Genomic DNA, 72,089 nt, shown 5'->3' on the forward strand with positions numbered 1-72,089 from the left:
CATCGTACGCAAGGCGCCAGGCCCTCTCAGCCACCTTGCACTGCCTACGAGCCACACGGAGCGCCTCCGTAAACCACGGGTTTACCTACTGGCGTTAGTTATAGTTAGGATTTTTTTCAATGTTAAATCTCAAAATTCTATTTGGAATAACTTTGGTGCCGGTTGACGAATCTGCCTGAAAATTTCCTCAAAATGGCCTTGCGGCGCCCTGGTCCTTCCCTGAAAGTTTGGGGGGGATTCGTCAAGCGGGGTCCGAGATAAAAGGGGGGTCCCAAAACGCGTTTTACCCATGTTAATTTCCATAGGGCGGTCGATTTCACTTTTAGCTCGAACGGCCGAATGGATTTACACCAAACTTGGCAAAATTGTAGGGACTGGTAGCCCAATGTGCCTTTGCTATGTCTCACGATATGTGCTCCAGTGGATTTTGAGTAATTTAGGTTAAAAAAAATATATATCTATAGGCGCGCCCCGGTACGCGCACCGGGGAGCGCACCGGACGTGCCACGCGACTTGCGCGCAGAAAGCTGATTGGCTCTTGGGTGTCTGTAAACATTCTAAACAGTCTGGAGCGGCCGCCATCTTGTGTCTCGGTAAAATCGAGACATAAGAGGTGGCAAAAACAAAGGGGGAAATTGACCATAAGTGGGCAGGGTAGACCCCCTCCTAACCCCCTAGGTTTAATGTGGGGGCTAAAATAGGGTCCCGCGGGGCATTTTAAAAAAATATTTTTTTTTGATTTGCGCGGGGGGAGCGCCCGGTACGCGCACTGGGAACCGCACCGGGGAGCGAAGCACGGGGAAAATCCAGGACCATATTTATGAAGGCCTTGCGACAGTTTTGCGCCGCCTGTGCGTCACTTTTTGTGACGCACCAGCGGTGTAAAAAAAGCGCATCGTAACGCTATATTTAAAAAGTGACGCATCTAGGTAGATGGGTCACTTTTTAAAACCCTTCGCTACATTATACCTGCGTCAGGTATAATGTATGCAGAGGGGGCGTTCCCCCACAAAAAGCTTCGTAATAGCGACGCAGTGAAATCTATGAGATTTCACTGCGTCACTTTTAGGATGCTGTTGCGTCAAAATCTTGCGCCTGCCTCACAGCAGGTGTAAGACTGACGCAAGACCTTTCACATGGTGCTTTCCCCATGTGAAAGGACGCATTACTGGAGTTGCGTCACTTTTGTGACGCACTCCATTAATGCGTCACTTTTGTGTTTACAGATACGTCAGAAATACTGACGTATCTGTAACTCCTTGCGACATGATTCGTCATGCATTAAATATTACACATCTCTAATGTTGTAAGGAGTGCGCACAGAAAAGTGACGCATCACACCAGCGGTGTAAAAAAATGCGCCTCGTTGCACTATATTTAAAAAGTGATGCATCTAGGTAGATGGGTCACTTTTTAAAACCCTGCGCCAAATTATACCTGCCTCAGGTATAATGTATGCAGAGGGGGCGTTCCCCCGCAAAAAGCTTGGTAATAGCGACACAGTGAAATCTATGAGATTTCACTGCGTCACTTTTAGGATGCTGTTGCGTCAAAATCTTGCGGCTGCCTCACAGCAGGTGTAAGACTGACGCAAGACCTTTCACATGGTGCTTTCCCCATGTGAAAGGACGCATTACTGGAGTTGCGTCACTTTTGTGACGCACTCCAGTAATGCGTCACTTTTGTGTTTACAGATACGTCAGAAATACTGACGTATCTGTAACTCCTTGCGACATGATTCGTCATACATTAAATATGACACATCTGGAATGTTGTAAGGAGTGCGCACAGGAAAGTGACGCATCGCACCAGCGGTGTAAAAAAATGTGCCTCGTTGCGCTATATTTAAAAAGTGACGCATCTAGGTAGATGGGTCACTTTTTAAAACCCTGCGCCACATTATACCTGCGTCAGGTATAATGTATGCAGAGGGGGCGTTTCCCCGCAAAAAGCTTGGTAATAGCGACGCAGTGAAATCTATGAGATTTCACTGCATCACTTTTAGGATGCTGTTGCGTCAAAATCTTGCGCTGCCTCACAGCAGGTGTAAGACAGACGCAAGACCTTTCAAATGGTGCTTTCCCTATGTGAAAGTACGCATTACTGGAGTTGCGTTACATTTGTGACACACTCCAGTAATGCGTCACTTTTGTGTTTACAGATACGTCAGAAATACTGACGTATCTGTAACTCCTTGCGAGTTGATTCGTCATACATTAAATTTGACACATCTGGAATGTCATAAGGAGTGCGCACAGAAAAGTGACGCATCGCTGTTTTCACGTAGCGATGCGTCACGTTTCAGAAATGAGGCATCCAGTTTATTCACTGTGTCACCTCTACGACCCTTTCTTGCGTCAATACGTCCCTTTTGCATACATTACACCTGACGTAGGAATAATGTGGCACAGAGGTTTACAAAGTGACGTATTTACCTAGAAACGCCACTTTGTAAATATGAATAAATAAGGTGCATTTTTTATTGGACTGATGCATCACAAAAAGTGATGCTTTGGTGGTGTTAAAGTGACGAATGGCTTCATAAATGAGGCCTTCTGCCTTCAACTCCAGCAATGCATCTTTTCTTATCCTTCCACACCCCTGTTCCTTTTCAACATTTTCTTTGAATATCAACATTCCCCATATTCACTCTTCTTCTCCTTACTTTCTTTCCTAACACTCACCTTCTTTCAGTCCTCCTACTTCACTTCCTTTCTCATCTCATACCTTTCTGTTCTTTCTTACTCATTCTCCTTTCCATTATCAATGCACTCTATTTCACTTACTCTTTTTTCATTTTTTAAGAATATAGCTCTTTGATGAGAATTGGAGGTAGTTCTGAAAAGAACTTTTTGTTTTCTTCTTTTTTCTAAACAGGAACAAAAACAGGGAATGGAAACTGCTCAACAGGAGCAAAAAAAAACAAAAAAAATTAGGGGTGGGAAGGGCAGCGATGGTTCTCCAATGCTCGAACCATGAGCTGGACACTTTGCTCCCCATAGGTGAGGAGTTGATTGCAGTATCTGCATCTGAGGACACGATGGTTAAATGCAGGTTGAATGTTTGGCACCTGCTCCTGCGATTGCCCCCTCCCAGAAGATGTTGCTCCTCCGGTGGATGTAGAGGCCCCATCACTGGGAACCTCTTGTGCCAGAGCCCTGACACTTTCCCGGGCAATATTCTGGGGGTGCTTCCTCTGGACATGGCGCAGCATCGTGAAGTTTCCAAACGAGTACTTTTTTAAGGGGTTACCCCGCGACAGCACTTCTTTGCAGATCCTGCACTCCACTTTTGGAGCATTCACCTTTTTTTGGTCAGGTGAGATTTTAAAAAATTTCCAAATGAAATGTTCCTTAACTTTTTCTTGAGGAGGCTCTTCATTGATGAATTCTGGTTCATCCTCACTGCTGGATTGTCTGGCAGCCATTGTAAAACCAAGAAATATCCAGGAGCAAAAAGGCAGGTCTTACAGTCACAAAAGTGAAAGAAGAAGTGAAGGAAATGGGTGGAGATTTCATTCTTTGTAAAAAAAACTGTTAGCAACCAATGAAAAGTGTTATTTTAAGGCCACATGACCCGACGCGCTTATGCTACGCGCACCGGAGTGCTTCCTGGTGCGCACACTCGGCGCGAACGTAGGCGCTTCCGGGGCGCATACGTGGCGCGACCGTAGGCGCTTCCGGGGGCGTATACGCGGCGTGAACGTAGGCACTTCCGAGGGAGCTTACGTTGCACGCCGAAGTGACGTCATCATACTTTTACGGAAACGCATAATCATTTTTCTTATTAAAAAAAACTGATTTTATTTGTATGGTACGAAATGTTTTGCATTATTATTAACTTTTCATTCATATTTTTTTCCACGAACGAAAGTAGCGCTCTGGGTGCGCTTTCCGGTGAGCTTACCGGTGAGCTTACCGGAAAGCTTACCGGAGAGCTTACCGGAGAGCTTACCGGAGCGGGCACCCAGAGCGCCCCAGGAAAAAAATGATATAAAAAAAAACTCAAAAATTAATACTTACACAAAACAGCAAATTGTAAGAAAAAACATAGGTTAGAAACTCGATATAGAAAGGAATTAGCATTTAAAAAAACTATGAAATTCACTGAAAAAACCATAGGTTTCACACCAGTTATAGTTAGGAATTAGCATTTAAAAAACCTATTAAATTCACTGAAAAAACCATAGGTTTCACACCAGTTATAGTTACCTGGAAATGTTACTGACATAAAACCATTGAAATTCCCACGTTATAGTTAGTTGGACTCACTATAACTTGCGCGCCTGCAATGCACTGCTGATGACGTCACATATTACATCACTCATGACATGGTCAGTGACATCACTCATGACATCACTGATGACACCATCCTTGTGACAGAGTGAGAGTCCTCCTTTCAGTGTAATGTAAGTCTTGAAGCACATATTCAAGAATAGAATTTAACATTTTCAAAAAAGTGGAGATACCCATACCAGTTACAACAAACAATTCAGTAATTCCACCATCTATATACACTTCCACTCATTCACAAACAGTTCTATATAGTCATTCATACATATACTAACTCATTATATGTAGTGATACACCTATACATCCTGTTACACACTGACAGTCATCCAAAAGTTACTCACACACATATTCACACATGCAAAAAAAGTAATGAACATTCATTTATTTGCATATACAGCTATACACACACTACCACTTTACTTCTAAGAATACTTACACATACTTACTCTCTTAAACAATCACTTATATAAACACATACTAATTTAAACAGGAACTCTTATTATCTCTCACTCTCACATATACTCAGTTTTCTAAATCAATACTCACATATACTAGATTAAAACATATGTCGTTACTGAAAAAGACAATAGTGAGACAGTCGTTTACTCACTAACATACACATATACACATTCATACATCCATACAGTCCTGTACATATGCTGTCTTCAAAACACATACAAACAGTGAGTCAGTCATTGATGCATCTAGGTGCTAAGTAATACCCCCACCAAACCATACAGACACTCATACTGATACTTAAAAAACATCTAATAACCCATAGTGATTGTTTTAGAGAGTAAGTATGTGTAAGTTTCCTTAGAAGTAAAGTGGTAGTGGGTGTATAGCTGTATATGCAAATAAATGGATGTTCAATAGTTTATTTGCATGTGTGAGTATGTGTGTGAGTAACTTTTGGATGACTGTCGGTGTGTAACAGGATGTATAGGTGTTTCACTACATATGATGAGTGAATATATGTATGAGTGACTATTTAGAACTGTTGGTGAATGAGTGGATGTGTATATAGATGGTGGTATTACTGAATTGGTTGTTGTAACTGGTATGGGTATCTCTATTTTTTTGAAAATTTTAGTTTCTATTTTTGAATATGTGTTTCTAGGGTTACATTACACTGAAAGGAGGTCTGTCACTCTGTCACAAGGATGGTGTCATCAGTGATGTCATGAGTGATGTCACTGACCATGTAATGAGTGATGTAATATGTGACGTCATCAGCAGTGCATTACACGCGCAAGTTATAGTGAGTCCAACTAACTATAACGTGGAATTTCAATGATTTTATGTCAGTAAAATTTCCAGCTAACTATAACTGGTGTGAAACCTATGGTTTTTTCAGTGAATTTAATAGGTTTTTTAAATGCTAATTCCTAACTATAACTGGTGTGAAACCTATGGTTTTTTCAGTGAATTTCATAGGTTTTTTAACTGCTAATTCCTTACTATAACTGGTGTGAAACCTATGTTTTTTTCAGTGAATTTCAATGGTTTTTAAAATGTTAATCCCTAACTATAAGTCTCAGTTTATAAGTAAGACTGTTAGCGCTCCAGTTGTTCTTTAGAACACTCTGTGACATTCTGTCATTGGGCTATATTTGGGCTACATCTGGCTGATATTTGGGCTACATATTTTTTTGTCTCTGGTGGCCATCTTTGGGCTACATTGGGCTACATTGGGCTATATTTGGGCTACATTTGGGCTCTAACATATATATAGCGCAATGTAGCCCAATATATATTTTTTCAAAGTAAATTTTCCTAAAAACCACTTGAGCATATATCTTGAGACATAGCAAAGGCACATCGGGCTACCAGTCCCTACAATTTAGCCAAATTTTATTTTTTTATATTGGTTTTTTTTTTAAAATATTTTTTTGCTTTGGAGCGCTCCCCGTGCGCGCCCCGGTGAGCGCCCTAGAAAGCGTAGTTTTATGAAGCGCCCTGGGGCGCGCACCGGGGAGCGTCCCGTAAGTGCCAATATCGCAAACGAAAACATGATTGAGACGTATTGCGTAGACGCGACCGCGTGATACACACGGCGTAAACGCACCCGGAGGCACTTGAGCGAATACGATCGCGCAACGTAGGCGTCCGACGCGCTTACGTGACGCGCCCCTGGGTGCCCCGGGGCGCATAGCGTAAGTGCGTCGGGTCATGTGACCTGAAAATAACACTTTTCATTGGTTCATAACAGTTTTGGTTTCATAATGATGAAGCCCCTGGTCATGTGACCTAAAAATAACACTTTTCATTGGTTCAATATACTTTTTTTTTCAAAAGGATGAAAGACCCCACCTTTTTTCCTTATTCTGACTTTGTCCTTTGATTTAGGAAGACCTGTTTGTACCTCTCTGTACCTTTTTGATCAATATAATGGCTTCAGTAGTAGCAGCAGCTGGTGCATCTGCACCACCACCACCACCACAACCACCAAGAGGACCACCTCAAGATATCATTGGTGGTCAACAAGAGTTTTTTTCTATCCCAAAGGGGAAGAAAAAAGTAAATGCAGCAAAGGTGACTTGCAGAATCTGTGGCATGGAACTTTCCAGGGGAAACCCGAACAAGAAATATTCATTTGGAAACAACACGATGATACGCCACATGCAGCGCAAACATCCAATAAATTATTCTGCTGCAGAGATGAGGGAACTGGCCAGTAACCCTCCCCAATCCACAAGCACCACCTCAAAAAGGAAGCAACCCACTCCGTCTGCACCAGAGGAAAGTGAGACGATGCCGTACATTCAGCCACGATTTGCAGATTTCAGAATTATCTGTAAATATTGTGGGAAGACCATCTCCTACGGAGAACAAAGCGTAAAGCTCATTGTCCTTGCTGGGGACAACCATAAATGCCCCAATAACCCCTAATTATTTCTTTTCTTTTTTTTTTTGCTCCAGTTGAGCCATTTTCAATTCCCTGTTTTTTCGTTTCTCCCCATGAAAAATACCAAAAAATATAAAACTGTTCAGAAAACCCCCAAAAAGTACAAAATGTTCAAAAAAACAATAAAAAAATATAAAACAACAAAAAGAAGAAAAAAAACAGTTCTTTTTAGAACTACCTCCAATTTATAAAAAAAGGCTACATTTTTTTAAAACTCTATTATTCATTTTTCCCGATGGGACGCTCCCCGATCCGCTCCCCGGTGCGAGTTCCGGGCGCTCCCCCCGCGCAAATCAAAAAAAAATTTTGCCAAGTTTGGTGGAAATCCATTCAGCCGTTCGGGCTAAAAGTGAGGTCGACCGCCCTATGGAAATTAACATGGGGAAAACGCGTTTGGGACCCCACTTTTATCTCGGCCCCCGCTTGGCGCATCCCCCCTAAACTTTCAGGGAAGGACCGGAGCTCCGCGAGGCCATTTTGAGGACATTTTCAGGCAGATTCGTCAACCTGCGCCAAAGTTATTCCAAATAGAATTTTGAGATTTAACATTGAAAAAAATCCTAACTGTAACTACCTACTGGCGACCACCAGTAGGTAATATATATATATATATATATATATATATCCAAAAGAAAAGCACTCTGCATGTGAGGGCCTCACCCATTGACAACTTTCTCTCTTGTTGGCAGAATGAAAGGCTTGCAGACAGAATCCTTTCATGCATATTTATTCAGCATGCCATCATTTCCAAACATGTTTCGGGCAGCATTGCCCTTGATCACTGGTGTCGGCAGATTTCACGAGGCAGCAACAGCACCTGCGCCTTGTTAAATACACGCCCCTCTCGGCTTGCACTCACTTTGCATTCTTGTAGTTGTAGTCTGTACGATATATTTTCACAATGCGTGCTGCCACACGAAAAGCACTGTTAATCCCATAGTGGGTCTGCATTCAGGTAACTACTGCTCACCTTTCCAATGTCCAATTTCCACCAAGAATGCAAGAATGTAAAGCTAGTGCAAGCCGAGAGGGGTGTGTATTTAACAAGGCGCAGGTGCGCATTTGAACTGTTGCTGCCTCGTGAAATCTGCCGACACCAGTGATCAAGGGTAATGCTGCCCGAAACATGTTTGGAAATGATGGCATGCTGAATAAATATGCGTGAAAGGATTCTGTCTGCAAGCCTTTCATTCTGCTAACAAGAGAGAAAGTTGTCAACAGGTGAGGCCCTCACATGCAGAGTGCTTTTCTTTTGGATGAATCACGGTCTGACTCAGATCGCGAGTGCCCCACTGCTGAGGAGCAGGTCCCTGGCGCTATGAACCTGAAGCGCTGAGGGAAACGTTGTGTTACCAGTTGGTGGAAATTGGACATTGGAAAGGGGAGCAGCAGTTACCTGAATGCAATATTAATGAGCTGTGGGGGGCACGCAGCCACCCCGCAGCCCCGGGGGACTGCCACCCCCTGAGGCTTCTTTGTTAATCTGTGGGGGAACCTTGGAGGCCCCACCAAGCCCTGGGGACCACAACCCCGGGGCTTTTAATAAATTAGCGGGGGCTCACAGCCCCCCACTACCCCAGGAACCACCACCCCCGGGCTTTATAAAAAAAATGTATACACCTGTGTGGGGGGGCTCAAGCCCCCCCACATGCCCCAGGGACCGCCACCTCCCCGGGGCACTAAAATTCTAATTTGGGGGTCCGTGATGGACCGACCACAACCTCCCTGTGTGCAATAGGTGGGAGGGGGGCCAAGTGGCCCCCTCCAGGAGCCCTTCATGGCCCTGGAGACCGCCACCCCCCAGGGCCAGCTCCTGCAGTGTCCCGGGACACTGCTGTTTGCTATGACATGGCGGGAGCTGTGCGGCTCCGCCCTGTCTAAGCAAACTTGGTTTTGATTTTGGAAGTGAGAGCAGGAACCTGCTCTTGCTTCCAAAATCCAAACCAAATTGCTTTTCCACACGGGGAGCTGCATGTTAGCAGCTCCCCATGAGGAAAAGCAATGCCGCCTCCCACAGCATGCGGGGACCCAGCAGGGACCATGGGGGCATTGTGCTGCCCCCAAGGCCCCCAACGAAGAGGCCAGGCCCCGGGGGATGGGGTCCCCAGGGCCAGAACTGGCCAGGGAGGGGGGCCCATAATGAAAATAAAAAAATACAAACAATAACCACGCAAAGGCCGGTCCCGGGGGATGGGGTCGCTGGGGCCGTAAATGGCCTGAGGAGGGGGACCACGCAGCCCCCCTCCAAATAAATTTTAAATGAAAAAAAACACTGGCCATTACCCGGGGATGGGGTTACCGGGGTCGAATATGGCCTCCGGAAGGGGTCCACGCTGTCCCCTTACATTTAAAAAAAAATAGTGGTCAGGCCCTGGGGGATGGGGTCCCCAAGGCCCAAAAAAAGGAAAGAGGAAGAGGGCCACACACCCCCCTTCTTAAAAAAAAAAATTAATTACCCTATCTCGGCTCGGCCCCGCCCCTCCCTGCATCACTCAGCAAACTTGCCCCCTGGCGCATTGTAAGTTGCTGAATAATTCCCCTTGAATACTGAGGGTCCATGGGGGCCAACTAGCCCACCAGGTACCTCCAGTATGCGCCAGGGAGCTGCGTTGCAGAGAGGTGTTCAGAGGCCATGAACTCTTTTACACCTCTCAGCAACGCTTCTCTGTGGCGTTTACCAAGGTACCTGGTGGGCTAGTTGGACACCAGGGACCCTCAGGATTCAAGGGGACTTAATCCTGCAACTTGAAAGGCGCCAGGGAACGCGTTTGCACAGTGGTGAAGGGAGGGGGTGGGGCCTGAGGTGACATATGTGCAAACACACCCTGTGGCGCATTTTAAGTTGGGGGATTAAGTCCCCTTGAATCCTGAGGGTCCCTGGGGCCAACTAGCCCACCAGGTGCTTCCATTAAGTGCCACTGCGCTGCGTTGCAGAGAGGTGGTCCCGGACACGCCACTTTTTACACCTCTCTGCAACACAGCTCTGTGGAGCTTACTGGGGGTACCTGGTAGGCTAGTAGGCCCCCAGGGGTGCTCAGAATTGAAGTGGACTTTATCAACTTAAAACGCGCCACGGGGCACGTTTGCACAGTGTGAAGGGAGGGGGCGGGGCCTGAGGTGCCATGTGTGCAAACACATCTTATGGCGCGTTTAAAGTTGGGGAATGTATTCTCTTTCAATCCTGAGGGCCCCTGGGGGCCAACTACTGCAGCAGGTGCTTCCAGTAAGCGACACTGCGCTGCGTTGCAGAGAGGTGGTCCAGGTCATGCCCCTTTTTACACCTCTCTGCAACGCAGCTCTGGGGGGCCTACTGGAGGTACCTGGTGGGCTAGTTGGACCCCAAGGACCCTCAGGATTCAAGGGGACTTAATCCCCCAACTTAAAATGCACCACGGGGCGTGTTTGCACAGAAGTGAAGGGAGGGGGCTAGATGGCCCCCAGGGGCGCTCGGGATTGAAGTGGACTTTATCCCTCAACTTAAAACACGCCACGGGGCGCGTTTGCACAGTGTGAAGGGAGGGGCGGGGCCTGAGGTGCCATGTGTGCAAACCCACCTTGTGGCGCGCTTTAAGTTGGGGAATTAATTCCTCTTGAATCCTGAGGGTCCCTGGTGCCAACAACCCCACCAGGTACCTCCAGTAAGCGCCACTGCACTGCGTTGCAAAGAGGTGGGCAAGGCCACGCCCCTTTTTACACCTCTCTGCAACGCAGCTCTGTGGTGCCTACTGGAGGTACCTGGTTGGCTAGTTGGACCACACGGTCCCGCAGGATTCAAGGGGACTTAATCTCCCAACTTAAAAGGGCCACAGGGCGTGTTTGCACGCATGTCAACTCAGGCCCCCCTCCCTTCACCACTTTGCAAACGTGCCCCGTAGCACGTTTTAAGAGGTCGTTTTAACCCCCCTGCCCTATTATGTACTAGGGCCTTACAGAGAAGGTCATGCTAATCACAGGGGTACCCCTACGCATAGTGTTCCCTAGTGTATATAGGTGTTTTCACTGTATTCTAAGTGTCTTTTAGGATAGCACTGGCTCTAGGCCTGGTTAGTCAGAGTCAGTTACCACCATTACCCGTCAGAAAAAGTTGTGGGCACAGGATGATTTTGCAACAAGGCCTCTTTCTGCTCCTCTTTTGGTTCTTTCTGCACATGTCTTGCTTCTTCATGCACTTTTCTCCGTCTTTGTGGACTTCTGTTGCTTCTTTCTGCATTTATTTTGCTTCTTTCTGTGTGTTTTTCTTATTTCTTCACATGTCCTACCTCTGTAGGCATAGTTAGAAACTAGCATTTAAAAAACCTTTGAAATTCACTTAAAAAACCATAGGTTTCAGGCACGTTTTAGTTAGAAATTAGCATTTAAAAAACCTTTAAAATTCACTGAAAAAACAATAGGTTTCAGGCACGTTGCAAGTAAAAATTAGCATTTAAAAAACCTTAGAAATTCACTGGAAAAAACATAGGTTTAAGGGACGTTATAGTTAGTTGGACATTTCACTCGCACAAAACCATAGAAATTCCTCTGTTATAGTTAGTTCAGCTAACTATAACTCGCGCCCCCGCAATGCACTGCTGATGATGTCACATATTACATCACTCATGACTTGGTCAGTGACATCACTCATTACATCATCCATGTAATAATTTTATGCATCCTCTCACACCCTAATATAACCTTTGACACACCCACTCTAAATTACAGACTGCCATTCTCAAAACGATAGACACTTCAACACCAATAATTACATACCCACTCACTGATTCTTAGGTTTACACACACATCCACTCACTCACCCGTACAGTTACTCATACTTATGGTCACTCAGTACAGGACTTTCATATGCACTCATACACCTATATAGACACTCACACACCGCCACTCATCCATAGAGGTACTCACACACCTAGTCAGCCATGGAAATAATTAATCACACTGTCATTTACTCACCTATACAGGTATACACACACCAGCTCAATTACTCATACAAATACTAGCACATTCTTACGTTCTTATACAATCACTGATACAAGCACCCACTCATCCATACAGCCACTCTCACAATCACACACTCTTACTTATAGCCATTTATATACTGCAACACGCATATATACTGCCTTTCACATATGTAGTTACTCACACAAGTACCACTGAGATATACATTCACTCACTAACAAACCCATACACATACTCACCCACCCATACACTCCATCACAGATGCACTCGTGAAACCATGCATCCAGTGAATCACCCACTCACACATCTATGCACAGATTCACACACACCACACCCACACAAACACTCAGGTACCCATACAGATACTCAGACAACCAATCAATAACCCATATAGACATTCATGTAGCTATTCTTAGACCTATGCAGCCGCTTACACACCAACAGACAGACGCATACAGACATTCACACAATTTAGTCACTAACCCATGCATTCAGTGTGATACGTTTAATAACTCACTTATAGAGTCAGTCATCATCCATTCAGACACTTATACACATACTCATTCTTCAATTTGCTTTTCCCTATGTATATTAAACATAGTTAAACTTTACAGAAACACACAGTCACTGGATGATGTCATCAGTGATGTCATTTGAGATGTCATCAGTGATGTCAAGACTGATGTCGCTGACCAGGTCATGAGTGATATAATATGTGACGTCATCAGCAGTGCATTGTGGAGGCGAGAGTTATAGTTAGCTGAACTAACTATAACGGAAGAATTTGTATGGCTTTGTACGAGTGAAATGTCCAACTAACTATAATGTCCCTGAAACCTATGTTTTTTCAGTGAATTTCTAAGGTTTTTTAAATGTTAATTTCTAACTATAACGTGCCTGAAACCTATGGTTTTTTCAGTGAATTTCAAAAGTTTTTTCAAATGCTAATTTCTAACTATAACGTGCCTGAAACCTATGGTTTTTTAAGTGACAGGGATCAGGGTAAGAATACCCCACCCACTAGGCCCTTTTTCGGGGTCCGAGAGGGACCCGGCCAGGGCAAACAAAATTTGTTGTTTTAATTTTTTCTGCGAATGCGTGATAGAGCAAGAATCCACTGTAAAAACTGTTTATTAAAATTGTTTGTGTTTATTATAGCCAAAGGATGGGCCAGGTCCCGTGGGCATATTATCAAAATATGAGGCGTAGCATGAGCCCCCCCTCCTAGGGCTTGTGAAAGCTCAACAGACGCTCACCTCCTCAGGGCAAATATGTATAAATGAATATGGGGGCCTATGCGCTCCCGCAGCACCCTGCAGCCTCTGGGCCCTTGAAAATATGTATGTAAGCAGCCTGCCCACGCCCTAGGGACCACCACCTCCCCAGGGCAAATCTGTTTAAATAAATGTGGAGATGACAGCATGTCCCCCCTGCAGCCCTAAAGACTGCCATCTTCCCGGGGCACTTGAAAATATATATCCGGGGGAGCCTGTTGTCCCCCCCCCCCGCAGCCCAGTGACCACCACCTCCCTGAGACCGAAATAAATTAATGTAGGGGTCCATCGCAATCGACCAGCCCCAGGGACCACCACCTTCCTGGGCTAAAAACTGCATTGGAGAGGGGCCGTGAGGCCCCTTTGCGGAGGCATGGTTGGCCCTGGGGACCACCCCTGCCGGGGCCAGCTCATGCTACTTCCCGAGGTGCCCACCCTCAAGAGGTAGATGTTTGCTTTGGCTTGGTGAGAGCTGACACATCCCACCAAGCTGAAGCAAATATAACTCCGCTTTCTGCAAGGGGGAGCTGTCAAACAGCTCTGGCTTGCAGATAGCGGGGTTATCATCTGCTTTCCTGCATGCAATTATGCATGCAGGGAAACAGATGAAAGCATTGCTCTGACAGACAGGGAGCTGCCTTTCCGAAGACCCCTATCTGTCAGCGCAATGCCGGCTCCCGCAGGAGGCAGGTGGCAGCTAGTACTTTGGGGGCCTTGAGGCTCCCCACGGTCCCTTTGCTCACTGAGTGCCTTGGGGCCACCCAGGAGACATGGCCAGATCCCAGGGATGGGGTCCCCTGGGCCGAAATCAGCCCCACTATAAAAGTGCAGCTCCTCAGATGTGTTGGTCTCCTATCCTCGTAATGCATACAAGGAAGCCCAACCTTTGCACTTGTGATTAAACTTCAAATCAGACACTGCTACATTTCTTCTTTTTTTGCACACTATACCCTGTGCCCAAGAAAGCATTTCTAACTCTGCTACTCAAACTCTTGAATATCAGAAGGAGCAGACCAGCTATGTTCTTTCTACATCTTTTGCAGACAAAGCATATCTGTATGATGGTCTACCAATTTGTTTTTGCTGATGCTCGCATGAGAAATTTAGTTGGGCAATAAGTAAATAGCCTCCATTTATTTGGTATGATTGTTAATATCCCTGAATTGGGTTATGATAGCGCAATGCATGAGGCACTTTATTACTCTGCCTACATAGACATAGTATGAGGTGAGAATTCATGAAATATGCTTTAGGATCATACAAGCATTCTGTGATATCTGTGTGCACAAGCATAATGCACTTTGTAAATGGAGATATGGGTACATAGGTCGAACTTATATACTTTGCTTTTATATTTGGTTTTATTAAATGGCTAGACCGTATCCACTTTATTATCTCGGCCTTATACTGACTTTTGCAAAAACATTGTTTGCATATGAAATCTGTGTGTCAGGATATTGCGGTCTGATCAACTGTAATGTAGTCATGAGATGTATGTATCTTTTATGGTTTAATGCTTGAGAAAATGATGAAGATAATTTTGATTTGGTTCAATAGTATGTAAATGACTGTTTAGACTAAGCAGTCAGGCTTGAGAAGATCTACCCTTGTCATTTCCTGAGAGATGTAACATGTAAGGTCATAAACTTCATAAACTTCAATTGATTCAAAATGCGGTGGCCAGACTCTTATTTAACATCTCGAAATGATCCAGTGTGAGGCTACTTTTACGTGATCTACACTGGTTATCTGTGGCTCAGCGGGTTCAATCCAAGATCTTGACAATGGCCCATAAAGCCCTTCACGATTCTGGACCATTGTATATCAAGAAGCGCGTGGCCTTTTACAAACCCGGCTGCTCCCTTCACTCTGCCTCTCTTTTCCTGCTGGCCATTCCCCGGTTTCGTCGCTCTAAGATGGGTGGCCAGTCGCGGTCAGTAAAAGTGGCCACTCTAGGGAACAGCCTTCCCGACCTTTTGCGACACACTCAGGATCTCGGTGTCTTCAAGAAACTACTTAAAACTAATCTTTTCAAACCTTCCATCTAGTTAATTTGGGCCCCCTTGGTTTCAATCTGATCATGCCAGGATACTCGCTACGCGCTACAAATCATATATAACATAACATAACATAAGATTAGCATGGCAGCAGCACAAGTTATAGTTAGCTTGCTGAACTAAAGAGGGAATTTCCGTGTTTTTTGGGAACTAAAACATCACATTATCACTGCCATTCTCACCGAACTATTAAGTCCTTTTAATATTTGTTTTTTCAGAGAATGTTTGTGTTTTTTTAAAGTAAGTTAAAGTCCTAACTATAACCTCACTTTACTTTTGTTATTTTCAATGAATTTCTGGGTTTTTTAACGTAAAGTAAGATCTTATTAACATACATAACTGTATTGTAACTCTAACCTTTGTATTTTCCAGTGAATTTCTGTGTGTTTTTTTATTGTAAAGTAAGTTATTATTGCCATACCTAACTATAACGTCACTTCTACTTTTTTGTGGTGAATTTATTAGCATAGTTAAGTGTAACATCACTCTTATATTTAGTTTTTCCAGAAAATCTATAGTGTCTTATGATTTCAAAACTTAAAGTGAAATATTATTTTGATTTATTTTTTTACCTCTCATATGTATGGAAGTATACCTTAGAGATCCATAGAACTAAAGGAAGGGTACCACGGCAGTCCTTTGGGTTGTTTACTTTCTGTTCCAGGTCTCCACTGGAGTAGCGTGAGACCCTTAAAAATATTTTTTAAAGTTGTGTATAGTATGAAAGGCAGATTTTGGTTATGATTTATCTTTGATCCTAGAGCTATTCTCATAGGCACAACTAAGGAGGATGTCATGGGTATTAGTTAATATTCTGCGTCTTTGGTGGTCAGGTGCAGCAATACCTGAAAATGGTACAGGGAACCTATGACAGGATAGAAAGACATCTGATCACTGGTTTGCTCAATTTACAGGACATTCCCATCCCTTGAACCTCATTTCGGCTTACCACTTGAGTGTGTCTACCTCTTGTTGTGGGCCCTACTGGTTATTTGTCCTTTTGCAATTTTTATAGGGGGTTTCAACTTCTTTAAAAATTGCATATGGACAGGAGAGACCAGAGGAGATAGAAGAAGAGCAGGAAGAGACACCAAGGACTACAGGGGAGTCTCTAGTGTGGCAGTTTTTTCCATCACTCCAGGAGAGATAAACGTTTAATAAAAAACTGAAACAAAAAAACACTCTTACAAAGATTTATCCAAGGGTACTGTTAAAAAATACTCCCACTGTACTTCTCATATGTGGAAACACATGGGAGTATGCCACCCTAAAAATCTGGTCCAAGCTAAGCACAGACGTGATGAAGAGAAGAAGGCAGCATCATCGGCTGCACCATCCTTAGAACCTGGGACACTGTCCCATCAGAAGGTCTCCAGAGGAATGGAGACATCAACCCTGATTACCAGCACATGATCATATATTGTAGTAAGTGCGCAAAGGTGGCGGTCATGGGGAAGAATAATGCCTCTGCAAGAGACAAGTTGTAGTCCGAACATCAGTGTCATCAGTAGAAATAATTTTTTCAGTGTCCAAGGTGAGATGCATATTTTTTTTATCCCCTAAAAAAGAACAAACATTAAAACAAATAAAAAGTTTTAAAAACAAAAAATAACTTTTATTAGAACCACCTTAATTGGTTTGAAAATAGACAAATGTAATGTTGTTGGTCATGTCTTTCTGCTTACATTAGCATTTCATAATAGTCTGCTACAGCACTCTATATATAGAAGAAAAAATGTAAGTCTACTGTTTTAAGTGTAAGTAAAATGCAAACACTTATAATAATAGATTTGGGCCTGATTTACAAAGATTTTGTTTCAGGTTTGTGTTACTTTTTTAACACATACCTGATGCAAAATGTAGGTTTGTATTCATTAAAAAAAACACAAATCATGATTTGCGTTGGTTTCTAACCAAAAGTAACACAACACACCACAATGTTCCGCCTTGCAATACTTTGCGTTAAGGTTGAAATCCATGGGTGGTGGATGGGCATTCCCATTCAGCTACCCATGTATTTTGATGCAAATCCATATTTACAAAGACTTGTAGACATGGATTTGTTCCAAAATTCTGGTCCTCTCTGAGGCTGGTGTCATGAGGAGAAAAACACGGTGTTTCCTCTTTGCACATGTGCTGCATTCAGTAAAGAGGAAATTGCCTTAAAACATGATTTTTGTGCAGGAAGGGCCCATAACAAGTGTAATAAATAGCATTCTACCCTAACCTACCCCTCAAAAGAATGTGTCAGAGAAATCTGCATTCAGGGATTCACACCTAAGGGTGCTTCAGTGAGCTTCAATCACCTTCGGTGTCTACAGAGACTGGCCTGTCTGGCAAAGGTTATACAGAGAGCAAAGACCAATTGCAGTAAGACCGTCCTACCCATTTCATGATCACTTCCGTAAGAGATAAGCTACCCACAAAGGGTTCAGGGCAGTGCAACGGCTGTGTGAAATAGGATCTTGATCACCTAAGGCATCTAAAGGGAGTGGATTCTCCATGAAGAACTGTGTACAGGGTAAAGACTGTATGCAGTAGCGACTATGCCACCTAAGGTGCCTTGAATGTTTACAGGGAGTGGACGCTCATTGAAGGGGCTGTGCACACAGTGAACACCATGCTTAACAGATATTTGTGCACCCATATGTTGATTATTTCCCATAAAAGGTCAGCTATCTGCCAATGGTTTAATACAGGGTAAAGGCTATGTATTGTAGGGGTGTGGCCATCTCAGGGGGCTTTAGTATCTGGAGGAAGTGTGCTGTCAATCAGGGGTTGTATACAGGATGTACTCCGTGCATAACAGATACTTATCCACCCATATATGGTTGGTTTCCCATGAGAGGGCAGCTATCTGCAAACTGTTCGGAACAGGGCAAAGGATGTGTGTAGTAGTGAAGGGGTTTGAGTGTCTACAGGAAGTTGACTTTCCTTGATGGTGCTGGGCACATGGTGACCACTGCGCACAACAGATATTTGCCCACTAGTCTATGGTTGTTGCCCCATAATAGACTGGTATCACCAAAGTGTTCAGTACAGTGCAAAACTGTGCATAGTAGGGGCTTGGTAACCAAATGGGACTTGGGTATCTGGAGGGGTTAACTCTCTGTGAATAGTTGAGTGAAGGCTGTGTGTAGTACGGTCTTGGTCCTTTAAGGGGCCTTGTTTGTCTAGAGCATGGGTACTCACAAACTTTCTCTCGGGGGCCAAATTTACAGTGTGGGTTGTGTCCGAGGGCTGTACCAGTGGGGGCGGGGTCAGTGGGGGAGGGGGCGGGCTAGAGCAACAAAAAAAACTGTGACCATGAGGTTGGACACAGGTCCCTGCAACGGATGGCTTCATCCACTGAGCCACCAGCCCCAGCATACACACATCTCTCTCTCTCTCTCTCTCTCCCCCTCTCTCTTCCTCTATCTCCCTCTTTCAACCTGTCTCTCCCTCCCTCTCTCCCTATTTCTTCCTCTGTCTCACTCTGTTTCTCTCCCTCTCTCTCCCTCTCTCTCTCCCTGATTCCCTCTGTCTCGCTCACTCTGACTGTCTCACTCCCTCTCTCTCTGTCTCTCTCTCTCTCTGTCTCCCTCACTCTCTGTCTCCCTCTCTCTCTGTCTCCCTCTCTCTCCTTACCTCTCCCTCTCTGTCTCACTCTCTTATTTCCTCTCCCTCTCTGTCTCCCTCACTCTGTCTCCCTCCTCACTCTGTCACCCTCCTCCCTCTGTCACCCTCCCACTCCCTCCGTCTGTCTGTCTCCCTCCCTCTGTCTGTCTCCGTCTGTCTCCCTCCCTCTCCCTTTCTCTGTCTCCCTTTCTCTGTCTCCCTTTCTCTGTTTCCTTTTCTCTGTCTCCCTTTCCCTCCCGCCCTCGCTCTCCCTGTCTGCCTCCCTTTCCCTCCCTCCTTTCCCTCCCTCCCTCACTCTCCCTCTGTCTGCCTCCCTTTCCCTCCCTCCCTCCCTCGCTTTTACCTGTCTGCCTCCCTTTCCCTCCCTCCTTTCCCTCCCTCCCTCGCTCTCCCTGTCTTCCTTCCTTTCCCTCCCTCCTTTCCTTCCCTCCCTCACCCTCTGTCTGCCTCCCTTTTCCTCCCTCCTTTCCCTCCCTCCCTCGCTCTCCTCTGTCTGCCTCCCTTTCCCTCCCTCCCTCGCTCTCCCTGTCTGCCTCCCTTTCCCTCCCTCCTTTCCTTTCCTTCCCTCCCTCGCTCTCCCTGTCTGCCTCCCTTTCCCTCCCTCCTTTCCATCCCTCCCTCGCTCTCCCTCTGTCTGCTTCCCTTTCCCTCCCTCCTTTCCTTCCCTCCCTCGCTCTCCCTGTCTGCCTCCCTTTCCCTCTCTCCCTTGCTCTCCCTCTGTCTGCCTCCCTTTCCCTCCCTCGCTCCCCCTGTCTGCCTCCCTTTCCCTCCCTCCTTTACCTCCCTCCCTCGCTCTCCCTCTATCTGCATCCCTTTCCCTCCCGCGCTCTCCCTGTCTGACTCCCTTTCCCTCCCTCCTTTCCCTCCCTCCCTCTCCCTCTGTCTGCATCCCTTTTCCTCCCTCCCTCGCTCTCTCCCTGTCTGCCTCCCTTTCCCTCCCTCTCTCGCTCTCCCTGTCTGCCTCCCTTTCCCCCCATCCCTCGCTCTCCCTGTCTGCCTCCCTTTCCCTCCCTCGCTCTCCCTGTCTGACTCCCTTTCCCTCCCTCCTTTCCCTCCCTCCCTCTGCCTGCATCCCTTTCCCTCCCTCCCTCCCTCGCTCTCTCCCTGTCTGCCTCCCTTTCCCTCCCTCCCTCGCTCTGCCTGTCTGCCTCCATTTCCCTCCATTACTCGCTCTCCCTGTCTGCCTCCCTTTCCCTCCCTCCCTCGCTCTCCCTCTGTCTGCCTCCCTTTCCCTCCCTCCCTCGCTCTCCCTCTGTCTGCCTCCCTTTCCCTCCCTCCCTCGCTCTCCCTGTCTGCCTCCCTTTCCCTCCATCCCTCGCTCTCCCTGTCTGCCTCCCTTTCCCTCCCTCCCTCGCTCTCTCTGTCTGCCTCCCTTTCCCTCCCTCCCTGGCTGAACGCGGATGCCATGTACGCCATGTACGAGATTACCTGCCACGTCATGTGGGGATGCTGTTGCTGGGAGAACGGGGTCACTGTAGTGATACACTTGTGCAAAGTGCACATCACTCAATGTCATCAGCCGGGCCTCGGAGCAGCGCGGCGCTCAGGCAAGAGCTGGAGAGGCTCTCTGCTACAAACGGCCTCTGTTTTAACCCCCTGTTTCCCGGGGATGTCACACGAGATCTGGATCAGCAGGGACACCCACAGTCAGGATTAAACGGGGGCCTTGTTTATGCAATTTTACAACAAGGCATTGAGAATGCAGAGCGCGCGCACTGATGATAGAGCGCATTAAGGATGCTCACTTAAGGATATATGATAACTCAAAAGACTCACAACGCCGCACAATGGCAGTATGATTTTCGATTTCACTTGTAACTCAATTTGAGTCACTTATAAAGGTGAAAGTATTTAGACAGAGCACTTCAGAGATGGGCAGAATTAAGCAAAGTCCCAGCCCTGACCTCAGGGGTCTCACACACCTAGACCCCACCCCATTTGTGACTCACTCTGGCATCAGCCTTGTAGGTAGCCCAAGGGCTTTAGGTTTAAGCCCTGTAGTGCCCAGCCGTAACTGTCAATCAGACTTAATCACAGCCGCACCGTGCACTTCACAAGACCATTTGTATGTTAATGAGGCTTTTGTATTTCACCTCTTAGCGCCCCTGCAGCCCCACTCTGTCTATGGATGGAATGAATCGCCCGGCCCCCACAGAGCAGCAGAGTCTCAGAGCGCAGTGTTGCAGACACTTTTTTTCTCTTTTTTGGAACATGGGTAAATTGTCTGCAAGGTCCGCGGGCCGCCAGGGAATGCTTGCCGGGCCGCTGACGGCCCGCGGGCCGTACTATGAGTACCCCTGGTCTAGAGGGAGTGTGCTCTCTGGGAACAGTTACATTAAGGTCAAAAACCGTATGTAGTATGGACTTGGTCAATTCAAGTGCCTTTCATGACTACAGGAAGTGGGCTCTTTGAGGAGGAGTTGTGCAAATGGCACGCACAGAGCACAATAGGTATTTGTCTGCTCCACTGTGGTTGGTTGCCCACAGGAGGTGAGCTACCGAAAAGGGTTTGGTACAGGCTGGTGATTGTTTGTAGTATGGGTTGCCAACATAAAGGGGATTGAGTGGCTAAAGGCATGGCGCTCTCCATAACCGGTTGTGAACATAGTGAAGACCATGCACAGCAGGTACTGGCCAACCCATGTGAGGGTTTGCTCCCCACAAGAAGTTAGTTATCTGTGAAGGGTTCCATACAGGGCAGAGACTCTGCATTGTAGGGGCCTGGCCACCTAAAGAGTGTCTGGAGGGAGTGGGCTCTCAATGACTTGTGCCTACAGGAACGTGAGTGTTCCTTTTTTTTTCTTTTTTTTTTTAACTTTTTCAGAGGACCCATAGTACTTCTTCTGGACCATATAAACTCATGGCACTCTTAATAAAACACCTCTCTCTCAATCAGACTGCTCTATTTTGTTGGAGTACCGCAGTAATGCCATGGGACGAAAATTCAACACATCACTAACTTTTTAACCTTATTTTCTCAAAAAAGGCTGAATAGCTTTACATCAAATCACAAAAATCATACTTTCTGAGTAATGATCTAGCTTTCTGCCAAATCTGGTGGCTCTGTTCAGCTGTTTTTTCCTAAAAGACATCTTAAACTTCCTATGGAAAATTGCATGCGGAAAATGAGTTGTGAACCCCCCCCCCCTTTTTTCTCAGAACCCACTTGACGGATTACTCTGAAATATTCCAGGAAGAATATGAGGTAAAAAAACATTTCTGGGAAAGTTCTGTGAAGATTCTTAAATGGTGTGACTTTATTAGAAAACGTGCTCTTCCTCTGGAAAGTCTGATCTAACTTTAACTACACAGTGGCAATTGTGGATAAAAAAAGCATCTGTTCCTTCCATGCCCAAGTTTCCACGTTTTAGCAGCTATGTTCCCAAGACTGGCTGATAAGCCAGACTGTGTAGAAGTCTCAATGACCTTCTTTGTAGCCTTTGGCCAAGAAGGGTATTTACAGCCAACAAATGACCCTTAGTCTCGAATCCCTAGATCAAGGTTCCTCTCTATCTAAAAGCACTTCAATATAGTTTATATATCCTGTCTGAATGGTGCTGAACATCTTCAGAATAAACAATTAATACTGAAGCCCTTTTAACCTCTTACCTACTTAGATTCTGTGAAATATAGCTTTGTTTGAAAACAATAACAGATGAACAAAGTTACATGAAACCTTGTTTATTGTTTAAAAAGAATAACTAGAAATTCAATGAAAACTATGCTAAAATAAAACAGGAATATATTCAAGTGAGCTCAATTATCATGTTGCAATGAAACATACTTCTACGATACTTGCATTTATGCATTTACATTTGACACATATTCCCCAAAATATTTGCATAGACAATTCAAAAGGGGGATACTAAAAAATAGAAATTACATAAAGATAGATGTCCATTGACACTTACTCTTGCCATAGGATTTTCACACAACAGACCTTGGCCAAAATTGAGCCAGCTCAGGATCTGCCACATGAAGAACCAAATTAATGAACCAAAAGCTTCACCAAAGCCTTTAAGTAGCAGTCCGCAAGGACTGGAAAATTCACAAATGCGGACTATCGCGATCTGTACCTGGCAAATACAATCTCATTTGCCCTTGCCAGGCATGATCCATTTTGGACTTGATTAATTTAGGGAAGGATCATTTTAGATAATCAATTGGCTAAGGCTTCAGTAAGGAGCATGGCCTCAACATTATTTAAAGATTTCAGCATGTACCAATGGCACTGGTCTGGGTGCTTACCCATCTTAGGCAGCATCATAATCGTGGCTATCTGTATGTGATCCAGCAGAGAGCCATCACTGATCCTGTTGTCTGCTATGTTATGCCTATGTTTGTACATTTTGAAAAGCCTGATTACTAAAAGCTCATGTCTATAACAGCAGTTGAGCATGATGGTAGCTCTGCTGTTTAAACATAAAAAATGTAAGATATGTAACACCTGAGGAAGCACTCTGATGTGAGTAGTCTAAGCCAGTAAGCTCTGTGTCATCATAATCATCAATATTTAAAATATTTCTGTGGATGGTCTCTCCACCATAAAATGGTCTCTCCACCATAAAAATAAAAAAAACAATATAGTCTTGCAATATCTTTTTTTGATAAAAAAGAACCCTTCTTCAGAAATATGGGTTGTTCCATTACAAATGCAATATTTGCCACAAAATGTCAGTAAAATTATTCTTGTGGAGAACCATTAGATGCATAAAGCCGTTTTTTAATCTTACAAAGTTTCAACCAATTTCACTGCTCAGATATGCTTGCAAATGCACCATTTTTTGTTATGTTTGCCTCCAAATCCCCTGGCAAAAAAACAGCCCCCTAAATAGCACCAGTAGGGGTTACAGAGTGGAGCTCTCCTTTTTCCCTGGATCTCTGTGGGCAGGAGTCTGGGCTTAGGTTGGCATAACGATAGTGTTAACCCTGTGAATAAATGTGAAGGGCTTGATCTGTGACCCTCATGAGATCCAGTGTAGTAGCCTCCCTCCCCTGCCAGTTTCCCAATATGGTGGTGGTTGAGCTGCCAGTCCAATGAGGTGAAAAGTGGCCTCAAGTGGCGTGTTTGAAGTCCAGGCCATGTTGAGGCCTCGAGAATAATGTGGAGGGAGCTACCCAGTGTTCATGGCAATTCACTTGGACCACTAAAGGCAGCCTCCTGTTGATGGAGATGGCTCTAGTGAGGAAGTGAGGAGTGAAGGGTGGACAATTGAGCTTGTGGTAACTCAGGAAGAGCAATGTAGGTGTGGATGTTGTCACTGAATGATTGCTGCCTCTTGGAGGCCTGATTTCCACATCCAATGTATAGATTTATCCTAACTTTGTTGTCTAAGGAAAATAAGAAAGTAAACAAAAGAGATAAGACTTTTATTTACCTGCGATAACACCATGTATTGGCAGTAAAGAGCCAAGGTTGACTGAGACAGATTGTGCTGGTTGGAATGACAGTACATGGAAGGCACTGAGACAGGACACGTGGGCATTTTTAATACTTTAAAGGCTGCAACACACAATCTTAAGTATACCACCACCAATATCAGAAAGAAATTACTTCCAATAATGCTAATATGGTCTCTTTCAATCAACAACTGAAAAAAGGCAGGTGAAAATGTTTGAGAATGCTTCTAAGAAAATGCAACTAAAGTCTTCAATTCAAAGGTGCTGGAGCACAGAAAGGTTCAACAGAGTTTTTAAAAATGTGCCACTCGAGATTTCATGTGATCCATGTAGAAGAACAGATTTGGGCTTTCATTGTACATGTGGCTCAGGTACCTGTACATTTTATGGATGAAGAGAATCTCTTTGCCTCAATCCAAAAGTCGTTGGTTACTAAAAACTATCCATCTGCCAACTCCACTAGAATCAGGGTACAAAAAGCACATCAGCTTCCAAGAAGAGGTATGAAAAGGAACAAGGACTCTGGAGGTACCCCTGTTGCATAATTCTCTTCCAAGCTGGTAGGTTTCCGGGGCGGCAGCCACGGCTGAACCGACATTAATAGTATTAACGTACCCTCCACTTGTTTCTCGAAGAAGCAAGGTTATCGCCCTAATGGGGTTGGTCTTCTAATAAGGTACCTCAGTGTTAGGTTGCTTGCAGTGCTTGGTTCACATGTAACACTAATATTGAACCAACCACTTTGTAGATAGTGTGCATATTTGGTCCTGAAGAATTGCTACATGATCCCACAGACACACCAGGCAAGAAACATGTCGGCCACCACTTCATAGCCACTACTGAACATTATCTCAGCTGTGGCTCACCTCTAATGTTTTTAATTGGGACCAGTGGGCTTGCTGATTAAATTGGATTTAGAGCACCACAGAGACCCATTTTAGCCCCCCCCCCACATCATTTCTTCACACCCACATCTACACCACAAGGCTCCATACCGACGCTGCACCAGGCCTGGGATAAAAAGATATCTGACAAAGAGCCCCTCATATGTTTCCTGTCAAGCATTGCAGTGCCGGTCTGACGAGGAGCTAACCCTATGATGAAGCATGACACATAGCCGGGTGTTTGAGGGCCCCATTTCCCAATTTGGGAGACACCCTGTCCACCACAGGGTTTGGGTGATAGACCGACCCAGCCTCTTCTCCCTTCTGCCCAAGGATCTGTATACTGATTCTGCTTGCTTGATACCCTAGGGGCTCGTATGCTGGACCTTTAAGCGCCCCTTCTTTTTTAGGTCTCGCCTACGCAGCACGCATGCGCTGCATAGGAGGACACCTTTAGCCATCGTTCCCTTTTTTCCCCAAAAACGTGCATGCGTTTCATTGCCTTCAATGGCAACGCATGCATGTGTGGCGATTGCCTTGCAGGAGCGAGCGGCAGCACCATATGGTATCAATTATCGCCGCTGGCTCACGCAAGGGAATTGGCAGGCCCCCTCTCCCTGCTGCCGCGCGAGGCACACGTGTGCTTTTGCTTGTTAATTTTGTTTACCTAGATGCTTCTGAGCTCCCCAAGCTGCCAGCGCGAGGTGCGCACGCTTTTTTAACCCAGTGTTGAGCGCTACCAGTCTGGACCCTACGGGTGGGAACAATGTGTGAAGCACGGTTAGCAGAACCACTCAAAGCCATTACTCAACACAAACATGAGGTCTATGGTGAACTTATAACACATGCACTGGTCAAGGACATCCTGCTTAACTGACGAAGGCCTAGGCTATTAGCCGATAATAACCATGCAACCTGCAGAGAGTCATTCAAAATCTACGTTCCACTGGTTGACGTTTTATAAATGCGTTTTTTGAAACATAGACCCTACTTCACATCAATCTGACCACTAGCAGGAAAATATTCATTGATAGATGCTAATGAGTCTGAGGCATAGGCACAGAAATCGCAGCCATAACACACTCGTTTCATGGAAGTTTCTGCTTGAACATGTCGGGATCTTATTGGAAGCCCAATGAGGCGACAGCTGGTGCCGCCCCCGCTCAGCCCACGCTTAGGCGCTATTAGACCAGTCACGCGCATTAAGCTACTGGTTATTTACATCTCTCTCATGAACCTTCTTAACATGTGAAATTAACTCTACACAAACCTTCATATCCTGGGATATTGACCCTACACGTCCCTGACAACGTGGAAAGGCAACGCGCAAATCTTCATGGTGCCAGCACCAAATAACGCAGCGCCCACCTTTAGTAACACTCATTACAGTAAAACAACTCACCATTGTGATCCGTGGATGAAGTGCGGGGTCTTCGACGCTGCTCCTGGCTTCTCTTGGTCCAGACGTGCGACGGGTCTTCGGCACGCGCACACGCATGCACCTTCGCCATGCTTTAAAAAAAAATTCCTTTAAGATCATGCTCGCGCACCACTCCCGGGCTTGTTCTGTTTGTAGATGCACTTCACGAGAATTCTTGTTCGGTCTTGAGCACTAAGCATCCCCCCCCCTCACCAGTAGGCACCCTCATATTTCATATGGCAAGCCTCACCTTGTGCAACCAAAAAAACTCCTTCACAAGACTCATCCGTGTGAGCCACTTTTGCCCAAAGATTGACAGCTGTTGTCCTCAGCGAGTATCTTGTCTTTCCAACAGTCTCAGCCATACCCACACCCATGCATCGGTTAGTGTGGCCGGTGGCAGCCCAATGATCCTCTGTTTGAAAGCTAGAGGCAGCAGTTGCGAAGAGGTAGTCATAATAGATCTCAGTCAGACTCCATGCTGTTAAATAGAGTGTGACTGCATGGCTCGTGCAAGGCTATCAAAATAATTATAAAAGCAGAATGTCTTCTCCCGAGTTCCATCTATTTTGCATCATGACATGATCTGTGCCTGATATTTTGGGCTTCACTTCCCGACCTAATGTGATAAATGCAGAGGGTTGCTCTATCCAAACCAGCAGCACCATTTCATTAACCTACTGGGATAATAACTCTGCGCCATGTGCCCTCGCTGCTGCTATCTGTTTCATTTAGTAAAGCATGGTTTTAAACACCTTGATACAAATGTTCTCCCCTGCTGTCACAGCTGCCAGCTCTGGGGACACAGTGTTATCCCCATGGTTACCGGTCGTGGTGGTCAGTCCCAGAGTCGGAATGGTCACTCTCGGGTTCATGGTGGTCAGCCCAGGGTTCAAGGGCCACAACAGATCAGCATTGCACAGCACACTCTTCAAATAACACAAACATACACACATACTGTCTACTTTCTTCCACCAAAGTCTGCCTCTACAGCACAGCTTGCCCCTGTAATCAGCCCCAGAACTGAGAAGTCTGTGTAGTCGTCTACCCTGCAGTCAGCAGGGCACATGGGTCACTGCAGGCTTGCCCTTATCGTGATTCGCAGAGTTGAGAGGTCATTGTGCTATGGTAGGAACTGGTCTGTTCCTGGGCCCTTGGTCACATTAGTCAGCCTACAGATAGCAAATGTAACTGACACCAGTAGTTAGTTCAATTGTTACAGCGTCACATGGCCAATTGCAGTGATTCTGGGTTGTACAGATGTCCTTTGGGTGTGTAAAGATGTTCCTTCAGTGTGTAATGCAAGCAAGAGCACAGAAACTAGACCAAGAAGAATGCATGCAGACAATAGCATTTAAGAATATTTTCTCAATGCATTTTTATCTCAATTGCAATACTTATTAACAACCAAAAAACATCTCTGTCTCCCGTTAAACTTCCAAGCTTTACAATTTCCCTTCATGTTCTTTTGAGGTGGACAACATGGCTGAAATGCTTTTCAATGTTTCTTTATCCCTGTTACACAGCAGCAGTGCTGCTGTGCAGCATGACTGAAAGTTTAATCCAAACAAGCATTGCCATAGCCAATAGGTCTCGCCTTTGGGACCTTACAAGTGTTTAGTTATCAAGCACAATATCCTTGGCACAACAAAATTAACTGCTACATGGCTAGGGAAGGAGCTACGGCAGCGATCAAGATGGCCGCTTAGGGGCTCGGCTCCGCCGAATCCTCTCGCCTGCCCCGTTTTCCTGGCCATTATCCTGAGCCCCGTACACACCCTCTTGTGAGGGAGTGGTAGCGACGCCCGTGGGACGTTTAACGAACCGCCCGAGCTCAGCCGGCGGAGCAACAACGTCATTAAGATAGCGGCCTACCGCGATTGAAAGCCGGGGACTTGCGTGGTGATGTGGCCACCGCCTAGTGTGACAACATCGGCCGCCGGGGACCGGATGGGGTCGGCCCGATCGTGAAGCGTGCTGCTGGTGGCCTGAGGTGAGAGGCGGGCCCCCTCTGCGGAGGGGTGTTGACTGGACAGTGGGGGGTAGGGATACGAGGCTGCCCCCGAGATTTGCTTGCTACTATCGCCAGTGAGTGCCCTAGTAGATTGGGACTTGGGGGCTGCCCAGTGAGCTCTGAGATTGCACCGAGTGACTGCAGTCATGCGTGGATGGGGGTGGCTTCTTCCTTCTGGGGTCTAAGTATGTCTGCTCCCTGCCAGCCGCTTTAAATAATGCGCCTGGATTAACCAGATGCTGCATGACACTGCCACCTTGCCTTGAGATGCCCACTGGAGGCACTGCCATGGAGGGCATGGATTGTGAGGCCCACGGTGGGAAGGACTATTGCCGAAGGTGGTGAGGAGTGCACTGGTGTAGCGACTGAGTGGCCTTTCCTGAATAGTCTCCTAAGTGATAACTGAGGCTGACCGTGCCCACCCGGAAGGAGCTGCGCCCGAGCCCTCGGACACGAGGCCGTGGGGAGTGGTGAGGCGCTGCCTTATAAATTGAGTGAAGAACCGCCCGGAAGATATGAGAAGTGGCCGGCTGTTCAGTGGGGTCTGACCCGGCGGGGAGCAGGGTGTGGCACCCCTATTGTTGCACGTCCCTTGCCTGTGGAGAGGAAACGTAGGCGGGTGAGCGCCCCTGAATAATAACACAAACCCTTGGGTGCTATACAATCTACGAGATGTGACTTGGGGTGTTGTCTGGACTCGGCTTGGTGAGGTGTATACGCTATATCTCGAGACGGCCCTTTGATTGTTTGATAATCTGATCAGGAGGTGTAACACGACCTTAACGAGAGTGGTGGAGAGGGCGTATACGCTATCAGAAGGCGATAAGGTGGCAAGAGCCAACTCAGATAAATCCCAATCCAAGGCCACTAGAGGTTCCAGAACTATTCAGTCCAACAAAGTGGACCATTACACTCTACCTAAAGGGTCCCCGATGGATCCGAAGAAGGGCCCCACGGGGGTGCGGAGGACGTTCCTACTGGTGGCGAGCCGACACTGGCGGATCTCATGGTTGCCATCACCGGGGTCCAGACTTCCCTGGGCCAGAAGATGGAGGTCTTAGACAGTAAGCTTGATACCGTCACAATTGAGATGGGGTTAATAAGAGCAGACCTCAAAAAGGCAAGTGAGAAAGTCAAATCGCTGGAAGTCAAAACAGCTAGCCTCATAGATGATGTGAACTTATTGCAGCAAGAGGTGTGAGATCTTAAGGCCTCACGAGTTCTCACCGACCGCAAGCTTGATGACTATGAAGGAAGGATACGGCCCAACAACGTTCGTATACTGGGGATGCCAGAGAATTCGGAAGGACATACTCCGGATCTATTCGTGGAAAATCTTATTCTCAAACACCTTAAACCTAAGGGCTTGAGTAATTTCTTCACTGTCGAGCGTGCCCACAGGATTCAGGGAGGTAGACCTTGACTGGGGCCCCTCCCCGTCCTATGATCACCAGAGTTCTGAATTTTCGGGACAGAGATGCGATCCTTCAGATGGCGCGGACCGGAGCTCCCCTAAATTTGAGAAAGCAACTCTCTCCTTGTTCCGAGACTTCACTCAAGCTGTGCAAAAACAAAGACAAAGCTTCATGGCGGTGAAGAGGAAACTGAGAGACAAGGGTATAAAATATGCCATGATGTTTCCGGTCCGCCTCAGAGTGGAACTCAACGGGAAGGCCTGATTTTTCGATAAACCTGAGGTTGTGGCTGATTAGTTGGACAGTACTCACATGCCTGGTATGGGTAATCAAGACCGAGAAGAGCCAACTCAGATAAATCCCAATCCAAGGCCACTAGAGGTTCCAGAACTATTCAGTCCAACAAATTGGACCATTACACTCTACCTAAAGGGTCCCCGATGGATCCGAAGAAGGGCCCCACGGGGGTGCGGAGGACGTTCCTACTGGTGGCGAGCCGACGCTGGCGGATCTCATGGTTGCCATCACCGGGGTCCAGACTTCCCTGGGCCAGAAGATGGAGGTCTTAGACAGTAAGCTTGATACCGTCACAATTGAGATGAGGTTAATAAGAGCAGACCTCAAAAAGGCAAGTGAGAAAGTCAAATCGCTGGAAGTCAAAACAGCTAGCCTCATAGATGATGTGAACTTATTGCAGCAAGAGGTGTGAGATCTTAAGGCCTCACGAGTTCTCACCGACCACAAGCTTGATGACTATGAAGGGAGGGTACGGCCCAACAACGTTCGTATACTGGGGGTGCCAGAGAATTCGGAAGGACATACTCCGGATCTATTCGTGGAAAATCTTATTCTCAAACACCTTAAACCTAAGGGTTTGAGTAATTTCTTCACTGTCGAGCGTGCCCACAGGATTCAGGGAGGTAGACCTTGACCGGGGGCCCCTTCCCGTCCTATGATCACCAGAGTTCAGAATTTTCGGGACAGAGATGCGATCCTTTAGATGGCGCGGACCGGAGCTCCCCTGAAATTTGAGAATGCAACTCTCTCCTTGTTCCCAGACTTCACTCAAGCTGTGCAAAAACAAAGACAAAGCTTCATGGCGGTGAAGAGGAAACTGAGAGACAAGGGTATAAAATATGCCATGATGTTTCCGGTCCGCCTCAGAGTGGAACTCAACGGGAAGGCCTGGTTTTTCGATAAACCTGAGGTTGTGGCTGATTAGTTGGACAGTACTCACATGCCTGGTATGGGTAATCAAGACCGAGAAGAGACGGAGGAACAATGAGCTTGTTCATATCGAACCTAATTGGCTCAAATTGTTGTAAGCTGCTGCCGGGCTGAATGGGGCGTGCAAATATTCCCCTGTTTAGCTTTGGTTTGTATTGAGTTTGTGATTTCAACAGAACAGGGGAGGCGAGGGGGATGGGGGGGAAGGGGGTGACGGGTCTTCCCATTGGCCCTCCTCTGTTTTCTACTTTTAGTTACCGTTAGACTAGATTAAGGGCGACAGGCACACTGCTAGTTCGGATTTGCGTTGTTTACATGCAGGGGTGCAGGGTGGGGGGTGGAGGGCTCAGTTTTGTGAGTTGGATTGGGTTTTGGTTTGTTCATTGTTTATTTTCCTTTGTTTTGCATCAGGTGACAATATCCTATCTCTATGTTGGTGGCTTGGGGTAAATGTCGAGTGCTAATCAGGGATCGGGGTGAAAGTGTTGAGTTGGAATGTCAATGGGCTGGGTGACAAGATCAAACATGGAATGGTGAATCAGCTAATTAGGAGGTACTCCCTGGAGGTGGCGTTGTTGCAGGAGACACACCTGGTTGGAAATCAATGTCTGGCCTACATAGAGGTGGATACAATTTAGCGCATGCTGTGTTTACGTCTGGTTCTAGAGGGGTTGGTATTCTGCTTAAAAACTCTTGCCCGTTTGAGCTGCAGGCTACATGGTCGGACCAGAGGGGCAGATATGTAGGTGTTTTGGGGCAGCTAGGGAGTAGGACAGTTACCTTCTTATCTATATATGTGCCGCCGGGCCTTCAGTCAGACACCTTTAAAGATCTGAGTTCCATCTTTCTGACCCTGCCTTTTGGTCTTCTTGTTCGGGGGGTGACTTTAATGCTGTGTTGGATGGTGGAATTGATAGATTCCCTCCATGTCCACATGTAACATCACAGAGGTGGCTCCCTGACTTTCTTGAATCACTGGGACTGGTAGATAGCTGGAGATTGCATAACCCAACTCAGAAATTTTTCACCCATGTCTCGGCTGCGCACAATAGCATGTCTAGATTAGACTACATCTTGGTTCCTGCGGCCATGGCACACACAATTAGAGAGGTAAGATACTTGGGGAGGGGCAGTTCTGACCACTCACCGGTGTGGTTGCAACTTGAGATGGGACAGCCTGCAGGGGGTAGAGTTGCACCGATCAATGCCTGGCATTTGAGAGACCCTGCCACAAAAAAGGAGGTACGCCAGATATTGGAACATTATTTTCAGGACAACCTAGGTACGGTGGATTCAACACAGACCCTGTGGGAGGCATACAAGGCTGTATTGCAGGATGCGGTCCATTCTTTGATTGCGGGGGAAAAAAAGAGGCACCAGGCCTAGGTGGTCAAAGTGGAGGCGGAGGTTGTAGATTTGGAGAAAAAGGTGGCAGATTTGGCGACTCAGGAGGAAATGCATTTGTTAACATTGAAACAAGATGAATATAAGGGCCTCTCGAGGGAACGTGCTATCGCACAGAATAACGATGTGCAAAGCCGAATATACGAACATGGAGACAAGGTCGGTAAATTAATCGCTTGGCTTGAACGTGGGGAGCGTGCCTCTCATCTGGTACCAGAGTTGGAGGGGTCGGGACCTGAGAAGGTCACATATCCACAGGCAGTGGCAGACACCTTTTCTGAATATTATAGGGAGGTGTACACCTCTACGAATGGTTTTACCGAGACAGAGAATGGAGAGATGATTAGAAATATAGCCATGCCCAGCCTGTCAGAAGAAAATAGGGAATACTTGGACTCACCAATTACAGACAACGAAGTTGCACAAGCAATTAGAGGCATCAAGTCTGGGAAGGCGACAGGCCCTAATGGACTGCCTGTGGAGCGGTATCAACTGAATGCCAATAAAATCGCTCCCCATGTGCGTGCCATGTTCCTTTAAAGTAGGGACCTGGGGCAATTGCCTTATGATCAACGGGTGGCAAATATTGTCATCATCCATAAACCAGGGCAAAGTTGCTTGCCACTAGGTTGGTCAAGGTCATCACTACTCTGGTACACCCATATCAGTCGGGCTTCATGCCGCGTTGGAATACAGCCCTGAATCTGCGAAGACTTCATGAAATATTGGGCGGCTCTTCGAAAATACTAGAACCATCAGTCTTAGTGTCCTTAGATGCCACCATGGCATTTGATCGAGTTGAATGGGCCTATCTCTTTGCTGTTCTGATTAAATTGGGCTTTGGCCCTGACTTCATTAGATGGGTTAGATTATTGTATACCGCTCCACTGGCCAGAGTGATCGTAAATAACTGCAAATCAGCCGACTTCGCTCTTGGAAGGGGCACGAGGCAGGGATGTCCGTTGTCCCCACTTCTCTTTGCGCTAGAATTTGAGCCGCTGGCGGCATGGGTCCGGTGGGACCGGTCAATATGTGGACTGCGCTGGACATTGGACTGGGAGGATAAAATCTCGCTTTATGCAGATGATATTTTGTTACATCTCACAAAACCTAGTGTCTCCATTAGTAATTTCCTAGATGTTCTGGCGATATTTAGCAGATATTCTGGGTTTGCAATAAACTGGACAAAATCAGTGTTGTTTGTCATATCTGGTGATCTGCCTGTTGTCCCACAGGCATGCCCTGTAAGGATAGAGCAGGTGGGATTTAAGTACCTAGGGATATATATATAACATTGGATCCAAAAGTGAGATATATTAATAATTTAGAACCTCCCTTGAGTCGGTATAGAATGGACGTGGAACGATGGAGGGCCCTCCCCTTGTCATTACTTGGTAGGGCGGTCCTGTTCAAAATGATGGCCTTGCTCCGGTTTTTGTACATACTCCAAAACTCCATGGACCCTGTGCCTGTTACTTATTTTCGGGAGATTGAAGCACTCCAGCGGCAGCTTCTTTGGGGGGTAGTGCTCGTATAGCCTTTGTCAAACTTGCTCTTCCTTGGTATGATTGTGAAATTGGACTGCCAGACTTGAAGAATTACTAATGGGCCGCTCATCTCGCGGCAGTAAATCACGTGATGTACGGCCCTCCCGGAGACCTTGGATTTGTAATGGATCGTGGACTCGCCCCTGGTGGAGACATAGTCGGAGCATTATATGCCAGACCAGGGAGATTTTCTCTGTCGGGTCCGACGGCGCATGCAGTGCACATCTGGCATGCGGCCACCAGGGATTTGCGATGGGAAGGGAAGTTAACGATGGCTACTCCCCTGTTCAACTCAGAGAGGCTTGGGAGTCTGTGGCGTACCAAGGGGTTTGATAAATGGGACCTCATTGGTGTCAGTCAGAATAAGGATGTGTGGGGGAGGGGCTGTGTGCAGACCTTCGAGTCACTCCAGAAACAGAATAACTTGCATACCAATTAACACTTTCGATATCGTCATATTAGACACGCCCTTCTTGCTCATATGCCGTCGAATACAGAGCTCACGGAGGCTTCCCCCCTTGAAGATCGAGTACTTGATGGGCATCTCCCTGAAAAGACTGTTTCGCTGATCTATAAGAAGCTAATTAATAACATGGAAAATCCGCTTGGTAATATCAGGGATGCGTGGAGTGCAGATGGATTGGAACTGGATGATGAGGATTGGACAGAGGCGGTCTCTTCCCTGAGGGTTGTAGCCGTCCAGATGAGGCTCAGGTTGGTGCAAATTAAAATCCTACATAGATCATACATCACAGGGCCAAGGCTGGTTAAGATGGGGATTGTGACCAGCGGGGATTGCAGGAGGGGGTGTGGTGAAGTGGGCTCGTTCATACATATTTTGTGGCACTGTGACGAGATACAAACTTACTGAATGAAAGTGCATGATGTTATGGGAGAAGTATTGGGGATGGTTATTCGTCCGGAAGCCCGTAGATGTATATTGAATGTGTGGGAACCCACTGATTCAAATGGCTACCAGAAACAATGGGTGACGTTGGCGTGTATGGTGGCGAAACGTAACATCGCTCAGCTGTGGGGAGCCAACCAATCACCACAGCCTGCCAAGTGGGTTCAGGATCTGGACTGGTGCATGTTTCGGGAGAGGGCTGTGTATGTGGCTAGGGGCTGTCCCGAGAAATGGAGGAAGATTTGGGGGGCCTGGAATAGCCACCGGGGCGAAATATGTACGCCCCCGCAGACACTGAGAGATGATGCAGTGCTGGAATCCCCGTGATCCCAATTACTATATATACTGTAATGATTATTTGCACGATTGACAGTAATACCCCTATCATATTGTCAAGATTTGCGCACCTGATGTTTTATTTGTTATGTTGTTCTTTGTTTAATAAAAAGATATTTTAAAAAATACTGTTGCATGGCTAAACACTTATCAGGTCCCAAAGGTGAGGCCTATTGGGTATGCCAATGCTTGTTTAAATAGTTGGGCGATACATATGCCAAGGGAAAAAGTTTGTGGGAGGAATTACCCGACTGCAGTCATGGACGGCCACTGAATTCTAATGTTCCCAGATTACAGTCACACAAATCAGAGCAGATGGCAGGGACTCCAAGTCTTTAAGAGGGAAATAATCAGCTAGGATTTGACACATCTTTCTGGCATCCAACAAAGTAAAAAGTGGCATATGACAGGAAAAATCCCATGCCTCTGCTCAGGTTGAGGTAACAGAAGCTTTTGGCAGTGAAGTGAAAGTAAAATATTTTGGAGTGATTGAGGGGTGGTGGCTTACTGGATTATCACAGGACACCTAAATAAGAAAGCAAGAAGCCAGGCTCTCATTTGTTTGGTAGTCTTTGTGGGGATGTATTGCCCAAGTATGGCGCCCCTTTATGTTTTGCTCTCTTTTTTTCCCATCCTCTGCTTTTATTGATTTTTGTTTAGAGTCGTATCGGGTGATGTTTTGAAATATAGAGCTGAAAATGGCAATGGTCAATATATTGTCTGATTGGAGCTGTTTATACTTCTTGGCTCTTGTAGCATTGTATTACCTTGGTTTCATGCATATTGACTTTAAATGTATTTGAACCCTTCAGCCATCACCAAGACTTTTCTGCACCACATGTTTGCCATGCTTGGTTGTTTTAGTGTACTTGTATGGATAGGCAAGGAACAGAGATTGGCAAAGACAAAAGGTCTTGCAATTGATACCGGGAGGGGAACTATTGGTTTTGCCAATGTGTTTTCTTTTTTGCAGATCGCCCCTGAATGTGTGCACATATATATAGATATAAGCTGTCTTGAGATACTTTTTCGTGTAGAATAAGAATAAAATTGCAAGCAGACAGGGCACATGCAATCATCTTGATAAGGTTTTAAAACATTCAACAAAGGCTGCCTACTGCTGTATTAGTTGTAGGCGGTACAAAAGGGGTTGGTGATGGACGGAGCTTCTGAATCAATCAGACACTCACACCCAGTCAAGAGATCTGGGTTTAATCCATCACCGTTCTTTAGCCCACTCTGCCACCCCAGTTCAGACATGGCTATATGCAAATCAGTCTGACCCTGTGCCTCATGGGAACAATGCAGCCCAAACTGCCAAGCCATGTCTTCCCTGCACCGGAAACAAGCTTCCGAGGACCGGTTTCTGGCATTCCAGCCTTCTTCAGCCCGGCTTGCTTGAATCCAGTAGCAAAGTGAGCAAGGGACTCACGTCTGAGTATACCCTGCCACACTAATGGCGGCCAAAAGCGGTACAAAAGGGGGTGGTAATGGACGGAGCATCTGAATCAATCAAACACTCACACCCAGTCAAAAGATCTGGGTTTAATCCATCACCGTTCTTTAGCCCACTCTGCCACCCCAGTTCAGACATGGCTATATGAAAATCAGTCTGACCCTGTGCCTCATGGGAACAGTGCAGCCCGAACTGCCAAGCCATGTCTTCCCTGGACCGGAAACAAGCTTCCGAGGACCGGTTTCTGGCATTCCAGCCTTCTTCAGCCCGGCTTGCTTGAATCCAGTGGAAAAGTGAGCAAGGGACTCACGTCTGAGTATACCCTGCCACACTTATGGCGGCCAAAAGCGGTACAAAAGGGGTTGGTGATGGACAGAGCTTCTGAATCAATCAGACACTCACACCCAGTCAAGACATCTGGGTTTAATCCATCACCGTTCTTTAGCCCACTCTGCCACCCCAGTTCAGACATGGCTATATGCAAATCAGTCTGACCCTGTGCCTCATGGGAACAGTGCAGCCCGAACTGCCAAGCCATGTCTTCCCTGGACCGGAAACAAGCTTCCGAGGACCGGTTTCTGGCATTCCAGCCTTCTTCAGGCCGGCTTGCTTGAATCCAGTGGCAAAGTGAGCAAGGGACTCACGTCTGAGTATACCCTGCCACACTTATGGCGACCAAAAGCGGCACAAAAGGGGTTGGTGATGGACGGAGCTTCTGAATCAATCAGACACTCACACCCAGTCAAGAGATCTGGGTTTAATCCATCACCGTTCTTTAGCCCACTCTGCCACCCCAGTTCAGACATGGCTATATGCAAATCAGTCTGACCCTGTGCCTCATGGGAACAGTGCAGCCCGAACTGCCAAGCCATGTCTTCCCTGGACCGGAAACAAGCTTCCGAGGACCGGTTTCTGGCATTCCAGGCTTCTTAAGCCCGGCTTGCTTGAATCCAGTGGCAAAGTGAGCAAGGGACTCACGTCTGAGTATACCCTGCCACACTTATGGCTGCCAAAAGCGGTACAAAAGGGGTTGGTGATGGACGGAGCTTCTGAATCAATCAGACACTCACACCCAGTCAAGAGATCTGGGTTTAATCCATCACCGTTCTTTAGCCCACTCTGCCACCCCAGTTCAGACATGGCTATATGAAAATCAGTCTGACCCTGTGCCTTATGGGAACAGTGCAGCCCGAACTGCCAAGCCATGTCTTCCCTGGATCGGAAACAAGCTTCCGAGGACCGGTTTCTGGCATTCCAGCCTTCTTCAGGCCGGCTTGCTTGAATCCAGTGGCAAAGTGAGCAAGGGACTCACGTCTGAGTATACCCTGCCACACTTATGGCGACCAAAAGCGGCACAAAAGGGGTTGGTGATGGACGGAGCTTCTGAATCAATCAGACACTCACACCCAGTCAAGAGATCTGGGTTTAATCCATCACCGTTCTTTAGCCCACTCTGCCACCCCAGTTCAGACATGGCTATATGCAAATCAGTCTGACCCTGTGCCTCATGGGAACAGTGCAGCCCGAACTGCCAAGCCATGTCTTCCCTGGACCGGAAACAAGCTTCCGAGGACCGGTTTCTGGCATTCCAGGCTTCTTAAGCCCGGCTTGCTTGAATCCAGTGGCAAAGTGAGCAAGGGACTCACGTCTGAGTATACCCTGCCACACTTATGGCTGCCAAAAGCGGTACAAAAGGGGTTGGTGATGGACGGAGCTTCTGAATCAATCAGACACTCACACCCAGTCAAGAGATCTGGGTTTAATCCATCACCGTTCTTTAGCCCACTCTGCCACCCCAGTTCAGACATGGCTATATGCAAATCAGTCTGACCCTGTGCCTTATGGGAACAGTGCAGCCCGAACTGCCAAGCCATGTCTTCCCTGGATCGGAAACAAGCTTCCGAGGACCGGTTTCTGGCATTCCAGCCTTCTTCAGCCCGGCTTGCTTGAATCCAGTGGCAAAGTGAGGAAGGGACTCACGTCTGAGTATACCCTGCAACACTTATGGCGGCCAAAAGCGGTACAAAAGGGGTTGGTGATGGACGGAGCTTCTGAATCAATCAGACACTCACACCCAGTCAAGAGATCTGGGTTTAATCCATCACCGTTCTTTAGCCCACTCTGCCACCCCAGTTCAGACATGGCTATATGTAAAGCAGTCTGACCCTACCCTATGCCTCATGGGAACAGTGCAGCCCGAACTGCCAAGCCATGTCTTCCCTGGACCGGAAACAAGCTTCCGAGGACCGGTTTCTGGCATTCCAGCCTTCTTCAGCCCGGCTTACTTGAATCCAGTGGCAAAGTGAGCAAGGGACTCATGTCTGAGTATACCCTGCCACACTTATGGCGGCCAAAAGCGGTACAAAAGGGGTTGGTGATGGACGGAGCTTCTGAATCAATCAGACACTCACACCCAGTCAAGAGATCTGGGTTTAATCCATCACCGTTCTTTAGCCCACTCTGCCACCCCAGTTCAGACATGGCTATATGCAAATCAGTCTGACCCTGTGCCTCATGGGAACAGTGCAGCCCGAACTGCCAAGCCATGTCTTCCCTGGACCGGAAACAAGCTTCCGAGGACTGGTTTCTGGCATTCCAGCCTTCTTCAGCCCGGCTTACTTGAATCCAGTGGAAAAGTTAGCAAGGGACTCACGTCTGAGTATACCCTGCCACACTTATGGCGGCCAAAAGCTGTACAAAAGGGGTTGGTGATGGACGGAGCTTCTGAATCAATCAGACACTCACATCCAGTCAAGACATCTGGGTTTAATCCATCACCGTTCTTTAGCCCTCTCTGCCACCCCAGTTCAGACATGGCTATATGCAAATCAGTCTGACCCTGTGCCTCATGGGAACAGTGCAGCCTGAACTGCCAAGCCATGTCTTCCCTGGACCGGAAACAAGCTTCCGAGGACCGGTTTCCGACATTCCAGCCTTCTTCAGCCCGGCTTGCTTGAATCCAGTGGCAAAGTGAGCAAGGGACTCACGTCTGAGTATACCCTGCCACACTTATGGCGGCCAAAAGCGGTACAAAAGGGGTTGGTGATGGACGGAGCTTCTGAATCAATCAGACACTCACACCCAGTCAAGAGATCTGGGTTTAATCCATCACCGTTCTTTAGCCCACTCTGCCACCCCAGTTCAGACATGGCTATATGCAAATCAGTCTGACCCTGTGCCTCATGGGAACAGTGCAGCCCGAACTGCCAAGCCATGTCTTCCCTGGACCGGAAACAAGCTTCCGAGGACCAGTTTCTGGCATTCCAGCCTTCTTCAGCAGGCTTGCTTGAATCCAGTGGAAAAGTGAGCAAGGGACTCACGTCTGAGTATACCCTGCCACACTTATGGTGGCCACAAGCGGTACAAAAGGGGTTGGTGATGGACGGAGCTTCTGAATCAATCAGACACTCACACCCAGTCAAGACATCTGGGTTTAATCCATCACCGTTCTTTAGCCCACTCTGCCACCCCAGTTCAGACATGGCTATATGCAAATCAGTCTGACCCTGTGCCTCATGGGAACAGTGCAGCCCGAACTGCCAAGCCATGTCTTCCCTGGACCGGAAACATGCTTCCGAGGACCGGTTTCTGGCATTCCAGCCTTCTTCAGCCCGGCTTGCTTGAATCCAGTGGCAAAGTGAGCAAGGGACTCACGTCTGAGTATACCCTGCCACACTTATGGCGGCCAAAAGCGGTACAAAAGGGGTTGGTGATGGACGGAGCTTCTGAATCAATCAGACACTCACACCCAGTCAAGAGATCTGGGTTTAATCCATCACCGTTCTTTAGCCCACTCTGCCACCCCAGTTCAGACATGGCTATATGCAAATCAGTCTGACCCTGTGCCTCATGGGAACAGTGCATCCCGAACTGCCAAGCCATGTCTTCCCTGGACAAGAAACAAGCTTCAGAGGACCGGTTTCTGGCATTCCAGCCTTCTTCAGCCCGGCTTGCTTGAATCCAGTGGCAAAGTGAGCAAAGGACTCACGTCTGAGTATACCCTGCCACACTTATGGCGGCCAAAAGCGGTACAAAAGGGGTTGGTGATGGACGGAGCTTCTGAATCAATCAGACACTCACACCCAGTCAAGAGATCTGGGTTTAATCCATCACCGTTCTTTACCCCACTCTGTCACCCCAGTTCAGACATGGCTATATGCAAATCAGTCTGACCCTGTGCCTCATGGGAACAGTGCAGCCCGAACTGCCAAGCCATGTCTTCCCTGGATCGGAAACAAGCTTCCGAGGACCGGTTTCTGGCATTCCAGCCTTCTTCAGCCCGGCTTGCTTGAATCCAGTGGCAAAGTGAGCAAGGGACTCACGTCTGAGTATACCCTGCCACACTTATGGCGGCCAAAAGCGGTACAAAAGGGGTTGGTGATGGACGGAGCTTCTGAATCAATCAGACACTCACACCCAGTCCAGAGATCTGGGTTTAATCCATCACCGTTCTTTAGCCCACTCTGCCACCCCAGTTCAGACATCTCTATATGCAAAGCAGTCTGACCCTGTGCCTCATGGGAACAGTGCAGGCCGAACTGCCAAGCCATGTCTTCCCTGGACCGGAAACAAGCTTCCGAGGACCGGTTTCTGGCATTCCAGCCTTCTTCAGCCCGGCTTGCTTTAATCCAGTGGCAAAGTGAGCAAGGGACTCATGTCTGAGTATACCCTGCCACACTTATGGCGGCCAAAAGCGGTACAAAAGGGGTTGGTGATGGACGGAGCTTCTGAATCAATCAGACACTCACACCCAGTCAAGAGATCTGGGTTTAATCCATCACCGTTCTTTAGCCCACTGTGCCATCCCAGTTCAGACATGGCTATATGCAAATCAGTCGGACCCTGTACCTCATGGGAACAGTGCAGCCCGAACTGCCAAGCCATGTCTTCCCTGGACCGGAAACAAGCTTCCGAGGACCGGTTTCTGGCATTCCAGCCTTCTTCAGCCCGGCTTGCTTGAATCCAGTGGCAAAGTGAGCAAGGGACTCACGTCTGAGTCTACCCTGCCACACTTATGGCGGCCAAAAGTGGTACAAAAGGGGTTGGTGATGGACGGAGCTTCTGAATCAATCAGACACTCACACCCAGTCAAGAGATCTGGGTTTAATCCATCACCGTTCTTTAGCCCACACTGCCACCCCAGTTCAGACATGGCTATATGCAAATCAGTCTGACCCTGTGCCTCATGGGAACAGTGCAGCCCGAACTGCCAAGCCATGTCTTCCCTGGACCAGAAACAAGCTTCCGAGGACCGGTTTCTGGCATTACCACCCCCTTTTGTACCGCTTTTGGCTGCCATAAGTGTGGCAGGGTATACTCAGACGTGAGTCCCTTGCTCACTTTGCTACTGGATTCAAGCAAGCCGGGCTGAAGAAGGCTTGAATGCCAGAAACCGGTCCTCGGAAGCTTGTTTCCGATCCAGGGAAGGCATGGCTTGGCAGTTCGGGCTGGACTGTTCCCACGAGGCACAGGGTCAGACTGATTTGCATATAGCCATGTCTGAACTGGGGTGGCAGAGTGGGCTAAAGAACGGTGATGGATTAAACTCAGATCTTTTAACTGGGTGTGAGTGTTTGATTGATTCAGATGCTCCGTCCATTACCACCCCCTTTTGTACCGCTTTTGGCCGCCATAAGTGTGGTAGGGTATACTCAGACGTGAGTCCCTTGCTCACTTTGCCACTGGATTCAAGCAAGCCGGGCTGAAGAAAGCTGGAATGCCAGAAACCGGTCCTCGGAAGCTTGTTTCAGGTCCAGGGAAGGCATGGCTTGGCAGTTCGGGCTGGACTGTTCCCACGAGGCACAGGGTCAGACTGATTTGCATATAGCCATGTCTGAACTGGGGTGGCAGAGTGGGCTAAAGAACGGTGATGGATTAAACCCAGATCTTTTGACTGGGTGTTAGTGTTTGATTGATTCAGATGCTCTGTCCATTACCACCCCCTTTTGTACCGCTTTTGGCCGCCATTAGTGTGGCAGGGTATACTCAGACGTGAGTCCCTTGCTCACTTTGCCACTGGATTCAAGCAAGCCGGGCTGAAGAAGGCTGGAATGCCAGAAACTGGTCCTGGGAAGCTTGTTTCCGGTCCAGGGAAGGCATGGCTTGGCAGTTCGGGCTGGACTGTTCCCACGAGGCACAGGGTCAGATGGATTTGCATATAGCCATGTCTGAACTGGGGTGGCAGAGTGGGCTAAAGAACGGTGATGGATTAAACCCAGATCTTTTGACTGGGTGTGAGTGTTTGATTGATTCAGATGCTCCGTCCATTACCACCCCCTTTTGTACCGCTTTTGGCTGCCATAAGTGTGGCAGGGTATACTAAGACGTGAGTCCCTTGCTCACTTTGGGCCCGATTCATAGAATGAACTTAAGACTCAATCCTAAACTTACTACTATTTTGGTATCCACAGAATGCACTTACAACTTTTGGCATTCACAGAATGAACTTACTACTTTTGGTATTCACAGAAGTTAGGATTTTCTCTTAAGTTTGTCTTAAGACAAACTTAAGCCAGACTTAAGACAGACTTAAGACAAAATCCTAACTTCTGTGAATACCAAAAGTAGTAAGTTCATTCTGTGAATGCCAAAAGTAGTAAATGCATGCTGTGAATACCAAAATAGTAGTAAGTTTAGGATGGAGTCTTAAGTTCATTCTGTAAATCGGGCCCTACGCCACTGGATTCAAGCAAGCCGGGCTGAAGAAGGCTGGAATGCCAGAAACCGGTCCTCAGAAGCTTGTTTCCGGTCCAGGGAAGGCATGGCTTTGCAGTTCGGGCTGGACTGTTCCCACGAGGCACAGGGTCAGACTGATTTGCATATAGCCATGTATGAACTGGGGTGGCAGAGTGGGCTAAAGATTGGTGATGGATTAAACCCAGATCTTTTGACTGGGTGTGAGTGTTTGATTGATTCAGATGCTCTGTCCATTACCACCCCCTTTTGTACCGTATTAGTTGTAGGTGGCAGCTGAAGTGCAGGGTGGGGCACAGAGGTATATTCTTTAAATAAAGAGAGAAGTGGGGGGGGGAATAGTGGCATGTAGAACAAAATAGGAGAAAATAGCCTTGTATGAGCTTCAGGGCAAGGGTACGACACGAGCAGTGGAAGGATACATCTCGTCCAATCAAAATAAGATGAGACGGATATGCTCCTTTGTCAGGACAAGCACAACAATAGGAAGGAAAACTATCTAATCAGAAGCGGGGTAACTAGATAGACAAGAAAGACATCCAATATTGAGCTTTTGGCCAGACACAAAGCCCACCCCCTCTAAGTCTATATTGGATAAATAGGTCTCTTGCCAACAGACAGCTAAAGCTGCTGGTAGGCTAGACCTAAACATGAAAGACCGAAAATTGGATTGATAGTGGAACAAACCAACTGAGATTTAGAATGCACTTCACAAGCGTGAATGTTAAGAAATAGGATTTCAGCAAGGAGGAGGGCTTCATTACCTTTGAGAAAGTAGTCGGATACGAGGAGGAGTAGCCGGTGCGATTGCAATTTTCTTTCTACTAAATAATGCTATTTTCATTAAACACCCAGTACGTTTCTTAGCTCAGAACTATGACGCTTGATTTAATTCCCAACATTAAAATGCTTGTGGTGCATTTAGATGTCTTCATTAATCACTTACTGCTAGACCTACTGGACTTCAATCATCAATTTGCATTTATGCACTTGTAATTTACAGTTACGTTGGCAAATGATTCACAATGTCCTGCCAAACAATGTCAGATATGTTAAAAAGAAATAAAACATTTCTTAAGTACTTTAGAGAGCAGTGCATTAAGAGTTGTCATGATCAATGAATGCCCCATTTGTCTTTATTCATTTGCATTTAAATGCAACTTTTTCAAATTACACAAATACAATCTTAAGGGCCTGGGCTATTAGTCACTTGTGTCATTTTACTTTACTTCCCAAAGTAGGGTTTAATTTTGCACAACCTACTTGAACATTTCTGGGACATTGTTGCGAACCTTTAAGATTATCAATGAATGTATCCACAAATGTTTAAAAACACAACTATTTGTAAATTAGTTTGTTGCCTAGATTCACCTTTCCCTTAATATTGCAGGCTCAATTGTATTTGCCGCAACTTTGCACACGCTTGCTGAAATGGAAATGAAGTCCAGTTGGACCTGCTATATATGGTTTCTACTTAACTTATTTTTTATTTTTATTTATTTATTTATAAAGTTTTGTAAAGTGCGCATGTGACCCCAGTGGGTATCCAAGCGCTTTACATGACAGGGAATAGTGTAACATTTGAAGAAAAATAAACAGGAAATGCATGCGTGAGAACCAAACAAATCTAAAAGTAAAATATTATAACACGGATTGGTCTTGTATAAAGACAGTAATAGGAGGGTACAATCCACATAAGAGTTGGCTGGCTATACATTTTCAATGTGGCCGTTATATTGTCTTAATGTAAAAACTTCCTCAGTAGAAAAGATTTGGCTTCTTTTTTGAAGGAGGTAGAGGAGATTAGGCGAACATCCGTTGGTAGAGAGTTTCATATCTTGGGTGCAATAGCCGAGAATGCTCTGGCACCCGTTTTCATTTTGTGAGTTTGTTGGGGTTTCAGGAGCAAGGTGAGCACACCTGAGGATCTGGTGCCCCCTGATTTTTCCAGCTTTCAGCCAGGTAATTGAGGGTATTGAGATGTAATGCCTTATGTGTCATGTAGCAATTTTCAGCTGGATTCTTGCCTCATACGGTAGCCAGTTTAATGATTTTATATCCAGTGAGATTTGTGTGTTTCTCTTTGTTCCAAGGACAAGTCTGGCTGCGGCGTTGAGGGATGCTCTTAGAGGGGCCAATTTGTATTGAGGTAAGCCACATAGTGTGGCACTACCATAATCCAGTCGGGTTCACAGAACTTTCCAGTTACATATTGGAACTGGTTGTCGTTTTCTACTGGTGTATACTGGTTCAATTGTTTAGTCAGTTTAACCAGCAGTGGCAACTGATGAACTTTGTACCTGAAGGGGTGTAAATATCCTCCCCCATACTATTTTGACCTAACCCTCGCAAGATAGGTTTGGAGGGATTCACCCATAAGAACATTCTTTGTGAAATGGGGCTGTAAAAATGGGGGTGTGTATCTATGCCATCTCTACCAATTGTACCTTTACCACTAACACTTTCACCTCAATTTTCCTTTTGTTAACAACCTTGCTTTTGGGGGCCCTCAAACTTCAAATTTGTTATCACCAGGGGTTGCCTTTTCGGTGAGCTTTGAGAGGAGAATGCCTAAATGTGTCTCCTACCATCTTAGGGCTATTTATCGCACCTAGTAAATAACAATTCCACAGGGTACATTATTTATCGGGTGTGATAAAAAGTATCTATTTTGAGTTTAGGAGAATCACATAAGGATTTAGGTGTTTAAGGAACCAAAATCTGCATGGTACGGTAAATACTGTTCGCATTTCGCCCGCTAAATGTTGACAAGTATGACCTGCAGGAATTACCAGAGTTTGAGGTATTTAACGCATCCGATAATTATCGGATGCATTAAATTCCTTCCAACGCGTAATTCCATTCCTTGCATAATCAAAGACTTATTCTTGGGTCAGAATACACAAACCCCACTTATAATTAGGTCCCTAATCTCTCCACAACGTTCTTGTTTTTTTAAGTGCATAATGGCCTTTAGGGAAGTTGGATCCTGACCCTGCATGAAAATTAAGATGGTGGAATAAAACAAGCAGGTGTGTGTGTGTGTGTGTGTGTTTTATAGGAGATACCATTTTCCTGAACAATACTTACTGCAGCACCGCCAGAACTCCCTCCACCTTCAGTCATGACAGTTATCCATTAGTATTCACAGTTACTTTTGCATAAAAAAATGACATTTTCAAGTTGTAGGCTGTAGGCTGCCCACCTATACCAACCCCATCTCACACTTCCTCTTTCCATTCCTTTTTGTTTTGGGGCCTATATGGAGGGGCACCAGATAGTTGATTTGATTTGATTTGATTAAGGATTTCTAGAGCGCGTAGCTGCCCTCGGGAGTCCCAGCGCTAACGTAACAGCTTGACAGTACTCCTGGAGATGGATTATTGGGGGAACAACCAGGTTTTCAGCAGTCTGCGGAATGAGAGTAGATTGTTTTCTTTGCAGATGTTGAGGGGGAGGCTGTTCCAGAGCTTGGGAGCGTTATAAGAAAAGCAGCGGCCGCCAGTGTGAGCTTTCCTTATTCTGGGTACGCTCGCCGGAAACAGGGTGTCCGAACTGAGCAGTCGGGTCGATTTGTGTGGCTTGATGAGAGGTCTCAGTATTGGTGGACCCTTGCCTTGTAAGATTTTATGGGAGATGCACAAGGCTTTGAAGGAGATGCGTTCTTGGATGGGAAGCCAGTGAAGCGCCTTGAGGGAGGGTTTGGCTGAACATCTAGATTTCGTTCCCGTCCGTAGTCGTGCTGCAGCGTTCCGGGCGAGCTGAAGTTTTTTTATGACAGCTACAGGTGCACCTAGGTATAGGGTGTTTCCGTAGTCTAATCTTGATATGATGAGGCCCTGAATCGGAATTTTCCTAGACTGGGGGGAATAAGCGGGAGGATCTTACGGGCTGCTCGCATGAGCCCAAAGCAGGTGCCGGCTGTCTTTCTTGCTTGGGCTCTGAAGCTGAGGTCCTGGTCTAGCCAAAAGCCCAGGCTTTTGATTTCTTGCTTTGGTATGGGGGGGGGGGGGGGGGGGCCATGCTAGCTGGCCAGGCAAGGGTTTTGGGGAGTTTGTTTGGGTCGCCTAGAAGCATTATTTCGGATTTCTCTCCGTTGAGTTTGAGCCTGGAGTCGCCCATCCATATAGATATATTGTGCAGGCAGGAGACCAGGTTCTCCATTGATTGACCAGCCTGGTTGATGGAGACGACTAGTTGTGTGTCATCGGCGTACATGACCACCTTTATGCCGAATGGAGAGGCGATGTCGTCCAAAGGGGCCATGTAAACATTAAAAAGTGTGGGGCTCAGGGAGGAGCCCTGAGGGACTCCACAGTTTAGGGGGAGAGATTTAGAGTGACCGTGGCTGTCGGCCACTTGGAAGGTCCTGTGTTCCAAGAATGATTTTAGCCATGCCAGGGCGGTCTCCGAAATGCCAGTTTTTCGGAGATGGTGGAGAAGGATGGTGTGGTCCACCGTGTCGAAGGCAGTACTCAGGTCCAGGAGGATCACTGCCACTGATCCTCCTGCATCCAGAATGGACCTTGTCTCCTCTGTTACGGCCAGAAGGGCCGTGTCAGTCCCCTGTCCAGGTCTGAACCCTGTCTGTGAGTGGCGAAGGAGGTTGTTAGTCTCTAGGAATGTTGAGAGCTGTTCATTTACAATTCCAGGAGCAGTCAATAGAAGGTGTAATTGGCCCTCTGCAATGCATTCAGTGGAGAGGATCGTCCAAGTCTCCTCTCTGAGAAGGGCGACTGTGTCTTAGCCTGTTTGACAGGAATTTTAAACTGTAAATATATGAGCAGTGTGTGATACAGTGGGCATCTACCAAGCCGTCTGACTTTAGGATATAAGCCGGAGATGCTCACTGATTGTTTAGACATTGGCCTGTATGGACTCTTCTGTTGGTTTTGGTGATTCCAGACTGTAGAGCTGTGTTCTGCCCTCTGGGCTGGGAAAAGCTTGATGACCCTGCTAAAGTTCTGCAGATCTGCCCCGCAGCTGGCCTTGCCCTTTCCATAGGGAAGACCCCAGTCAGTTCAAGTAGTCCAGAGACACTTAAAAAACACCACCAGATTTGGTGGGTGTGTAGAGGAAGAGCTTTCCCCTAGGAGGAAAAATGTAATAGAAATAAAGTGCCATTGCACAGAGGGCTACTCTTCCTCTGTGTGGTTTTCTCTGTCATGGATAACTCAACACAGTGGGAATAGGAGCCAGTGGGAAGAGACACCTGCTATTTCTTTTAGCATCCCTGGCAACCTGCTCCAGACGTACTTCTGAGAATGGGAACGAATAGTAAAATGTTGTAAATCAGCACCTGTATATAAATCTACGTGTGCAAATTGTTTGTGTACAAGGCTCAGAGTTGAAAAACATAAGTTCTAAATACAATGTAAGCTGAGGCAATTGAAATACTCAGGGAACCAAAACTACACTGTTAGACTCTTCGTTAAAGTACTAGGCTTCGTACAGGAAGGAGAACCCATCTGAAACTGAATCCTAGTACTACTTAGCCAACCCCATCCATACATGTGCCCACAATCTTTAGAGGTAATCAATCACCAAATACAATAACTGGAACTAGTGTTTGAGAAAGCAAAGGGGGGGGGGGAAAGGAATTCCAGAAGGAGAGGTTGCATGCAGAAAAATATGTGAAGGTGAACGAGTGAAAAAAGAGAAAAAGGACAGGACCGACACACTCAAGGTAGCACTCTTAATGAGAACATACTAGATAAAATTTGCAGATTGAATGTGCTCTAAGTGCATTTTGTTCTATTTTTCCACACCTCTGTGATCACATTTACCCCTCTATGGTGCTGAGAAGCAGTCATTTTATTCTTTTTGTGAACATTGTTTTCATGCCATCAAAATTACAAATGTTGCTGAATTTACAATTCTTACCCCTCCGAAATCCCCCACTTCCCTATTGAAGCACAGACTGGAGTGGGAATCATTCTCACAGCGCAACTTACCCTGGGGAAATGCTGCATCTTTGCCATTCCGGCTGGGAGTGGAGATCGCCGGTCGGGACCACAAATCCCAGCATTCTCAGCGGCAGGAAACGCCGGCCACGCTGCTGCAAAGCGCCAGGAGGCTCTTAAAAACAATGCAGGGCTCCCGCAGCACGGGTCACGCGTGGGACTCGCGCAGGCGCTGCCCGGGCAAAGCCTGGGCCAAGGGAGGGCCCGTCCGCGCCCGTCAGAGACCGGAGGAGGCTGGGCTGGGCCACTTCCCTTTCATCTGTGTTTTGCTGATTCCAAACCCTCTTAGGTGAGCCAAGTATATCTTTCTATATTTATTACACACATAAGTTAATGTGACTATGGTGAAGCGTGTGGGACCACCGGCATTTAGGCCTGCCACAACAAGCATTGATAGTATGCTAGAAAGAGCGGTCAGCATTGTCAGCAATGAAATTGAACTGACCGAGAGGCGCCTCTCTCTTTGCCTGGGGGTACCACTGCCACCCATAATTCCACCAGTGGAGGGCATCAACTTCAATACCAGCGACTTAGACAACTCCATCATTACTTGTGCGGATCCCAGAGGTGACACCATATCCCATGCCCCTGCATCAGACATTAACACATCAGCCACCCTAACGAACATTGATGCACCTATTGGGGCGAAACTTAAAAGGAAGCCAGTTGAAGCAGGAAGCGCCAAGAGGAAGCAACCGACTCATCCCTGTTCATCCCATACAACACTGAATTCTTGGATACGCCTTCCTACTAATCTTTCAACAGTTGTGGCAAAGGTGCACACACCAGTTATTAACTCCCTCTGTCGCTCCATTGGAACTCAGACTGAGACTGACTTGTTCTTTATTGATTGCAGCAATAGGAGTAAAGTGGCCATAAGCCATATTGTGGATACCATCACTGACAGTATTAAGACTGCACTTTATAGCTTCCTTGCCACTTTGAGGGATTTTCTGCTTGTGCCACAATTTGTGCCCTCTATGCCTCAGTCTGTGATTTCTAATACTGCTTCACCCGTAAATGTTAGTACGATTGTGTCCAATGATTTGGTAATGCCAACTATGCCACCTAATAACGCCCCAGTTTACCAACAGACCCGATTGATGTCCCCAATTTGAATTCAGGGTCTACTCATTGTGATATGTGTAGTAAAATTTGGTTGTGTTTTGAACGTGGGGGTACTGGTGGGGCAAATTTGAATATTGTGAATGGTGGCATAATCCAAACTCTTGATAGAAATGCCACACAATCACGCCATCCACTTGTATTCCCTCTACGGCCTCAATTAACACTCATGCTGTTGGCAACACACTGTAAGAGGGCGTTACTGACTCCACCTGTTTGTTAGACCATAAGGGCAATAGGGAGGTATTAAATCTACCTCCGGAAGCGTTCCCCTATGTCGTGGTTTTAGCAAGTGTGCCCCCTTTAAGGGCCGGCCAAACAGAATCATGGGAGCAATTACGCTATAAGAGCTTGGACTGGCTCTCCAAACATAAAAGGTTTAGGGCATCACTAATAGAGAATATCATTATGGTACGGAGAGTAGGATGGGTGGGTATGTCCCCAAAATGTATCAAGGGAGATTGTATAGTTATTAACTTTCGCAGAACATCTGTGGCTAAAGCAATACTATTGCTGCAGGAGGATCAAGCTAATTTAACTACCAGTATCTGGGGCTTGCCATTGGGCTATTTTTATAGGCCCTCACCAGAGGCATTCCGCTCTGATACGTCTTTTACCCCCGCCATTTTCCCTTACTTAACAGATTTATGCCCTTATCAGGTTTGGATTGTCAGGATTGACTGCCTATTCCCCTCATAAACTCAGAGCCACCAGAGGTAGAAGAGCCAGTACCTTGCCGAATTTGCCCCCTGTCTTGTGAATCCAACACTCCAACTGTACTTAATGATGAGTCTACTCTCAAAATATTAAGTTGGAATGTCGCATTTAAATTAAATTTACCACATTGGTTGGAGTTAATTTACAGCCAAGACATCGTAATATTTCAAGAGACCTGGGCAACCCGGGAGTTATTCTTGGAGGGGTTTGAATGTTTTAACATTGTATCCCCTACCCCAGATTCAGGACGTCCAGTTGGTGGCCTTTCAACGTGGGTTAATATTAGGGCAGGGGGACGTGCCAGGGTTCTCCATACTAATAACGATAAATTCCAGGCCACAATCTACACACAGGAGACTGCTCTACTTGATTAATTTTTTTAACAATGATTTTAAAAATGTATCCAATATGAACTTTTTCGAGTTGTTTAAATGTATTTCTAATTTACAAATAGTTAGTTGTGGCGTTAAAGTCAAGAGCATTTGCTTAGGTGGTGATTTTAATGTAAAAATCCCAAAGGGTATCTACTCAGCAATTGACCCCACTGACACGACACGTTATGTCACAGAGGAGATCAGTTACTAGATCTTCTAAGTGCCAATAACTTCTTAGATGTTATGGAGCTTGCAGCTGTGCCCACTAGGGATGGCCACATAGAACTCACCTATAGAGGTAGGGGTTCAGCCTCTACTATCGATTACATTTTCATTACCTCTTGTTTAGAAAACTGTGTGTTAAAAGCTGAGGTAATTCCAACACACCATGGGGACCACAACCCGATTAATTTGACTCTGAGCCTCACGTTCAGACCAATTTATGACAATGTGCAGGGTGCCAGTGATTTGACTCCCACTACTGACAACCTTAGACTGGTTTTGGTGTGGTATAGATAACAAAGCAGTATTTGATAGGATGGTAAGATCTTACCCTGACCTGATTAACACCTGTTTGACGTTCAGAGAATGTAACCCTGAGGTAGTTGGTGCTTTCTCACCGCTCTGTTCCGGTATTAAATCCTTGTTGTCCAGGTCCAATAAGAAAACTCACTTAGATCCAGGCTGGTTTAATGCCGACTGCTCCTCAGCTAATTGAGCCCTTCGAAGGGCGCTTGCCAACAAACCTAGAGACAGCTCTCTTATTAAATCATTTAGGCTGAGTTATACGAGAGCTATTGCAATCAGAAAGGAGGAGATTACAAAAGAGCATTGGGACAACCTTGTTCAGACCAACTCTCTAAAAAAAGGCAAGGATTTCTGGCTGGCTGTTAAAGGCATTAGGTCTCTGGCAAACTGTATGTCGTCAATCAGCTGCAATATTTCCAGTGAAGCTTGGGAGGCTCATTTCAGTAAGATCTATGCTGCCCCGGCTTCCCCCTCTGCTATTAAAGAGAATACACCAATTACTAGGGTCCCGATTGACTTATCGGAAGTAGAGGAGGCTATTGACCAGAGCCTGGAATGCAAAGCTCCCGGGCCTGATGGTTTGACTATCGACCTTATCAAAAGCCACCCTGACTTTTGGGCACCACTATTGCAAAATGTTTTTAATAACGTAACTAAATCCCCTATACCCCACACTTGGTCATCCAGTATTATAGTGCCGATTTTTAAGAAGGGGGACCGCTCAAATCCGAGTTGCTACAGGCCGATCTCCCTGATCGATAATACTTTGAAAATCTTGTGGAGGGTACTCTACAACAAAATTAAGTCATGGGCCGAAGAATGTCAGATTTTACACCTGTGTCAGTTGGGGTTTAGGAGTAACGTCGGCACTGTGGAACAATGCCTTAACCTGAACTTAATTATTAGCAAATATAACATAGCCAAGAAAACACCTGTGTATCTGGCATTCATGGATCTTAAGTCGGCCTTTGATTTTGTCAACAGATCTCGGCTGTGGGCCACTCTTTTAAATTATGGTCTGGAAGAGTTCCTCGTTTCTTTGTTAGCTTATTTGCACAAAGACCTACACGCCCGGGTGCGCATTAGAAGGGATGGTGAGGTCTCCAAAGCCATTGAGGTAGGTAGGGGGGTCAGGTAGGCCTGCGTCCTGGCCCCCCTCCTATTTATCTTATAAATCAACGATTTAAATAAGTCTCTGGTAGAAATAACTCAGGATGACAGACTTATCAACGGTAATAAACTCCCTGCATTGTTATATGCCGACGACGCGGTGCTGATGGGGCATACCCCAAAAGCTCTCCGTTCCTTGGTCCCTGGTTTCGTAGAGTTGATGGCAGCCCTGGACCTCTGCACCAATTTAAAAAAATATTTTTTAATGGCTGTGGGTCTAAGAAGTATTTTAACTCATCTATAGTTTTACAGAGCACTCGCACTTTCCCGTACCTTGGTTTGGTATTTGCATCTAATGGGTTGTGGACTGACCACATGGCCTATTGTAGGAGGAAGTTCACAAATTCTAATAACACAAGACTATGGCTTCCTAAGCCAATGAATATAGAGTGGGTGCCCGCAATTATTAAGATCTTCAGACTCCAATGTATACCAGTTGCAACCTACGGTGCTGAAGTCTGGGGGCATACTAACAGTGCTAGCATCCAGGGTGAAGAGAATAGATTCTGTTGTAAAATCCTGGGTGCACCCATCCCATAATCTAAGTATGCTAGTCACGGTGAATTAAATCTGCCATACATTGAAGACTACATTAAGGCTCGCCCTGCCCTATTTTGGTTGAGAATCGGGAAAAACCCCGCTGCTCAACTAACCAGAGAGATAATCTTAGATTGTCTGAAATGTTACAGGGGGATGGAGATACCATGGCTGGCTGCGGTTCACAAAAGCTTAACTAGTGTGAACCATGAATCTGTATTCCTAAATCCCTTAGACCTTGGTACCATTACTAGTAAATCCCTTCAAAGGACACTCTATGCATCGTATAAAAGTGCTAGACTGGTCACAGAGCGTAAAAAAAAGTCAGTCGCCAGATATATGCATATTGAGAACGTCCCTCACGCGGTCTCAAGTTATCTGTCAAAACCAATTGGCTGTTGGGAAAGGGGCTTACTCTTCCGGCTGAGGACTGACACCATGAAATGTATGCTCTCATTCCCCGTGGGTTTTATTCCTAATCTTGACCTTCTGTCCTGTCCGTGCAATAACCAACACAAACAATCGATGCTGCACTTTTTATTTTTCTGTTCTGACTATTTAATTCTCACCAAAAGGTTTTCTATTCCTTATTTTAAAGCTTCATGTGAGATTGAGTATAAGGCAGCTTATGGGATGGTGATTGCTCTAAGTGATGATGAATTAACCTTTCATGTTGGCTCCTTTTTTGATGGCGGCGGTGCGCACCCGTAACTCTATGCGCCCCTGCTGAATTATAGCACTTTATTTCATGTTTTTAACCTGAATTGTCAAATGTCTTTTTAATGATCTGCCTCATTATTAGGTTGTGCACTGTATTACTGGAGGTCCAATTTTAATTTTATATGATGCCCTAATGGCTTTTCTGTTTTTGTACTTTTATGGATATGTATTTTTTATCCGAATAAAGTTTATATTGAATTGAATTGGAGTGGGAATAGCAATGCTTACCCCTCTGAAGTCCAAAACATTCCCTACTGTTCGCCTGGAGTGGGAATAGTAAATGTAACCCCTCTGAAGTCCAACACTTTCCCTACTGTTATGCAAACTGGAGTGAGAATAGTAAATGTAATAATCACTCTGAAGTCCAATGCTTTCCCTACTCTTTGTAGTATTTTTAGCTAAAGTGTTTTGGGGTGTTTTAAGTTTGTAATATTTAATTTAGTGTCTTAATTGATTAATATTTTTTAGTTATAGAATTGTTTATATTTTGCCAATGTATTTTATGGATTTTGACTTGCTTTGGTTTAGTGAGCTCAGAGTGGTGGTGGCGGCCTCGCCCAGGCAGGGAGGCACTCTCTCCTCTGATGATGACTCTTTGGGGAGCCAGACCTACCGAACGCCTGCTTCCAGCCCTCTCCCTGCTAGCCCTGCACCGAACACCGGGAACTGTCCAAGCAGTCAAAAAACCCTAATCCGCAATACGAGCAGACTTGTGTATGATATTTCCAGACTTTTTAATTTCAGACACTGATATTTATATTATATTAGGTAAATCTTCCATTACCGCTTTTTGTGATAGATTTGTATGATTTTCAAGAAACCAAACTACTGTGTGTGTGTGGCTCTGTGTGTGTGTGTGAAGTTCTGTGTGTGTGTGGGTTTGTGTGTTTGTGTGTGGAATTTGCAAGAGATTAAGCGATTGGCATTGTAAATGACAATGCCATTTATTTTTCTGTTTTCAAAACCAACATATACATAAAAATTGTCATTTACAATGCCAATAGCTCTAACTTTTGCAAAGGCGAGACCGTTGCATTGTTAATGCTTGTTTGATGGTGTGCTCCAGGTGAGGGGAAAATATTGATTAATTTGCGGCGGACGGCCGGCTGCGCCGCGCAACACTGCAGCCTGGTCACCTAACCAGCCTCAGTCTCTGGTCACTTGGATCTGGAGGCGGAGACAGAATCTATCGGCAATTTACAACAGCAGCACAGTGCAAGTGCGCACCAGGCCCTGCGCAACTTTTGGAGTAGGCAGTGAACGTATTTACGAATACTTGAGGCATACAGTGCGTGCACTCCATATGGTCTGCACCTCGGACATGCCCTGTCGGGCCGCCAGCCCTGGGGCCCAGCCGACCAGGAGCTAAATTATTGACCTCGCCACCTGCCGTAAATTATTTCTGAGCAGCCGGCCTTCTCGGTGTGTTAACTGTTGTGCACTTTTCGGCTGTTATGAAGTAGGTGTTCGCTTTCCTGTAAGAGAGTATGTTTCATACTTTCATATTTTTCCCTACGTACGATGTTGCTGTTCGTCGGCATGTGTTTAAAAAAGCTTCATGCTTCTAAGTCATTCTGCTCATCGAGTTAAACACAGTGTTGTACAAATTACGATGAGATAAGTGGTAGAACTTTAAAATATGTACGTTTAAATGCATATATAATATATTGCATACTTTGGTTGTACACACTGCTCACAGTAAACAGACACAATATCATGCTGTTGAAATTGAAAGGGACTCTGGACCATCACGACAATGCACAGTATATCTGTCATCCTGCGCCTCAGCCCGGGCCCCCAGTAATTATTGCTATGGCCTGGCAACACTAGAACTCCTCATGAACACATGCCATAGGTCCGGGAGAGGCTGAGCAGGCGGTGTTTAGGGTAGGAACACCTCTCACATTAGCCAAGCAGTGGCAGTTAAGAATTGAGAGCTCTTGGGGGCTCCCCACCATGGTCGTGACTTGGGACAGACTGACTTTGCTACTGTACAGCAGCTGAGTGTATGCAGTGAGCCGAGCCAGTGAGTGTGACACAGACAGACTCACAGGGACACTTTTCAAAGACATCGGCAGCTGCATTTGTTTTTATTTCACCCCCCCTCGGTGCAGCAATATAGTGTTGTGACTTTATTAGAGACTAGAGACAAGGCTACCCGGGAAGGGGCACTGACTTAGTGCTTTTGTAAACTGTAACTGGGGTAGGCTACCCCAGTGACAGTTTACAGGGGCACTAAATTGGTGCCCTTCCATTTCTGGTGATTTGCAGCAGTTTTAAGATTTTCTTAGTTTCTTGTTGCTCAAATGGGTGTAATCGCTGATATTTATGTTTTCCTCGTCTTTATTGCTTTATTTTGCTCGCAGGATAGTGTCACTCATAGTGGTTAAAATGTCACTCCTAATTACACTGAAATTATGAAAATGTCACATCTAGCAATCTGAAACCTTGGCAGCTATGCCGAGGCTGTAGTGTGGTGGGCCAGACAGGCCAGGGCTGGGGAGGGGTCAGTCATGAGTAGGGTGTGCCACTGACTCTGCCCCAGCCATGTCTCCCTTGATGAGCTCAGAGAATGCTGTTGGAAGTTCTCACCATTGAGTGAAAGTCCATATGTGCGTGGTTTAGGGTTAGGCCTGGCTGTAATTCACCAATCTGTGGAATCCAAAGATACTGATTGCCGTGAAATAGGGGTGTGAGATGAGGGCACCCTGTCAGAGACTGTCTAATAGCACGAGCGCATTGCTGACAGGGAGATGACCTCATTGTTGGGCTAGAGGGATGTCAATATCAGGAAACCAGCAACTGTTGTAAAGCCCCAGCTCGCACTACTGAGAAGGGGCCGCCTGACCCCAAAATGGCCACCAATAAAGACACAAACTTAAAAACAAAGGACTCGCTTACACCAGCTTTTTCACCCATCGGAGATGAACAGAGTCTCACTGCCCGCATTCTCCAACAAGACAATACAGCCCCCAGGCAGGAGATACGTGCCTCTGTCTGTTCAAACCTTATGCACCTTATGCAACCTTCCCCCCTCTCCGCTCCTACTCTTTCCAGTGATCCAGCGCCCCTAAAGAAAAACTGTCTTAGCAACGCTACCTATCTCCACATTACTCACCATTAATCATGAATCACTTACCAAGGCCAATAAATCATTGAGACAATTTTTGAGCGACTGAATCATGTGACCTAATTAATCAGAACTATTTATAAAACTATTTACACATTTATATACAACTGCAGTTTGTCATCTTCATAACCATGGATTTATAACGGGAAACTTTTAATTAAGTCACTTAGGTAAATGGATCTACTGATGGTAACTAGACTAAGAATAAACAAGACCAGCTTGTCATTTCAAAATCTCATTTAATATTCAAAGAATGAGCATTCTTAATAAGTAACTTTTTTATTAGCAAAATAGCGGATTAGCAGTATTCATTATGGTAAAGGCACACTTGAACTGACATTTCAAAGCTTATTCAGAAAACATGAATAATAATCAAAAACGATTTTCATTCCCTAAATCTATTTCCCTAACTAACTCACTTCACCTAGGAGGGAAAATGTAAAGTCAATAAACCCTATTATCTTTACATGAGCAAGAAGTCCAACAGCATGTCACGTCATACAGGACTCGGAAAGTGAGGAGCACCCTCCTGTCATGGGGCTAGTTTTTATACCTTTCTAACTTACTAATCTTTACTAAAAGTATTCTTTTTCACTGTCATTCAGTGTTCCGATTGGCTGACAGCCGTCAGTCCATATGAGATCATAACTTTTTCAATCCAAAGTCGTGCCTTTCTAAAACGTCTTTGTCCTTTATCCACAGGCAACATTAGCTTCCTTGGAATTGCAACATCTATTAAATAACAGTTCACTGCTTCCTCAGCTTGGCTGATCTGCCATTTCCTGTCCTTGAGGTTATCCAACCCAGAGCACATCTTGCACAGTTCATTTATTTTATTTTTCTGATGAACGTCATTGTGGCAAAACTTTCTACTTTCTTTGCTGTGCTCGACTCATCACGACAGGATTCCAAACACCCACTTAAAAACACTAGGCCTTTTTCTTGAAGGCTAGTATTCAAGCAAACACAAAACATTAATTAATTTGAGTAATGAAAACTATTCTGTTACCCACCCCCTTTACTAATGTTAACCCATTAGTTTATGTTATCTAGCCTTAAGCACAAAAAGCAGCATTTATATTAACCTTCTTCTTATAGGCCGCAGAATCCTCCACGAACTTTTGCCACAGAAAAGACTAAACATAAGCACAGAAATGAGCACATGCTATTAATTAAACAGCCGCATTTAATGTTGACAGAGACAATAGACAAAGTTAATTCAATATTTCCACGTACTTGCATTTGCAACATAAAGCATATGAATTAGTCCCATGTGTTGTGTATGTATTTTAATCTAGGTTGATTAGTATATTTCATGCATAAACTTATTAATACGATTATTTATTATGGAAGTTTAACTTTGCGAGACAAAACATAATGCATTTCTGAACCTCGCTCCATCACCAGCTTCTGTCCTCTGCCCTCCCATGCCCTTTCCCTTTGTCCCCACCCTGTTTTTCTGTGAACCTTAGACTGACTTCCTTTCGTCTCTATGGTTGTCTCTTCCCTTCTCCTCACTCCCTCTCCTCCCCTACCCTCCACTACTTTCTCTCGCCTTTCACTCCTCCCCTAATTGTATTGCTAATTGTTTGATTTAATGTTTACTTGTTGATCTTCTTCTAGTATATTGTTGAACCACATTGTTGCACTTCCTGTTGTCTCTCCTATCGTCTCCTACCACATCCTCACTCTATTTATATCTCTCCCTCCCTCCTCTCTCAATGTTTTGAGACTGAACTATTTTGTCTGATGCCCGATGGAGCTACTTGGTTTAGCTATAGGGGAGATGGGCCTTGGATTCCCTCCTTGGTCGTCACCTACCAAGTCGGTCTTTAGGCTGACTTCTTTTTGTCTCTCCTTATTGTCTCTTCCCTAGCCCCTATCCTCTCTCCCCTGAATCTCTCCCCTTGCCTGCTACTCTGCCTACCCCCTGTCCTTTGTGCCCTTTGACTAACCACTCCTTCTCCCCTTGTTGGGGTAAGATCCAATATTTATACTCTGGAGTCTCAGCGAACCCGCTGAGTGAGTCCACTGCGCCAAGAGAGCCACTCACACTTGAGGTATGGTATGGCACCCCTTGCCAAAGCACTCCCTCTCCCCTTTTGGGGGAAGTATCCAGTATGTAGGCCTTGGAGTCTCGGAGACCTCTCTGAGAGAGTCCACTGCGTAAAGGGAGCCTCTCGCAATAGAGATAGGGAAGGGATACCACTTCCCTTTGGATCACAGCTTACTGGACTTTGGACGTTGCCTTGACTAGCCTATCTGTTTGTGTCCCTGTCACCCTTCCCCTCTTCTCCCCATGCTGTGTCTCTCACCCTCCCCTCACCTCCTCTTTACCACCTTCTTTATCTGTCAACTTCCCCTACTCCAACCCCCCTGAATCTCTCACCTTGCCTTCTTTTCCCCGTACGTATTTGTGCTTATTGTTTTTCTCGACCTTACAAGTAACTATGTTGCCATGCTCTAAGAACTGTGTAACCTTTGAAACAATGTAACCTGTAACTATGATCTGATGCTCATGTAAAGCGCTCTGATACCTCCGGGTCTAGGCAGCGCAATATAAAACTTTTTAAAATAAAAAATAAAAAATATTACAACTCCAGTTTGTGCTGCAGTAGGGAAGTGATGAAATTCTATGTTTTTCTATTTTACACAGATTTGGTGGCAAGGGTCCCTAAATGTGGTGAAATTTCAGGGGCCTTTTCGGTTGAAAAGGGATCTAAACAGGGGTGCCTACTGTCTCTGGTGCTTTTTGCCATTGCAATAAATTGTATGATGGAATGGATCTGATTTGATGCGCTCTTGTGGGGATTTGAATGGGTGCCCTGACTAGCAGAAAGGGTCTCTTTGTATGCGGATGACTTGCTACTGTTTCTTCAGAGGACAGAAGAGACTGACAAGTATTCCAAACAATCAGGAAATATGCGTGTGTGTACCCAAAAACTGAGATTTGCCCAGTGAAACTGGAGGTGCCAAACTTCCACTGGAAGCCTGATGTGACATTTGCTTCTGAGAGGGTTCGAATATGTTGTCTATATTGCCAGGCACGAAACATGTGCCAGGGAGTGCAAACTAGCACACCTTATTGTGAGGCTACTGAGTAACCTTGTCTTTCGGTCCCCTATATGTACAGGATACCTGATAGAAGTATAAGGAGTATCATTTTGGGATTCCGAATATGTGGTGTTCCTGGTTGGTGAATTGCTGGCTTCAGAAAAAAAGTTTATGAAAACCATAGGTAGTTCCTGTGCAAATTTAATCAGAAATTCTCAGTGGTAAATCTTCTCCTATACTGTCCTCCTTTTGTTGGAGAGAGAAAAAGGTCCTCATCCCGGTGTTAGGTAGTAAGGAATTAGAGTACACAATGATGCACAATTCATGGTATGGTCTTTAAAGCACTTTGACATCGCAATAGCTATTAGAAACTATATTTGCTTAATTCAGGCAAGATATTTGTAGTAAGGTATCCTCGTTCTCTACATTTTTGTATTGATTCAAATATTTTGTATTGTTTTTAATAGTTGTGAAATCCTGTATGTTGTAATAGGAATCTCTAATCTGTTGACAAATGTAAAACTAGGATATAGAGGGTTTTAACTTTGGTACATTCTTAACATTTTAATTTTTTCCAAAACGTGGACGCAGGTATTTTATCTATATTATTGATTTTCTGTAAGAATCAATTTTCGGAAATAAAGACATTGAGCTGAATTGGAGATGCTCACCCCTGAGACAGCCTTAGAGGAGCATAGGTAAAATATGTTGGTGCATTCTCAGATGAGGACTGGCAGATGACATGGATGGTATTATGCGAGGAAGCAATTGCCACCCAATTCCTAGGATTCAGCTGATGTTCTTGCACAGGACGTATATTATACATCAAAAATGTGCCAGTTCTGGAAGATTGACTCCCCTCCCTAAAGAGCTGTGCTCCAGCAATGGATCACTGTATGACCCATGAGATTCCATTATGCCAATCACATGGCTGCCCATAGAAGAAATGGGGGACTTGGATGGACTACGTAGGCGTCACAAGCACATTGAATATTAATGGCAGCATGTGGTAAATCTGCCTTTTCTGCATGGTCATCCCAGATGCTTTGCTTATTTCAAGACTCAATTATTGTTGGACTTAGAAATCTACGCACTCAATCCCTGCTAAACAGGAGTAAAATACTTGTGCTCTTCCTTTAACCCCATGCATGCTATCCAGATTCCCCCCCTGTGCTGGGCCCCAATGCAAACGGGCGGGGTCATGACGGAACGGTTCCGTCATGAGCACAGCTCAACCGATGCTTATGACGGAACCGTTCCGTCATTAGCAGCGAAGGGGTTAAACATGTCAACATTGCCTATTTAACTTTCATATAAGGTCATAGTATATGGTGCACAAATACACCTAATGCATGCAAAGTTAAATGTTATATGTGGACTGCAGTTCTGATTGTGCTATCCACTACAGTGACAGAGTAAACATGGTTTCAAACGTGTCCTGTGTAGCCTGAGATCAGTACCCTCAACCTTGCCATACCATCTGTCAAAAAACCCTTTTGGAAGGTTGGGAAACCCTGCTTTTAAATATTAATAAGTCACCCCTAACTACACCTTGTCACTAACTAAATATGGTGCTGATATTTAAAAGTGGAAAACATGCAAAATTAAAATAGGAATGTACTTCTAGTGATTGGGCCTCAAAAGCAAATTAAGAGGCAGGGCTATAGCCGAATCCTAGAAAATGTCAAAGTTCAGATTATAAACTTTAAATCTGTATATTGTGACAGGAAATAACCACAAAAGTCATTCAAAGACTTTCTTTCATATTAAGTAAAATCCAATTTAATGGCAAAGTAAGATTTTTTTAATAAATATTTTGGAAAAAGTACCTTTTGGAAAGTTACCTTCCTGAACATATAGTAGGCTATTTAGCATTAGCCTCCTAACAGCTGGCATGTGAATGTTTGACCGTAATGAGCATAACAGAGCATCCCAGAGCATAACAATGCCCTATGTATGGCCCCTTGCAAGATGACCAGTAAGGGTGGACCCAAGAACTTCATTAATTTGTAAAGGACCATGCCCTTTCACAAGTGAATATAGGGTGAAACTAGGAGAAGCCAACCCTTTATACTCCCCCCAGCCAGTTTGGCACCAATCCCAGTGGGAGGGGACCTACAGAAAGAACCGGGCTTGAGTCGCTACAGAGAAGGGGAATGCTCAATTCCATGTCCACGCTTGTGGTTGGGCATGCAGGCCCTGCACAAGAGAGGAATGGGATCTCCATCTTGAATTTCAGGCGTGAAGGGCATTGTGGGATTGTTTGCAGTAGCTCAAACAGGAACTGCTGCAAAAGGGGGTAGGGTTGCCTCTCAAACTTGTATCCCAATGGTTAGGGTGAAGCCAAGAGTCACACCCACCCAGAGGTGGTGCCAACTACTGTATGTTTACCAATAAACAGGTGTAAATTAAGTCACTGATCAAGAGTGACTTTTCCCTGCCTAAACCTGTATTTACCAGACATAAGGAGGGTGGAGAGATACAGAAAGTCAAAAATGATTTTATTACAAGGCTACTGTTATTCCCACAATCAGTTGTCACTTTTATAGTACATGAAGAACTAGGGTTGGATTATATTACGGACAGACTGGCTCTTTCACCACCAGTTCATTGGTTTACAATTTGGTCAAGTGTCGAGCGAGGGCTGAACCAGGCTATCATAAAAGATTGTGGGCCAGATGTAGGAGCCCTAATACCGGTCGGAAACGGCCGATTTCGGCCGTTTTCGACTGGTATTAGGCTTTTCAGATGTAGGGGGCCTACCGAATCGGTAATTTTACCGATTGGGTAATTTTACAGATTCAGTAATTTTACAGATTTGGTAAATATACCGATTCGGTAAAATACCGAATCGGTATATTCACCAAATCGGTAAATCCATATGTAGCTGACACTCCTAAGAGTGCCACAGGCCCTTAAGAGTCGGTATTTTACAACACAATCCTATTGTGTGGTAAAATACCGCATTCAGGTGTGCATGCACATCTGTGCATGCACACCTGTACCATGTGACACACAGACATGCCCTTAGGGCATGTATGTGTGCCACATGTCACACAAGCCTGTACTTGGGGTGCTAGAGTGTGTCAAAGTGACACCCCCTGCACCCTTGCAGGATTCGGTATTTACCGATTCGGTAAATACCGATTCGGTATTTCCCATTGATTCCTATGGGCTTCAAGGCCCATAGGAATCAATGGGCAATACCGATTCGGTATTTACCGAATCGGTAAATTCCGAATCTTACAGATTCGGTATTCCTAAATTCGGAATTACCTAAATGTGCCCCCTTCCCATGTACAGACTCTTAAATACTGATTCGGTAAAATTCGGTATTTAAGAGATTGTAAATGGGAATTACCTACATCTAGCCCTGTATTTCCTTGGAAAAAGGTCCTTCCATCTTGTGGCTGCACTATAATAAAGTCTGGCTGGAAAAACTGGAGTGTCCAGAGATATATGAGGCACTGAAGAGGATTACCAAAAAAGATTGTTCCTGAACAGTAGTGGTCGGTAGTGGGAGCGCTGCTGGGCAGTGACGTGGGGCGGGGGAGGGGCAGGGTGGGGGTAGTAAACTACAGAATACTGCCAAATGCAGGTAAGTAAACATATAAATGAATACAATTAATTTTGTTGCGCGCACTGCATCGCCAAATTCGATGCAGTGGCGCAACAAAATTCAATTTAATTTATTTATATGTTTTCTTACTTGAATTTGGCCGCATTCCATAGGTTACTACCTCCCCCCCACCCTTCCCCTCGCCCGCCCCAAGCCACCGCCAGGCAGCACTCCCACCACTGACCGCAACTGGTTCTGGATTAAAAAGCTATTTATGACAAGAGGTACAGCGGATAGAGAAGATAGAGAAGTTTTAAAACCCACAGTTCGGGCCCATATACTCCTAAAAACAGATGTTTCTATGGAACCTTATTTATTTACTGTCATATCACCCATCATCACTTTCTTTTAACCGATTTTAGATTTAATCATTCGCACAGGCTTTTAGCAGAATTCCACAGACAGCATAAGGTGGAAGACCAAGGGCCATGCTCATGTGATAACTTCTTGGTCCACAATACAGTGCAATTTATATTTTTCTGTGATCATTACCAGACCCTAAGACATTGTTATATTTTACCGTTGCTGAGAGGGAAGGGATTTTGGCAGCTAAAACCAGCCCTGATCTACCTTTAAACGTTACAGTCCCCCAATATTTGCATTAATGTGGCAAGCTTTTTGGCGGATGTTCTAAAAAGTAGGAAAAAATGTTTGAGCAGCTGAAATTAGGTTAAGGCCTTTTTGAAACTGAATCCATTTATAGTATTTAAATATTGAAGATATGTATTTATGATGAAATGTACTTTTTATCTTTGTTTTTATACATGTGATGTACTTTGATGTTTTTTATTTACAGAATAAAGTATCTATTGATTGATTGAGCTGGTGCCAGTCATCAATCATTCAGTAATCAGCCTCCTCTCTCTCTCTCTCTATCACTCTCTATCTCTCTCTCTCCCACACACAGGATGAAACTGTTCTCACAGCATGATGATCAAGTCGTCCACCCCAATCCCCAACCACTGTGGCTGCAGGTGAGGAAATTGAGTTGTGACACCTAGTGTCCTTTTGTTGGTCGGATGATGTTGTGGACGTCAGTTTGGCTTCCAGGCTACCAGCCACAAAATCCATGTAGGCAGAACAAGTTTGTTAAGTGTTGTGAGCTAAAAGGCCTGAATACATTTCAGTTTCGCCTTTCTGATATTCTGCGCTTGGACTAACACTTGACCACAATTATTACTATTAACAAATAAACTCCACACAGTTTATTATAGTAGTTTTATCATGTTTTATTTCTTACAACATTTACCCATTCAACCATTTAGACTTCTGAAGAAGGTACCTCTGCCAATTGAGTCAAATTTCAACACAATCAACACAATTTAAAAATGCAAATGCAAACTTCACATAATATGCACAGTGCACATGATCTGACCAACTCCAGCATTATAAGTGACAGGGTAAGTGACCTTTATTTAAATCTCTGACTAATGGGTCATGAAATCCACATCCTAGCCTCTATCTGGAGTTATGACTGAGCTGGTCGACTAGATGAAGTAGGTACAAACCTTTTCACCAACCTGAATGTCATCTCTTTTAAGGCAGATTCCAAAGCTTGTCTTGCATACGAACAAGGCTCGATAATAATGAGAAAGATGTAGTCTACTAAGATAAAAAATTAATTGACACGCAGACTGAAAGGGATTTAAAGACAAATATAAGCCCACAGTTAGCTAAAACATATGTGACATCTAAATTGCTGGAAAGCCAAGGCTATCATCTTGAAAGTTGTTAAAAACTCATTGAACCAACTAAGAGGACAATATCCTAATATGTTCTATATGCACTGGAAATGCTATGACTTTGCTCCATGCTGTGCTTTTGTGAAGTGATGATTCTCCCAAAGCTTTTCTGTAACACATTTTGTTGTGCACTTGGCTAGCGTTGGGTGGCACTGGTTGGCACTGGGATACTAAACAGCTATTGTGGAGCAATCATCTACTAAATTCATCTCTAATAGAGAGTGCTTTAAATTGATCAAGAATGTTTAATTTGGAAGAGATCCAAAGGTGTATGTTTTAGAAAGCAGTTCACTTGGCACTCTCTAGGTTATCAAGGCAGATTTCTGTCTTTTAAGAGTTCTTGCCAATCAGAAACCAGACTGGGCCCTATTTTCATGCTCAGGTACTGTGGGAGCTGCTTCATCCGCTGGATGCGAATGCCCACACTTATTTTGAAGGCACTCACCTCATTTTCAATATCCTTGCAACTAAGGTTAAGGATTCAGCAGCGCCCGCAATATTTACTACAGGAACCCAGGCTCAAAGACTGACTAAGCCTCGATGATGCCAAAAACTGAACTACTTGTCTGAACTGCCCGTTCCAATTAAAAAATCTTAAATTCGTGAACCTCAAGATTTAAGTTTGGAAACCCTGCCCATTACTATTTTTAAAGATGGTCTCCCTCAAAGTTCTAGTCTTATCTTGGATTTCACTCTCTCCATGTTAACGATATTACCAGGTCGACCTAGTATTGTCATAAACAAATGAATCATATGAAACCATATTGCTGAAAAGACCATCAGACCCTCATTGGGGTCATGCTTTCATATTGGTGGTGAAGTGATGCAATACTTTCCAGAATACCGGAATCCTTGCAACAATATTTGAAGGCGATTCAAAATTCAGCAGGAAGATTCACAGTCAAATGTTCCCAAAAAGCGTGAATGACGCTAGTGATCCGCAAACTAAACTGATTTTCACCTGTATTTTTTGTCTTTTTTTCAAGATTGTACCCCTGGTGCACAAGGGGGTCCATGGTAAAGCAATTTTATATCTGGGAAAAAAAACATCAATAGTATCACTTCCCGTGCAATAAAAACTCCAACACCAAGATAAAAGCTTAAACTTGAGAGGTCACCTCTTTCCAAAATTCCTCTACAAATTCGAAATATGGAGGCCTTCATAGCACTTTCCCGGCCAGAGTCCGCTTATGCTTCACCCACGGCTTGGAGGGCTATTTATTCCGATGACCCACGTGGCCACGGGGGTCATACCACATCTCTTCCAACACCAGGGGCCATATACACATGCCCCCCCCTGGCTGGAGGCAATAATGAAAACATCCTTGGTCGCTCCAGTTAAGTCCCTGGAGCGACACAACAGTAGTCAAGGCTTTCATTTTGTAATGTAATTCCTTAAATAGTTTTCTAACAGATTGGGCTCCCATTAGGGATTTTCATAAACAGTTCAAACAGAATTTAATAGTTGGCAATAAGCACAGCGCAATTAGTATGTTTAATTTGTTATTCAACATCTGAATTATCTAGGAAGATTATAAAACATGTATGCCCACATGCATCAAACTGAATTGCATTCGCAAACGGTGCGAATCGCAAAATTCAGCCGTTTGCGAATGCAATTCATTGATTTGGGATGCATTAAGCTTTTTTGCTTAATTTATTTGCGATTTCTTAAATTGCAATTGCATTTAAGAAATCCAATTTAGCGATTTCTAAAATGCAATGCATGATTTTTTTTAAATTGCTAAATCGCAAATAGGAAGTGGTAAATTAACATGAAGATACACCTCATGGTAATTTGCGATAACTTTCAAAAATACACAAAAGTGCATTTTTGAAAGTTTCATTTTACACACACACATGCCCTTGGGGCATGTTTGTGTGTAAAAAGTACTTAAAGGTACATTTCAGGGGTGCAGGGGGGGGCCTTTGGACCCCCCCCCTGCACCCTTGAAATTGCATTCTCATTTTGCGATTCCTTAATTGCGAATCGCAAAATGAGAAAGCCTTCACATTCATTCCTATGGACCTCTAGGTCCATAGGAATAAATGAAAAGGGATTCCTTAATTGCGATTCGCAAATTGTGAATCGCAATTAAGGAAAATTAAGAAATCGCAAAAAAATTGCGATTTCTTAATGCATAGCCGTTTGCGAATTCTTAATTGCGATTCCTTAATTTTCGCAATTAAGAATTCGCAAACGGGAACATTGATGCATGTGGCCGATACCCCCTACTTGAATCTTTTTTCTAAAAAATATGACAATTCAAACCTGCTTGTTCCACTGCAATCGAAACCTTATAGATCATCGTAGCACAACATAACAGCCTCATCCCCAGGGCATACAGAAGCAACGTGCAGCTTAATTACAGCAATGCGGCATGTTAAGAAGAATTCAAAGTTTGAAAATGTTTCATCTCAGTATTCGCTGAGCGCCACTACTTCTGAACAGCAGATACGAACAGGAATTTCAGACACATTTTTACTTTAATAAATGTTGCTTTATTCTCATTCTTTCTTAAGAAAGCTGAATCAAATCTAATAATATTTTCTCATGACCTTTGTAGCTGTTCCAGGTATTTAATTAATTCGCAAGTGAATTATTTTTTCAAATCCTCTTTTTGTGAAATGTACATGTTTTGATTATTGGAAGAAGCACTATAACACGTAGCTGTTCTATGATAGTTCATATAATTTAATTAACTGTCAAAAATACCCTAGAAGCAAGCTACAAGCTTCATTAGAATGTGTATTGTGTACGAACAAAGATAAAGTCCCTCCCCTTGAAAAAGCAACAGTAGGAATATTTTAGTATATCATAAAGACACCCTAGAGCCCCTAAATGTGGCCATTGGTCGACAAGTGTACGATTTTTAAACCCTTTATTTGTATAGTGTTGACACTGACAGAATATATTTTACAGTACACGTATGTGTCATTTCGTGCACTTGGCTATGCTACATCATATCTAAATCTGTTCCTTTCCATTTCAAGCACGTTTCACAGCCGGAGAAGACCCTGTGTGGTAGTAGGGGTGCCTGTTTTTTCCATTGAAATGCTAAGCTAAGGTTCTCGACCCCAAAGCAGTTCCCCATCACTAATTGATTTGATTTGATTTAATATTGCACACAGGCCGAACACAGGGGACAGGATGTGGCATTATGGCCTTAGCTGCAGACTTTTGAACTGGAGAACCAGGGGGCATATTTACAAGGGCATTGCGCCACTGGAGGTTCACTTTTTCCGATGCTCCGGTGGCACATTGCCCATATTTTCAAGGAGCGCTAAGCTGCTTTGCATGGCTTAATGCCGCCTTGAAAATATGGCCCTCCCTGCCGCAGTTTTCTGCCACAAAGGGGTATGCAATCGATGTTGCTGTGGGCGTTCCCAACCAACAACCATTACTTTTTGACACTGCCCCAGATTTACAAGGATCTATAAATCTGAGGCAGCGCCAAAAACTAACGCCTTTGTAAAGGAGGCGTAAGAGTGTGCAAAGAGGAGAAATTCTTTTATTTCTCCTCATTTTTGCTCTTTCTATGTGAGCTGCATTCTGCAGGACACATAGAAGTAGCAAAATGACATTAACCCCTTGGGCGCGGCCGCGATTCTGCGCCTGTGCGGCCGTTTTAATGAGTGGGCGGGTTCATGACGGCCCCCAGCCGTCATCAGCACACGCCCACCGTGATGCATGACGGCCGGGGGACGTCATCAGCATGGAAGGGGTTAATGATTGTTTTTGTGCAGGAAGGTGTCCCTTCTTCCACAAACACAAAAATCCCTGCAATGCGCTTGGCAGCTTGTTTAGCACTGGCGCAAGGGAGAACACAGGGCTGCACTGTATTCTTCTAAATACTGCGCATCCATGTGTTTTTTAAATGACGCAGAGTGGAGTAGCAAATTGCTAGCCGCGCAGCGCCATTTTGCGGTAAATATGTCTCCAGGTTCGAGCCTAACGTTCGGCTTGTGATATACCATGATTCTGGGCAATTCATTTAATCTCCCCGTGTCTACAATAAAAAAACATGAATGTGACCTTGTGCCAGGTAACTGGTGGTCATGTAAAGCACTCCAGTACCTTCGGGTTGATTTCATGTAATAAAAAAAAACAGCAATAAAAAACCCTGAATGACAAATATAATGCTTCCTGGGATAGGATTCCACAGGATATACTTTATGGTTGCTGGAATTTCTTTCCAAAAGGGTCTGATAGCAGAGCATGCTCATCAGATGTGTTGGAAGTCTACCAGTCCACCTTATCTGCCCATCCTGACGGAGGTGATGCCTCCAACGGTTTTCGATAAATAATTAAAATCCCAAAAAGCCCCTGCAATGAATTTCTCAAAGACTGCTAGATTACTGATCACCGCCACCCAGTTCTCTGAAAGCATTACCCAGTGTTGTAATTGGGCCGAGTGACCTCAATCGCCCTCACTAAAACCAAAACCTGCCTTACATTTATTAAAGAATAAATAGTCCCAATGTCAAAGAGGTCAGCCTTTTCAAATGGAGATTCCCTCAGAGATGGAGTAAAAGATGCATTGAAATGGATGGGCATGTAAGGTAAAGTAGTGAGCCCCGGGCATTGGCACACCTTATCCTAGACCATATAAGTTTTGTTTAAAGAGTTATTTATGAAATTGGCAGTCTGTCCTTTTTTTGTTTCCTAAGGTAGGTCCCATAGTGATCTGCCCAAGAGAACCCTATGGGCGTGTGAGGCCATATTTTATCAATGGACTGCAGGGGACAATCTACAAGCTCACACAATTAGGATGTCCTATAGTACATGAAAAAAATCAGGAAGGCTCAAGTCTCTACGTTTAATAGGGCTTTGAAGAAGTTGTATGATATTGGTGGACTTTGTATATCCTAGTTGAATCTTAGTGTCAGTGGCCCACATGCATGAAGCATTTTTGGAGTCGCAAACGGTGCGATTCCTTAAAATCGGCCGTTTGCGATTCCAAAAATGCTTTTTTGGATGCATCAAGCAATTTTAGAAATCGCAATATTTTTGCGATTTCTAAAATTGCGATTGCTTTTAAGAAATCGCAAATTTGCGATTTCTTAAAAGCAATGCATGAATACTTTTGAAATTGCGAATTCGCAATTAGAGGGATAAATTTACAGAGTAGTTGAACTACTCTGTAAATTTGCAAAAAGTGTAAATTACACAGAAAATGCATTTTTTAAACACTCATGTTACGGACACACATGTCCTTAGGACATGTGTGTGTGCAACATGATGCGAAAACATGGGTGGGTGGATGGGTGCAGGGGGGGTTCATTTGAACCCCCCCACCATCCTTGAAATGCAATCAGGATTTGCGATATTCAATTGCAAATTCGCAATTCCCATTCATTCCTAGGGGCCTTTTGGCCCCTAGGAATGAATGGGAATTGCGAATTCGCAATTTGAAAATCGCATTTTTTATGCAATTCGGTAAAAATAGCGATTTCTACCGAATTGCATAAAAAATGAAAAAAATAATCATGCATAGGCTTTTGCGATTTCTAAATTGCGAATCGCTATTTATCGCAATTTAGAAATCGCAAAAGCCGATATTGATGCATGTGGGCCATTGTCTTTAGGGCTTTGAAGAATTGCTTC

This window comes from Lissotriton vulgaris, chromosome 8 (assembly GCF_964263255.1).
Source record: "Lissotriton vulgaris chromosome 8, aLisVul1.2, whole genome shotgun sequence".
In the NCBI taxonomy this organism is placed as follows: domain Eukaryota; kingdom Metazoa; phylum Chordata; class Amphibia; order Caudata; family Salamandridae; genus Lissotriton; species Lissotriton vulgaris.